The 61,582-nt window shown below is 45.7% G+C and overlaps 2 protein-coding genes and 1 long non-coding RNA gene across 5 annotated transcripts; 1 reads left to right on the top strand and 2 right to left on the bottom strand.

Moving 5' to 3' along the window:
* Window positions 1-9,615: 9,615 nt before the first annotated feature.
* On the bottom strand, window positions 9,616-20,439 carry S100A10 (S100 calcium binding protein A10). Its single transcript, XM_045083057.1, has 3 exons — window positions 20,288-20,439; window positions 12,952-13,104; window positions 9,616-10,018 (listed from the first exon to the last, which is right to left on the bottom strand). The coding sequence occupies exons 2-3, from the start codon at window positions 13,081-13,083 to the stop codon at window positions 9,857-9,859; spliced, it is 294 nt and encodes a 97-aa protein (XP_044938992.1). The 5' UTR covers window positions 13,084-13,104; window positions 20,288-20,439; the 3' UTR covers window positions 9,616-9,856.
* LOC106004118 lies at window positions 19,149-24,916 on the top strand. 3 transcript variants are annotated; one of them, XR_001176990.2, is made up of 4 exons: window positions 19,151-19,917; window positions 23,295-23,390; window positions 23,741-23,844; window positions 23,929-24,916. It is a non-coding gene; the product is annotated as an uncharacterized LOC106004118 (long non-coding RNA). The 3 variants fall into 3 exon arrangements; XR_006607604.1 differs by having other exon boundaries at window positions 19,149-20,245; window positions 23,741-24,916; XR_001176989.2 differs by having other exon boundaries at window positions 19,152-19,917; window positions 23,741-24,916.
* A 22,731-nt stretch (window positions 24,917-47,647) lies between these two features.
* On the bottom strand, window positions 47,648-54,126 carry S100A11 (S100 calcium binding protein A11). The gene is made up of 3 exons (XM_004776669.3): window positions 53,629-54,126; window positions 48,910-49,062; window positions 47,648-47,985 (listed from the first exon to the last, which is right to left on the bottom strand). Exons 1-3 carry the CDS (start codon window positions 53,629-53,631, stop codon window positions 47,830-47,832), a joined length of 312 nt encoding a protein of 103 aa, XP_004776726.1. The 5' UTR covers window positions 53,632-54,126; the 3' UTR covers window positions 47,648-47,829.
* Window positions 54,127-61,582: the final 7,456 nt, after the last annotated feature.

Raw genomic sequence — 61,582 nt, 5'->3', positions numbered from 1 at the left:
GACAGCAGTTAGCGCTGAGAAGCTAGAAGTGACCAGACTGGGAGTCGGAGGCCAGAGAAGTGGGGATAAGAAGCCAGGGCCAGGGGAGGTCACATGCCTGACTTGCAGTGTTGCTGGCAGCTCCCAGCGGGAATGTGCAAAGACTACGGGATAATGTCATGGCCAAGTTAGGGTCTGACTTAGACAAATCCTTGTATAGAATGATTCATTACAGGTGGTCTTCTTTTGGAAGTCTGTCATTCTGGCCCCCAGCCCTAGGCGTTAGATTTTGATATTCTTGCATAGATTTTGAAGGTGCTTCTAATACTTCTTTTTCCCATCCATTTTAGAAAAGATTTTTAATGTATTTGTTTGACAGAGAGAGACACAGCGAGAGAGGAAACACAAGCAGGGGGAGTAGGAGAGGGAGAAACAGGCTTCCCGCAGAGGAGGGAGCCCAATGCGGGGCTCGATCCCAGAACCCTAAGATCATGACCTGAGCTGAAGGCAGACACTCAATGACTGAGACACTCAAGCACCCCTATTTTCCATCCATTTTTAATCAGTCATTGAGTCCTATTACATTTTTAAGAAACTGTTTTTGTGTCCTGGCCCCTCATTTTTTTTTTTTTTTAAAGATTATTTATTTATTTATTTGACAGAGAGAGAGATCACAAGTAGGCAGAGAGGCAAGCAGAGAGAGAGAGGAGGAAGCAGGCTCCCTGCCGAGCAGAGAGCCCGATGCGGGACTCGATCCCAGGACCCTGAGATCATGACCTGAGCCGAAGGCAGCGGCTTAACCCACTGAGCCACCCAGGCGCCCCCTGGCCCCTCATTTTGAGACCTGAGAATGCCTGTGGGGAGTGCTGTTCTTCAGAAGGCTGCAGTAGTGTAAAAGGTTCTAGATTTCCCAGGGTGGTCTGAGAAAGCATAGGTTAGGAAGATTCTGTGTGAAGGAGAGAAGTCAGGGTCATCACAGGTAAACTGTGGGTGTGCTTCAGGTACTAAAGGTGAAATAGGGCCCTAAATAGGAGTGTGATCAGATGCCGGCAGGATGGGGGCTGCCACGAGAGTCAGCCCCAAAGGCAGGGTAAATGGTGGGAGTCCAAGGGTGGGGGTGTGAGGAGGATGTTGGGCACTTACCACATGGGGCTATTTGTGTGGCATGGGATGAGCACCATTGCTTAAAGCAGGCTTCTCAACTGGGTCCCTCACAGTGCAGCTTGCTGTGGAGGAAAGTGAACACGTGTACGTGTGTGTGCATGTTGGGGGGAGTGGGGTGTGTCCAAAAAATGCAGCCAAAAGCAATACCCTCAATTTTCTTTGAGGTCTTCTGTTTTGTATTGAAGATCTGATTGTTTTAATAGAAAACTGTTCGAGAGGACATTACCAAGTAAAGTGGGTGTTCCTACTTATGCTGTAACCTGTAGGCTCTGTCACTGCTCCTCACCTCACCCCCTAAAAGCCACAGTGGGAGAAGCACAGGCTCAGGGACCTGGGGCTGGGGTATTTTGCTCCACCCTATGCTTACCTTCCTACCTCCTGTACTCGTCCAAACCTCACTTCTCTTACTCGGCTTATTACAACGTGCAGTTAAAATCTTAGAAAAAACCTACATTGTGATGTAATTATTGAAACAATACATATTAATTAAAGACAAGATAGTTCTTAAAAAGCAATGAATTATTATTATTTTTAGAGATTTTATTTATTTATTTGAGAGACAAAGAGAGAAAGAGAGAGGGCATGAGAGGAGAGAGGTCAGAGGGAGAAGCAGACCCCACAGAGCAGGGAGCCCAATGCGCGACTTGATCCCGGGACTCCAGGATTATGACCTGAGCTGAAGGCAGTTGCCCAACCAACCGAGCCACCCAGGTGTCCCTGAATTATTTTTTAAAGTAAAACTTTATTAAATCTTTTGTACATGGATTCATTTTGTATATGAATTCAGATCCTAATGGTATGAAAGGAGACACATAAATATTCTCCTTCCCATTTCCTGCTCCCCTCACCCCACCCTGCCCCGCCATCCCGTTTTTTTTTCTGGGAAGCATCTGGTTTTATCAGTTTCTTATCTATTTAAGTGATTATGGGCAGGTATTCGCCACTATCATTACCCCCCACATGGTGGTTTAATGGACATACTAACAGAGAGACAGATACAGATGAACGCTCTCCTGTACTTGCTCTAACATTATGTCTCCTTATCATTACAGATCAGCATATTGAGATCAGCTGTTTTTCATGACTGCCCAGTGAGCAGCAGGCTATTTTTTTTTTTTTAAAGATTTTTATTTATTTATTTGAGAGATAGAGAGAGAGAGCACAAGCAGGGTGAGCTGCAGGAAGAAGAGGGAGAAGCAGGCTTCCCGCGGAACAGACAGCCCCATGTGGGCCTTGATCCCAGGATCCTGAGATCATGACCTTCGCTGAAGGCAGACGCTTAACCAACTGAGACACCCACGTGCCCCTGAGTAGCAGACTCCTAATTGGCAGACTTCTTTCTAGTGTCTCTGTCATTTGTGTCACATTAATTATGCTGAAAAATCACTTCCTTGTCAAACCTATGTGCTTTCCCCCGCCAGGTGTGATGCGGTCCTCCCTCTCCCCCACGTTCCAGCATCTGACAGCACACCCATCCCAGCCAGGCCCCGCCTTTCTCTGCTCATTCTTGCCTTCTCTGTGTTTTCTGTTCCTCTCTGCTCTTCCCACCCTGCCCTGCCCAAAGTGGATCTTCCCCTCCGTTCTTTTCTACCGACTCCTCTCTCCACAAAACTGTGGTCTCTCAGCAATGGTGGTGGCATCCACCACTCAGCACTCAGACTTCGTCATTGTCTTACCTGCTGTCACCTACGTGTTGTTGATATGCGCAGCTCTTGTCCTGCAGACTCCATGCAGGCCAGTGATCACATTTTCTGTGTCATTCGCTACTCCTGTGCTGCTTGCAGTCACATTGTTGAATGGAAATTTCATTACAGGAAATCACCTGTAAAGTGGAAATGTTGGGGTCTGGAAGCAAATGGTCAAGAAAGAATTCTTGAGGCATCTTCAGTGCAAAAAGTGATTTTATTGAAACACAGGGACAGGACCCACAGGCAGAAAGAGCTGCACTGGGCTCATGAGGAGCAGCTGATTGTATATTCTGAGGTGGGAGGGATTAGGGATAGCCAAAGTCTCTAAGGAATTTGGAAGCAAGACCTTGAGGGGCTAGCAGCTGTTAGGATGAAGTCATTTACTACTGTCTAGTAAAACCTTAGTTATGGGACCCTATAGATGTGTACTGGTGGGCTATATGCTTAGGGGATGACAGATAACATATATCCTGGGTAGGGGGTAGGTAGAGATAAAGGATTAAAATCCAAAGGGATTTTATGTGTTAAAGGAGACTTATAGGATCTTGGAGGTCAGGCTCATGTCAAGCTAACGTTGCCTTTTACTTCTAGCAAAGTATTAACATCGAGGCAGTTGAGTTTCTAGAGGAAGGTCACTCTGTCTCAAGTACTTGTCAATAGACTGTCAGTTATAAGAAAGCTCAATTTTTTTTTTCCTTTTGCCTTTGTTCATCACATTGTTATCTATCTCATAGGTTGTAAAATTTGAAAGAAAGCCAAGAAACCTTTTGTGCGTTGACTCACCCCGAATGGATGTAGGGTAGAACAGAGTCCTCTACAGACACCAATGCTGAATTCTCCTCCTCCTCCTTCTAGAAAAACAGGCTTGAGGCTAAGTGCTGTTACTGCTCCAGAGCCTTGATGGATATGCCTGAAGAGGTTGATGGGAACAGGTTGAGCCTTTGCAGGAAGAAGCCAGAATGCAGGGGCTGCTCATGGATTAGCTGCTTGGGTAACATGGTAGGATTTTCGCATTATGCACTACAAGTTCTGTGGTCCAGAGAGCTAACTGAAATGATTCTTCCTCCTCTGGTCAATCTTACTGGAAAAATTATATAACGTCATTAAAGAAAACATTAATGATATTACCGTTTTTACTTTTACATAACTGCTTCCAGACTTTGCCCACTTTCATGCAGTAAAAAATATACAGGGTAGCTTCAGTCAGAGTGAATATATCATTTTTCAGGTAAGTGGGAATCTCGGTAGGACATGAGGATTAGTGTTCCGTGGAGGCATCTTCCTCGTCCAGACCCTGTGGCCCTGTCATCTTGATTTTCTCCCTCTCTTCATTTTGGGTTGACTTGCCAGAGATCAGTGTTTTTCTTTCTTCCCTGTTCTCCATGCTTCTTAGAAAGATAGATATAAAATAAAATAAAATAGATTTATGTTTTGTATGCTGGAGTGTGATGGGGATGTGAGTGCTAGAGGAAAGTGAGAAGCACATTCACAAGAATTTATTTATTTGTTTTTTTATTTGTTTATTTTTGGTTATTTATTTATTTGACAGAGAGAGAGAGTAGGAGAGAGAGCACAAATAGGGAGGAAGAGCAGAGGGAGAGGGAGAAGGAGGATGTCTGCTGAACTGGGCACTCGATGTGGGGCTCGATCCCAGGACTCTGAGATCATGACCTGAGCCGAAGCCAGACGCATAACTGACTGAGCCACCTAACACCCCTACAGGAACATATTTACTGTCGATCACTGCCTATTAGATAATAGGGTCTGGCTCCTATAGGAGCAGCGATAAGCCAGACCCTAGATTTGTAGTGTTTTTAATCCAATGACCTCCCCTATCAGTGCTCACACATCATTTACGATTTCCCAGTTGTCATTCACTTATCACCTACCTTTCATGTCTCACCTTCATGTCCTTTCTCACATGAATACACTCCATTCTAACCTTCCCAGGACTCTGTGTCCTGGACATTCCTCCGTACCCTCATTACTACGTCCAGGAAGGCCGCAGGGAAGAGTGGCTAAAACCATAGATGGTTTAGGTTCAAATTCTGCCTCTGCCACTTATTAGCTCCATATCTTGGTCAAATCACCTGCAAAGTGGAAACCAACAGTACCTACCTCACTGGTTGTTGGGAGGAGCAAATGACTTAATATTTGTAATGCACTAGAACATAGTAAAAGCTCAATTAATATTAGCTATATTAATTATATAGCTATATTATATAATTATATAATTATTAGCTATATTAATATTATCTGAATTTCTCCTAATCTTTAAAGACTAGATTACCCTGTAATCTTTTCTGCCTAGTCTTGCCCCACCCACGATGATCACTCACTCTTTTGATGGTGTAATATATTTGATACTTAATTTATGCAAATAGCACCTTGAGACAACTGCAGAATAGGAAGAAAGAAACGCAGCCTCTAAGTTCACATCTTGATATTGCCACTTACTATGGGGCTTTGGGATAGTTACTAGAGTCTTGGTTTTGTCATCTGTAAAATGGGTGTTATAAAACCTTAACAAGGTTATTGTAAGGGCTAAATAAGATAGTTCTTAAGAGGTATCTCATACAGATCTTCATAGATCCTCAATAAATACACACATTCTTTTAAAAAACACTAGAATTTTGTTTTCCAGATTCTAAAAGTAGAATCGTTGTAGAAAATTTAGATGACATAGCAGTGTATAGAAAGGAAATTAAAATAATCTCATCAACTTCTTCCTGGAGACAACAGTTTCCCCAGCCAGTAACTCCTACCTTAGAAACTAAAACACAGCTGGATGTATATCCTTTAGTCTTTTATGCATGTGCAGACACACATATTTTAAAAAGAAAGGAATCCCAGGGCGCCTGTGTGGCTTAATTGGTTGAGTGTCTGCCTTTAGCTCAGGTCATGATCCTGGGGTTCTGGGATCAAGTCCCGCTTCAGGTTCTTTGCTCAGTGGGGAGCCTGCTTCTCCCTCTCCTTCTGCCTGCTGCTCCCCCTGCTTGTGCACTCTCTTTCTGTCAAAAAACTAAAATATTTAAAAATACATATATATGTTTATATATTATTATTTCAAAAAGTATTTATTTATTTGTCAGAGAGAGAGAGAGCTCATGAGCGGGGAGAGTGGTAGGCAGGGGGAGAAGCAAGGACTTGATCCCAGGGTCCTGGGATCATAACCAAAGGCAGACGCCTAACTGCCCGAGGCACCCAGGTGTCCCTATACTCAATTTATTTAATCCTATTGTTGGACCTTAAAGTTGTATTCAGGTTTTAGCTACTCTTTTTTGTTTGTTTGTTTGTTTAAGGATTTTATTTATTTGACACAGAGAGACACAATGAGAGAGGGGAGAGGGAGAAGCAGGCTTCCTGCTGAGTAGGGAGCCCGATATGGGGCTTGATTCCAGGGAACTGAAGGGAGATGCTAAACGACTGAGCCACCCAGATGTCCCCAGGTTTTAGCTACTCTAAAAATGGATGCATCAAATAAATATCTTTGTATACGAATCTTTGTAATGATCTTTTGTTACTTTGTTAGGATAAATTCTTCCGGGATAGAGACGTTAGGTCAAGAGCAAAGCATTGAAGGGTGCTGGTGCACACTGCCAAATGTGCCTCCCCCAAAGGCTGTAGAAATTACTTTCATATTAACAGTGACCAAGAGTGCCCATCATAAATCACTCTTGCCAATGTTCTGTTGTGTTGTTATTTAATTTTTTTTGTCTGCTTTGTATATTATCTTTCAACCAGATTCTAATCTTGAGCAGGTGCTGTGGACATTTGCCTCTTTACAACCACCACAGAACTTTGCTGAGAGTCATTCCCATAGATAGCCTTTGTAAATGATTGCTAGATGAATGAATTCCTCTTCACAACTATCCCTCTGAGGTTAAGAGCTGGAGAAGGCACCTGAACAATCACTCTCAAGTGGTCAGATTGAGAAAGAGGTTTATATACTTGCCCTTGTTCTCTCATGGAGATGATTTAGAATGGAAAATAGGAAATATTTTTAGATATTTTATTTAAATATCAAAATGATAATTTATTACATTTTAAATATTAAAACATTTGAATAGAAAAATATTAAATCACAGGTAATTGGCTCATGTTTAGGGAACCTGGACAAGGGCGTGGGGTCCAAGAGAGAAAAGGTGTGTTTTAGGGTCAGCTCTGCAGCATTTCCATGCTGCCATCCATTCTTCCTTCAGAACTGGGTGTGGAGGGGGGCGGGATCTGCTTTTACAACTCAGCCCTGTAGCAGAATGAGTGGAATTTTCCAGAAGTTCTTCTTGATAGCTGTTGGCATAATCACAGCTTTGCCCTCTGGGAGCCATTAGGCAGCGACTCTAGAAGCCTAGATGGCTGTTTTGGTAGGTCAGATTGCAGGATCCATTGTTTAGGTTGGCATGGAGAGTCATGTAGGGTTTTGAACCATAAATACCATTTTTATTTTTATTGTACTAGCTCAAAACTCTATGTTTCGAGCAATGGGGTTAACATAAGGGAAGTGTGCTATTCTCCCTTCCCCTGCCAGCTCCAACATGCACACACACCCAGAGGCTTCCCTGGCAGTGGGGACTATTCTGAACGCCAGTGTCTGGGGTCATCTTCTAGGAATAACACATTTCTTTAGAATTTGGGGGGATCTACATACCCACTGTGACCATGAATATAAACTTCTCTGCCCTAACCCCAGAATCTTTCCTGGGCTAGTTCTCTTTCTGTTTCCAGGTAGAGATTTAGAGTGTGAAAGTTTGCTGAGGATTTGGGGACATCTGAGCCCACAGTAACACCCTCGTGTTACAATTTCACTTGTCCAGTTGCCAATTGAACACCAATTTTGTAATACTCAACAAATACATTTGTCCCAGGAGGCAGGAGGTGTGAACTGAGGGGGTACTACTGGGTTGATACACATTCCTGTAGACCTAGATTTTGCTGGCTTGTGAAGGGTCAGTTTCTTCTCCATTCCCTGTAGCTGTCAGAGGTTATCTCTTGGAGCCTTCTTCCTTAGAGCCATGGTGTCTTTAACTTACAGGCTGGAAGAGTCCCGTTAGAATTAAGAATCATCACTGTGGTTGGGGTGCCTGGGTGGCTCAGTCGGTGCAGCGTCTGCCTTTGGCTCAGGTGAGGATCAATCCCTGGGTCCTGGGTGGGGAGCCAGCTTTTCCCTAGCCCAGCCTCCCTGCTCATGTACATGCACTCTCTCTCTCTTTAAAAAAATCAATAAAATCTTTTTTTTTAATACTGAGATTTTTCTTCTTTTCTTTTCTTTTCTTTTTTTTTTTTTTTTAAGATTTTATTTATTTATTTGACAGAGAGAGATCACAAGTAGACAGAGAAGCAGGCAGAAAGAGAGAGAAAGGAGAAAGCAGGCTCCCTGCTGAGCAGAGAACCTGATACAGGACTCGATCCCAGGACCCTGAGATCATGACCTGAGCCGAAGGCAGAGGCTTAACCCACTGAGCCACCAGGCGCCCGCCCCCCCCCCCCTTTTTTTAAATAATCATCATTGTTGCAGACACGGTGGATGGGTCAACTCCTAATGTGCAGAGGTTGGAACATGTGAAACTCTTACTTCCCAGACTCCCTGGAAGTTAAGGCTCTGATGGGATTGCAGTTCTGCTCATTAGATATACTTCCTTGAGTCTCAGGTGGGAGCCAAGTCCTGTGTGGGAAGAGGCAGGGAAATGGGTATCTGGGTGGCGTCGTTCTGGAGCTGCCCGCTGTAGCAAGGGCTTCCCAGTCCAGGCCCCTTAGTGACCCAGTTCTGTGACATGACATTCCTGGGCTCAGTTTCTACAGCTAGCCAACCCTTCCTCTAATACCTTGTAATAAATCCCTCTTTGTAAACCTGATCTAATCCCATCGCTGCAAAGCTGTGTTATCTTAGCTTGCTCATTTCTCGGTTGAGACAAAATAAAATGGTAGAATTGTGTCTTTGATTACAGATTTCCTTTTCCCAAAGCTAGTTTTGGACTACCCTGTTCTCTTTTGCATATTTTTCCTTGTGAGGATGGATGACCTTATACTGAGCTTTTCCCCAGAATTTTGTTGAAGTGTCCAGTCGTTAGAACAAATGTTTCCATCTTCACCAACCTATTTAACTGGAGCAATTTCATATACCAATTCATACATCGTCTCTCCATAAAAACAGGGCATTGTTATCAGTAAGCATATAGCACACAATGCACATATGCCGGAGCCTGCAGTAGGCAGACAGGGCTGGGAGAAGCATTTGGCTGCTTTTTAGGACATTGGTACCAGCACTTCATTTTCAGCAGAAAAGACTACCCCATTCTGTAAGTTGTGCTGGCCTGTTTCCTGCCATCACAATCTAATCAGGACACATCCCGTGACAACTCAACATATGTTAGTGTGTTGTTACTGAAGCATCACACCAGACTCTGTTTTTTGATCGGTTGTCTTACAGGCTTATTTTTACCCAAGACTGCTGAAACTCCACAATGAAAATTGGACTCTGACATCTCAGACATTCAAAGTGCTTGTTGGAAAGGCTCTGACTTAACTAGACAAGAAGGTGCTCAGCAATGATAAAATTAGGATATATTCTGGAAGTGCCTTCTCTCAATCCTTGAAGTTTTGGTCCTTCAGCTAGACACAGCTCCAAGGGCAGATCAGTCAGAGAAGTCTGACCTAAGGCTAAACTGAGACAGCTTTCCCACTTTGCCCACTCTGCAGTAAGCAGGCTGCCCAAGGACATGCAGGCTCTTCAGGAATGAAGCAGGGACCAAGCATTTCTGAAGAAGGAACAACCATCCATCTCAAGTGAGGAACTAAAAAAGGAATTTGTTTATTGAGGGCAAGAGGATGCAAACAATATAAAAATCAAAAGCTTATCTGACTTTTCTTTCTCTGCTTCTCAAATGGGGGTTGGATTTTATTTGTAAATTTTCTGAGGGTCCCCAACTGCCAATGGAATCCTTTATACAGAGGGAAGCTGTGTGACAGATTCCTTAAGAGACCCTTCGGAAGAACTCTCATTGGGTAGGAGTGGTGCTCAATATCGCCTATTTCTTTCCTTTCTGCTTCATGTGTACTACAAAATAGTTATTGCATGCAATGGTGAGCCCTGCGATTAGCGAGAAGAAGCTCTGGAAGCCCACTTTGCCATCTCGGCACTGGTCGAGGTCCTTCATTATTTTGTCCACGACCAGAGGGTCTTTCTGATTCTGAAAAAAAGAACAAAGGCAAGAAATATTGGTCAGTGGTTACTGTGCCAACCTTCTCTGATTTGCTCTGCTGAGAACCATTAATTAATATAATCTTCCAATTATCTGAACTCTTGTTTTAGGTTGTAAGTGATTTTTGGAGGTCACCTAAATGTATTTTTCTGCCTTGAGGGAGCATTTCAGTAAAATCATATTCAATTCATAAGCTAGGAAAGAAGTTTTCATGGTCTCTTTTCATAGAACTATAGAGATATTAGGAATTGCCTATTTCTAGGAAGAGGAGATTCATGTCAGAGAAGCTAGACCAGGCCTCCTAATTCTTAGTCCACTGCATATACATACCGCTGTGAACTTGGCATGACCTTCTGATCTGCTCTCCTTCTACCTCAGCCAATTCCACAATTTTCAAGATCACAGGATTCTGCCTGAGAACCACCCTAAAGTTCCCATTTTTTTTTTGCAGCGTGTCAGCCTACATTCTCTTTACAATTTTTTTTTTTATGATTTCGTTTATTTATTTGACAGAGAGAGACACAGCGAGATAGGGAACACAAGTAGGGGGAGTGGGAGAGGGAGAAGCAGGCTTCCCTCGAAGCAGGGAGCTGGACGCGGGTCTCGACCCCAGGACCCTGGGATCATGACTTGAGCTGAAGGCAGACGCTTAACAACTGACCCATCCAGGTGCCCCAGCCTACATCCTCTTAACAAGTGTTTGTTTCTGACAGTGTGGCCAAATCCTTGAAAAAGGAATCTCCTTAAGAAAAGATCTTGTAAGATAATTTAGGCAGTAAGTTTCAGATCTCTCCTTCTCCTCGTGAGGATGGTGAGGATGGTTAGACGTGGTAGTGTGGCTGCTCTTCCAGGGGCCAGACCATCAACCAGTGACGGAAATGAGGCCCTCTGGAGGTGTAAAGGTGTTCAGGGGAAGTCTCTGCATTTCCACGGATTATGCATATGAGTGAGGAAACTCATGCGCAATGTCTCAGGAGTGCTGGATGTTTCCACACTGCACCCAGAAACCCCCTATGCTAAAGCAGCAACATTTCCCATTCGAGGACTGTAAACTCCACCCTAAGCTGTCACCTAGGACTCACTCTGTGTGGCTGCCTCTGCTTCTGGTGGGTTTCAGTTAATTCTGGCCTCACCCCCAGCTTCCTGGCTGCGGTCAGGAGTGAAATTTGGATGACACAGAGGTCAACTCTAGAAACAAAATACTCCATCAGTGCAGCAAGTGTGGGTGTGTCCGGAATTAGGACCTGTGCCTGGAATAAATGGCACAGCCACATTCTGTACTCCGGAGTCTGTACGTCCTTTACATTTCTCATGCCACCAAGCCTTCAGATGGAGAGTCTGGGTCTCACATGATTTTCATCTTCACTTCTCATTTTATGCAACAGCACAATTAACAAGGAGTTAGTATGCGGAGAATGCCTTTGTGTGATGGGCAGGTTTACAAGGAACACATGCCCCTGCATTTTATGCTTGCCTGGGAGGATCCCCGAGAGCGGAAGTGTGGAGGTGACTGTGTCCAGCCCTCTCATGTATGGGGCCGGAACTGAGGCCCGGAAGCCAATGCCACCTGGCTAGTGTGAGGACAAAGCCAGATCTAATTCATGGTCTGGGGCTGTGAAAGCAGAGTGGCGGCATATTCTGCAGCCTTCTGGGCTAGCATCGTGGCCCGTGTGGCTGTGAGCCTGCTGTCAGGCTCTGCCTATCCACTTACTTAACTGGCGTGGATAACATGTGAATCAGAGCGTACTGTAAAACTCCATGTTTATGGGTTCGGGAGGCAGGGGCTCGACTCATGTGCTCAGCACCGGGCTGACAAGACGCAGGACTCAGCACTTTACCATCAGCTCCCTTCACCTGTTAGAGGCTAATGCAGTTTTCTACCCCAAGCACAGAAACAATCCTTTCCTCTTTTTTTTTTTTCAGATTTTACTTATTTATTTGACAGAGAGAGGGGGCGGGGGAGAGAGCATAAGCAGGGGGAGTGGGAGTGGCAGGCAGAGGTAGAGGGAGTAGCAGGCTGCCGCTGAGCAGAGAGCCCAACATGGGGCTCAACATGGAGCTCGATCCCAGAACCCTGGGACCATGACCTGAGCCAAAGGCAGCTGCTTAACTGACGGAGCCACCCACGCGCCCCAGTAACGATCCTATCAAATGACCACAGGAGTGGCAGGGAGAAAGGGGCTTGCATTTCATGCTAGTACTTTGTCAAGCAAGGTTTCCCCTTCGGTTAAACACCACAGCCACGTCTTAAGGGGCTACGATGTAAAAGGACAACTATGCCTTGTGGCCTAATGTCCTGAGTGAGGTGTCTGAGCTGATGGCATAGTCCTCTCCTAGTCCTAATGGGCCCCTCTGTCTGTGGGACTCAAGCTGTGTTCTCAGAGCATTTTCAGTGCAGAAAGCAGTGATCTCTGAGTCACACTTGGCTCTCATTCAGCAGATGCTTGACACCATTCCTTTGTAGATTAGAGCAGGACACTTATTTTTTAAAAAGCCTTTATCTGAAGGGATCTAAGAAGAGACATGAATTGCTCAGAGTGGATGTGAACAGAGAATGTGGGATCTCCAATGCCAGGTTTATGACCTGAGGTGGCCACTTCCTGCTTGATGCCTCTCTGGTGAGAGGCCCTTTTTCTCTGTCTCTGTCTCAATGGACATCTTGTGGTTCTGTGTGTGCAGCCTTATTTCACCTTCATACTGTAAGCTCCTTGAGGGCAGGGAGTGTGTCTTCTCTACCTTTTGCTTCCCCTATGACATCTTACAAACCGTAGGCCCTCAATAATGTTTAATAAGCAAAGGAACAAAGACACTTTTCTACTAGGGGCCTCCGCAGGGAAGGGATGGGAAGTGGAAGGAACAGCAACCAAGACTAGAAGTCCCGGTGTTCATGCCTGGTTCTTTCTGGGCCTTTCAGGACTTACTTCCAAAAATCCAGGGAACTCCTTTTCCATGAGTACTCGCAGGTCCTCCTTTGTTAAGTAGCCTTTTTCACCAGCAAACTTGTGAAATGTGAACATCATGGTTTCCATGGCATGTTCCATTTGAGATGGCATTTTGGTGAGGTCTGTTGAAACCTTTTAAAAGATGTAAAGAAAGAGTTTACATGAGCTTTTAAAACACATGTATTGCCAGTCTTCTGTGGGTAACTGGAAGGAAGAGGATTAGGTCATCCATGTGACCCTTTCTGGCCCCATGCACCTCAGGTGTTGGGCCTCCTGCTGATGGAAATGGGCCCCTCAGGTATTGGTGCTCTAAATGAGGAATTTGTCTAGTTGCCCACTAAGTCTGCATCAATCACCTAATGAAGAATAAAAACTAATCATCTGGAAAAGCAATTCCTATTTTTAACAGACAAAGCATCTACTGAAAGAGCAGAGGTTTCATCTTTTCTCTTGCCACTGGTACATGAGACTGACTCTTAGATACGTCTGAATACCAACAACCCACACAGTCAAACCTGGTTAATGCTCCAAGCTTAACTAGGTAACCTGATTCAGTTTAAGTCTAGGTTTAGAATTCTGCTAAAAAGGCACCTGGGTGGCACAGGTGGCTGAGTGTCCGACTCTTGGTTTTGGCTCAGGTTGTGATCTCAGGGTCATGAGATCAAGCCCTGCTCAGTGTGGAGTCTTCATTGTATTTAATTTAAAGATTTTATTTATTTATTTGAGAGAGAGAAAGAGGGAGAAAGGGCACAAGCTGGGGGAGCAGCAGAGGGAGAGGGAGAAGCAGACTCCCCACTGAGCAGGAAGCTCAATGCAGAATTCGATCCCAGTATGTTGGGATCATGACCTGAGCCAAAGGCAGATGCTTAACCGAATGAACCCCCCGTGCAGAGTCTTCTTGACATTCTCTCTCCCTCTCCCTCTGCAGTGTGCCTTCCCCAACCCCCAACGCCATGCATGTGCTCTCTCTCTGTCTTAAAAGAAAAAAAAAAAAAAAAGAAAAATAAAGAAAAAAGAAAAATACAAATCTGATTACAAATAAATTTTGTTTTCTGGGCGTGTATTCTTTACTAAAGGTCTGAACTTGTTATTCATTGCAACACATTGCTTGCATCTCTGGTAGTAAAATGCAGGTTCTCAAAGCTACTCAAAGCTCATTGTCTAGTTTCTTGAAAAGGAACAAGTAACAGTATATCCCCAACTCCTTCGGGGACCTAGTTTTTGGCAGGAAGCACAGAAGAACCACTCTGATTCTGGGGCACAGTGGGAAAGCAAAACCTTTCCATTGGAAAGTGTTTAAAAGAAGGGAAAGGAAACATGTCAGATCATTCTGTTCAGGTACAATGATCTGGGGGCATATGCCACATCAAGACCCGGTGCCTGGTGCTTAATACAAACTCAGTGGATTTTGGCTTCATTGGAAGGAATGTTTTGTCAGAACAGAGTAGTTTTGGCCAACATCACTTAAGATCACACTAGTGGAGAGACAGAAACAGGTGAACCTGAATGGAGATTGCAGCATACCACTCCAAAAACAAACAACAACAACAAAAGAAAAAGCCCCCAAAGGGGAGCCTGGGTGGCTCAGTTGGTTAAGCAGTTAAGTGTCTGCCTTCAGCTCAGGTCATGATCCCGGGGTCCTAGGATTGAACCCCACATTGGACTCCCGGCTGAACAGGGAGTCTGCATCCCCCTCTCCCTCTGGTGCTTCCCCTGCCGCCCCTCACTTGTGCTCTCTTTCTCATTCTATCAAATAAGTAAAATCTTAAAGAAAAATAAGTAAGCCTCCCAAAACCCCACGGCACAAGAACAGGTTTTGAGTACAGATTGATGGAGAGGCTGGCACCTTCCCTGGCTAGAGTGCCCAAAGAAACCAGAAACATGATTTTGGTCTGGTTCCTGCTGCTGACGGATCTGTGTTCAACACAGATTTCTAAATGCTATTTTTTACAGAGGAGAAGGCAGAGCTAGTTGGTGACCACGGGGACTGAGCAATTATACTTCTGAATTGTAAATTCTACCCCTTTAATCCCCAGATAAGTGCAGGAACCAGCATGCTAAAGAATGTGCTACTCTAGAGAATGCTACACGCCAGACTCTGGTGTGATTCATCCAAAAGGCAGTTCTCTTGGAAAGATCAGCAAATTAATGCTTCAAGGTCCACTGTGAGATGAATTCCAGGGGAACCACACCCTTTTCCTCCTTTCGTACACAGCCCCAGTGGTTGTCAATGGCAACCCACAGTGCTTAGATGGAGTTGCCCTTGCCTGGATTGTTCTGGAAGTTGAGCAATTTAAGAGAACTGAGCTGAACGAGTCAGGGGAGGGAAGATGTGGGATACCACCCAGGTCTGAAATAACTCAGAAAAGGAGTCAGTGACCAGAGGTATTAAAAAAAAAAAAAAAACCAAAAAAAAAAAAAACCCCAAACCAAAAAAACCCCAAAAAACAACCCTCTGTGTCTAAGCTCAGAGCAGCAGGGTTCTTCATAACCGATTAGCAAAGGTGCCGAAATTGGTACTGGTCACCAGACACCCAGCTCACCTTCTGCACAGAGCAGAGGGAAGGTGCACTGCAAAGCCAGAGAAGAAAGGGGACATGGCATAGAAAGGACCCCTATAATGGGAGAACAGACTAATTTAGGAACTTCTAAGGAATATAAGTTGTAAACAGGAAATCTTGGCGACCCTTGAATATCTTCTTTGAGAGAGTGAGGCCAGTCTAACTCGAGTGAACGCTCAGGTCTCAGAGGACTCCAGTCCCACTCCTACTTGTCCACATTCATTATGAAGCTTTCTTCTCTGAAGCCACGTGTCCCTCATCTTCCCCTCCCCATCGCTGTTTTATTTAACAAATGGGTAGTAAGAACAGCAGCCAGCCAACTCCCTATTTGTCAGGTAGACCTTTGAAATAAGAACGCAGAACAGTGACTAGCCAGGAATCTGAGTTCATGGAGGTGAATGGCTTTGATAAGCAGAGGAGATGCCCACGGTCTCATCAGGAACCAGTGCCCAGAGTACTGAGCAAGGCTACAAGCAAATTATTGTTTTGAAGGAGCCAGAGCATTGGTTTTCAAGTAAGATGAAGGAAAAGGGGCAAAAGTTGTGATTAGAACTGTTCTCTTAGCTAGTGGATGAGTCACGGAGCTCTTCTTCCCCAATGCAGCTGCTGCCCCACTGAGTCAGTAGCTCTCCTGTCTTGGGTGGGGTAGGCTGCAGGGCTGACCATTGGTACTAGAGGAGCAAGTTCAGGGACCTGAATCTGGCGCTTCCATCTCCCCAATCACACAACACACTCCATTCCATTTTCACTGGGGCTAAGAGGGGGCAGCATCCTGCGTACCCAGGACAACCTAGTTCTGCACCTGCAACACTCAATCCATTTAACTTTCACCTATCTCCCTCTCAGATTTAAGATCCTCCAGGGGAAGAACTGTGAATTACTCTGTTCTATGAACTGCAAGATAAGCGTTTGCAAAATGAATGAATGAATCAATCAGACAAGCCCCTTGGCAGGACCTGAAGTGCACGTGTGACCACCCGGGTTTGCACTGAAACCCTTGTAGTTCAGAGCTCGGCAGAAGGATGTGAAGCTGGGGTGAAGTGGGGAAGCGGCCCACAGGGGCTGCCTGTGAATGTTGGAATAGTAGGATACAGACAAAAGCACATTCCGTGAGCGCAGGGAAAAAAAAATGTGTCCTGCTAAACAGGTCTGGCCAGACCCTGAACATGACTTCTCTTTCTCTTCTCACTCCTGCTGTTTTCTTGTGTTTTGGTTCACACTGTGCACTCCACAGGCTGTAACTACCTCATCGTTCTTGCATTTTTTTATTGAGTCATTTTATTCTGATGTCTGTGTGTCCTCCCTACCTGTTTGCCTGGGTAAGAGGGCTTTACGATGGAGGCTCAGAACTCTAGTTTTTCTCTGTGCAGTTCTCTCTACAGAAAAGAACCCTGGACTCCCCAAATTTAATCACAGTGGTGGTAATTACATTTTCCATTTCTGGTCCTCCTACACTGAGCACCTGCTGTGCACGTTAGGCTGGTATGCACACTCACACACACACACACACACACTCTCTCTCTCTCCCTGGTGCTTGCCACTGGGGAGTTCACCAGCTAATGGCATACTGTTTAAAAATATATTCTGAATTCTAGTTAATTGTGTTTCTGATTCTTTCCCCACTAGATTGTGGGTTCCTTAAGCAGCCTGCCTTCCCACAGCCTGCTCAATGGAGTGGTAAGAATGAGTGACAATAATGTACATTTTGGTTCTCCTGGGAGTAGCAGGGAGCATGAGGCCTCCTTAGAAAAGTGTCTATTCCTGAGTGATCCCAAATGTTTGCTCTGGACCCATGCCCAGATCCAGACCGTAATTTCAAAAAGGACACTTCTAAAGAGCAAGAGAGCTGATTTACTTTGCTCTTCTGTGTCTTGTCCATACCCTAGTTTTCTTACAGCCCACCCAGAAAATAATTGGCAGGGTATGTGTCAAAACAAACATCTGTTATTTAAAAAAATGTGTTTGAGGTTTCCTTCCTTCTGCCTTGGAGATTTTGAAAAGAAAAGAAAAGAAAGCTTGCTCTTTCTTTCTTTCTTCCTTTTTTTTTTTTTTAAATTTAACACAGAGGTATTTTTTAATTTGATCCCTAAAAAGAATTCAGAAAAAATGAGTTGAGGCAACGGATCTGGATCCAGGCTCTCTCTCCTGCCTCTCCTCAAACATAAAACTTCCTCATCAAAAATGTGGGCAGTGAAGAAAAAGCTCCAGATGCAAGAAGAACTCAAGAAGCCTTCTCTACCCCAGTGAAGCATGTTCACTTTTCCTGGAAGATCTGTCAGACATCAGCCTGAACTGGAAAAGGGTAGCCATTGTGACAGTGCTGTTAAAACCATTGGTGGGTTATTTGTGGAGCATAACAAAAAGCATGGAGGACATGGGGAGTTAGAGAGAAGGGTGTTGGGGTAAATTGGAAGGGGAGGTGAGCCATGAGAGACTATGGACTCTGAAAACCAATCTGAGGGGTTTGAAGTGGCGGGGGGGTGGGAGGTCGGGGTACCAGGTGGTGGGTATTATAGAGGGCACGGATTGCATGGAGCACTGGGTGTGGTGAAAAAATAATGATACTGTTATGCTGAAAATAAATAAATGAAAGAAAAAAACCATTGGTGGGCTGAACGGTAGTTATTTAGTGAAGGGGTAGGAAGTGCTGAAAATTGTTAAAAAATAAGCAAATTCATTCTTTTTGTTTTTGGTATGAGATTCCTAAATTGTTGAGTCTTCAGGAAAATGAAAAGCTTAAGAAAGATGCTAAGCCTTCATTCCAGCTTTCCCAGCACTCAGAGTGCTAACTTACACATCAAAACCCTGAAAAGATTCCATTGTTTCCCTCAACTTTGAACTATTGTGCTTTAACCAAGTGGGCAGTGCTCTAAAAAAGCCACATTTTTGGAACTCTCATTGGAAAGCAGGGAGGCACCCAGTCTTAGCTCCACCAGGACCAAGGGCTGACTTCACTGGGGCGGCTGCTTGAGGGGCTGGTCAAAGGCCAGACTTGGGAGGAAAAGGGCCCATCCTGTATTGTTTGCAAAAAAAGCCAGGGCAGAGCATCATCTAAAAATCAGCGTACTTTATGGCCAGAATATCCTCAAGAAAACGTGAAGGACTGAAATAAGAAACTTCAAATGGGTCAAGGACCACGATGAAGAAAGTAGTTTCTGGCTGTCAAGGAAGGCATATATGCCATCCGGGAGAGACAAGAAATAGAAACAGGTTAGGAATCTGTGGGGGCCAGGCTGATGAAGAAATTTCCCATGAGTTATATGAACTCATTTTTGCCCCAGCCTCTGGTATTATCTTTTGCAATCTGCTGGAACATGGTGGAGGCAAAGATCACTGTCTGGGTGTTTTTTGACCCTGGTCTCCTCTGAAGTGCAGGGTATAAAGAGCCACTGCAGCAGTCTGAAACTCAAGCTGCAGAGCTAGGGGGTGGAAACCTGCAGCCGCTGCTAAAAACATCTTAATGGGAAGAGCTACCTCACAAGTAAAGCTGGGGCAGGCTGCCAGCAGGCATGCCGGCCAATCACCCAACAGGGGTGCGTCTCACCTTGGCCTTGCCAATCCAGTTGCTGCCCTCACCCACAGTTCAGTCCAGAAACCTCTCCTTCAGATAGCTGGCCAGTCCTGGTGTGACTCACTTCCTCTTGGAAAATGCCCTCTGAGATGGCACAGTTCCCCTTCTTCGGGAAGTGTTCTGTCCGAATCATCTGCACAGACTATCTGGAACCACTGGGGCCACACCCGCATGGTCTCACAGCTGAGTCACGGGCCTGCTCTAGGAGAATCTGGGAGCCCTTTGTGCTCACCAGCCCTGCAGGATGCTCCCAGCTCCCCTCGAGAGGGAAGGGGAGGTGGACTTGATGTATTTCAGAGTCTGGCCTAGGGCTCTGCTCTGCCTAGCTTGTAGCTGCTGGGCTTTCCTTAGCTTTCCTCACCAGCCCCAACCACCCACCTTTCAGAGTCCCGGTTTCAATTAGGTGGAGTCTAATGGACAGTTAGCAGTGTTCAGGGCTGGAGGAAGCCGCATTCCTTTGGCAAAGCTCAAGTTGTGACCCGGTACCAAGGGCAAGTCTATCTCTGCTCATGCACCGGGCTGGAAGGTCTTTCATCAAGGCCACTCTTCCCTTCTTTATAGTTCCACTTGTTTAATGAGGATTGCAAGAAGGGAATCCTTTCAGTAGGGAAATCCCTTCCTATATTCTCCTCTCCGCCACCCGCCGGCTAGCCAAGCTTTGTTACGAAAACAAATAGACCTACACACAAACAACAGGAAGCCCAACCAGCAGCATCTGGGCGAGGGACTGAGCAGTGCCCTTTAGGAAGCTGCCAACCTGTCCAGCTCGGTCCGTGTAGCTCAGAGGAGGAGGCCACACACATCTGGCCAGAGGTCAGCCTGCAGCTCGAGCCCACAGAGAAACATGTCAGCCAAGAAGGGGCGAGAAGTGGGATTTCGGATAACTCGGGAGACTGGTGGAAAAGTGGCAGTAAGGAGCAATGGAAAGGGAGGAGAGGGCAGAGGCCCCAGGGCGCCCACACCGTGGTCCGGCAATAAAGGACGGGCGCCCCTCCTCCAGTCCGTGAGGATCGGGGCAGGGGCGCTGCCCGCCTCGCCGGGGTGTGGCCCAGGGCGCTGAGAAGTGGACAGCTAGCAGCCGCCGGCGCCTGGAACACCGCGCGAGCCCCGACAGCCGACGGGGGGCTTCCCCGGGCGCCAGGTCGGGGCTGGGGGCGGCCCGGGAGCGGCGGGCGGAACTCACCTTGGCCCGAGGCGCAGCAGGGACGATTGGCTGGGTGGGACGCGCGGCCAGTGAGCGGAACGCGGCGCTCTGGGAGCCTTAGTAAGCGGCGGGGGTTGGAAGGGGGAGGGGGAGGCAGGAGGAGCCTGGGCCGGTGCCCCGGGCGCGCTCACCCCACCCCTTCACCCCGCCCCCTCACCCCGCCCTCCTCTTCCTGTTACCCCCCAACCCCAACCCGGCGCAGGCACACGCCCTCCCGGCGGTGCCGCCGCGCCCTGGACTCCGCCCGCTCTCACCTCGCCTGAGAGCATTTTTGTGAACGTCTCTTCCTACTCGAGGGCTCTCGGATAGTTCAGGGCATCCCCACCCTGGGCCTTGCCCTTCCTCTCGGGTTTGGTTTTAGAGTGAGCGCGCGAGGAAATCAAAGAATCCAGCCGTTCTGCGGGTGGGGTGCGCTGGCCCAGAACCAGATGTAGGCGGCTCTTCGGTAACCTACAGGTCTAGGAATTAGTTTCTAGATGGTTCCGCAGGGAGGGAGGGGCACGTGGAGCCCAAACGACAACCAAGGCGTTTTATTCGCAGATTAGGCCCAGGACTGCAGTCCGGAGGGTCTCCTTGGCCTGTGCCCCTGGCAGCCCACATCTGGCAGAGAAGCCGGTTCTCTGCTTGGCGCCTGCCCTGCAGAGTGGGGGATGGAGGGTGCTTTTGGCTTGTCGGCTCCCACACAGGCCCCTTGTTGGACAAGGGATTGACCCCTTAGTGTGTATGGCTTCACATGGTGTATAGTTGAGTTTCAGTTGTAGGTGACATTGTTAAGACCAAAGTTTCTAAGCCTCCTTTTTGTCCTGTAATCTGCCTGTTTGGTTCTCGGAGCCCTTTAAGAAGTTTCTGGAAGAAGTTTAGAGAAAACCCAAGGGTTTCTAGTGGATGCACAGTGTTTTCCTCCTCCCCCCATTTCGTTTATCTGCTGTTTAGGGTTAAATGCAAACTACTAGCAGCTGTTGGTGGAAAAGGGCCTAGTCCCAAGTCCTGGGTTTTCCTTTGTTCCCAGGGGAGGTCCTGGGAGGAGAGGAGTGAGTGATCCTAAAGGAATGAACAGACTCGGGGAATCCTCCAAGTGCTACCATGTGACTCATCTTGGCTTTTGCTAGGAAAATTCAATTTGAATTTCAGTTCTCACTTACACTGGGTTCCTGCAACCCTGGTGGTGACTGTTCAAGGGGGGAATTCTTCAAAATTTTGCCATATACTTTCTAAGTTTTTCCCAGGCCCCAAGTTTTAGTCAAGAATGGAGAAACACACACACACATTTCTAAGTTGGGGATTTGCAGGAAGGGAGGGGGACTTAAAAAAAATTGAACCCAAATTCTCAAATTTGGTCCCTAAAGTAAATTCAGAAAAAAGGCAATGGATCTGGATCCAGGCTCTCTCTCCTATTTCTCCCCAAACATAAAACTTATTCAACAAAGAAGTAGGTGGCAAAGAAAAAGCTCCAGATGCAAGAAGAAAGAACTCCGAAGCTTTCTCTACCCCAGTGGAGCACATTCACTTTTCCTTGAAGAGTTGTCAGACATCAGCCTGAACTGGCAAAGGGTAGCCATTGTGACAGTGCTGTTAAATCTGCATTGGTGGGTTGGGTGGTAGTAATTTAGTGAGGGGATAGGAAGCACTGAAAATTGTCAAAAATAAGTAAAAAAAAAATTTTTTTTTTTGCTTTTGATGTGAGATTTCTAAATTGTGATCACACTGTTATAGAATTATGTGTTCTATTTTTGTTTCATAATACTTTATTTTCCTTCCTTCCTTCTCTCTTCTTTTTCTTTTTACTATTTTCTGTCATTATTTATCAAGAACATGCTCATTCATTTACTCATTCTTTTTTCTTTTTTTTTTTTAATCCCTATTCGTCTACACTGTAGCTTCTCTACTCTCTTCTTCTGGTTGCTGGTGCCAGAAGCTGAGGCCTTCCAGTTCCTAGTAGCTTTGGTTCCAAAGATGGAGGGAACCGGGTTTTTGAAACCCTGTGAAGTGCTGAGAATGCAGTGGTGAAAATGGTCAGCAGGATGGCCACTATCTCTGTCTTTGTGCAGCTTCTTATGTTTTTGTACTGGAAGGTCCATAAAGTCCCAAGTGTCTGCCATGCCTATATTCTCCCTCTAGAAGATGTTGTGCCAGGCAGTTCTTTCTTTTTTTTCTTTCTAAATATTTTATTTATTTGATGGAGGGAGAGAGAGAGAGAGAGAGAGCGCGAGCGCACGCGCGCACACACATGCGGTGGGGGTGGGGGAGTGAGGAGCGGAGGGAGGGGGGGAAGCAGGCTACCCCCTGAGTGGGAAGCCCGAGGCAGGGCTGTATCACAGGACACTGTGATCATGACCTGAGCTGAATTCAGGCAGATACACAACCAACCGAATGAGTCACCCAGGTGCCCCCAAACAGTTCTTTCTTGAGAAAGTAGTTAGGCCTTGTAAACCATATGCATACAGTGACGCAAGCTCAGTTTCCCTAGTGACAACCAACGGGATCAGGCAGCAGCGCCTGAGCCAGAGCTGCTCAGCCAGGATGGTAGAGTAGCAGCGGGAAGGGGAGCTGCGCAGAATGGAAAAGACAGAATGGCCCTGTGAAAATCAAAGAAAATCTTGTTTCAAATGGAGTCAGGAAGCCAGCAGGGGGAGCTCTCATGCTCAGCACTCATCAAAGGCAGACCCAACAGGAAGAGAGGGACGTTCCAGGTGGATACTACTTTACTATTCAGGAGGGAGGGAGAAGGCTTTCTAGCACAATCCAGCCAATGAGAGACTGTCACAACCCAGCCAATGAAAAGCCACTACCCTTCACATTCTCACTTTACTTGAATGGACTTGATGTTTGTAACAGTGCCTGTGAACTTCCAATTTCCTCTATAAAAGAGCAGTCCTCCTTTGTTCTTCTGACTTGCCTACGTTTGCTTGTCCCAGTTTGTAATTCTCTGCTGTGCCCAAATAAACCCATATTTGCTGGTAAAATAACTGGCAATTTTATTTTTTAGATTAACAGCCATCCAAGGAATGGGAACAGAGGCCTGACTCAGTGTGGTCCCTGGAGTGAACCAAAGGCAATGGTGAAGCTCTCCACCAGGTCTATGGTATGTTCTAGTATACTAAATGCTAGGAGCAGAGGGCATTGTCCCACCACTGAGGCAGCAATGGGAGTTGTCCCTCTTCTCCGCGTGGAAACAAAACCTGTCACTTGGTCGTTCTTAACTTTTTGAGGTTTGTAGTTAGAGCCCAGAGGGCGGCCTGTTCACTAGAAATGTGTTCTTCCCGTCAGCTGGCTGTGGCTGCTCAGCCAGGAATTGGGATCCCAGCACCTGTTGCACTCAGGTGGGACTCTGATTAGTCACCTGTTGAATGGAACTGGCCGTGATGTGTGTCACTTGCAGATGAAATTAGTTAAGAGGTTACTTTATCACATTTTTTTCTTCCCATTTGCTAGATGCCGAGGCTTTAGGGGGTTGGAAGGAGCCTGAGTTACTGAATCACTGAATGGAGGAAAACCACCTGCAAACTAGGCCCAGCTTCACTGGAACAGTTATGTAGGTGAGAAAGAAAACTGTGGAATTTGGGGGTTTACCTGTTACCACATAACCCTAACAGATAGAATGGCATTCTTTTGTGTGCCAGAAATTTTGGTAGCATGCTCATGAAGTCGGGAGTTGAAGAATTACACTGTTAACTGATCACACATCAGCATGGTGGCGTGTTTTCGTGGAACTGGCTCTCCTCCCCGAGAATCTCTTGGGTCCTCAGAAGGCATGGTGCTCCCAGGTCTGGCAAAAACATACACATTTTTTGTCTCTTCATGTGCATCAAGTTGTGCCTGTAGCTCACAGAAACTATGTGCAGCCTAGCTGTTTGCAGGGAAACTCTGTTACTGTTGCGAATCATAGTTGTAGCAAAAGACAGTGAGGGAGCTCTGGTAAGGAGTCACCGCAGTCCGTGGTACTTCAGTTGAAAAGCACAGATTTACAGTTGTCTGGTCTAGACTGGTTGATGGCAATCCAGAAAACAAAACAAAACAACAACCCCCCAAGTGTGGTACACTGTAAATAGGGCAAAGCAGTTTATTAAACCTTTCCCATATTTTTTGAACATTTAGGTTGTTACCAGTTTTTTTTTTTTTTTAACTGCCATACATTATAATGATATACAATAGGACTATTTTTGAATAAATACCTTTGCCCATCTGTTTATTTGCTTGGATAGATTTCTCTCAGAAATCTTTTTTTTTTTTTTAAGATTTTATTTATTTATCAGAGAGAGAGACGGGGAGAGAGTGAGCACAGGCAGACAGAATGGCAGGCAGAGGCAGAGGGAGAAGCAGGCTCCCCGCCGAGCAAGGAGCCCGATGTGGGACTCCATCCCAGGGATCACAACCCGAGCCAAAGGCAGCTGCTTAACCAACTGAGCCACCCAGGCGTCCCTTCTCTCAGAAATCTTAAAGGACAAGTAGGGCTTAGATTGTGTGGGTGCGGACAGGAGGGAAAAGCATGTGCTAGAGCATGGAATCCTGGAGTGAGTGCTTCTATTGAAGGACCCCAGGTCAGAATTATACTATAGCCTATAGGTTTTAACATTCTTTTTATAACCAGCTTATGCTAACTAAGAAACTGTGGCCAGCTGACCATAGATAAGGGAGTCAGCAAGCAGCATAACAGGATAACGAATAGCAAAAATCTGTGTTTAACCCGCTGTGTGTCTGGCTTCTGTATAATAATGCTTCTAATGCTTTGCTAAGAAATGAAAAATTGCTTAAACCCTCGTTCGCTGTGTAATCAAATAAAGTTATACCCTTCCCCTGTTAAGAATTTCCCCTACTACTAAGTAAAATTGATAAGGGTTGCCTCCCGTACCAAGGCCGGAGACGTACGGTTCGGCACGTACGCTAGCTGGAGACGCGCGGTTCAGCACATATACAGATAAAGGTTAGAAACGTGCAATTCAACACGTACCCTCTACTGTACACTACCTGAACGGTGACTGGCCAGAATGTATGGTTGGTTTTAAAGGATTGGCTACCTATGTGTAGGCCTTACTGTAATGCTTTGAAATTACTGGCTAGAAAAGTGAGGGCTCTGATGTAATGGACTGTAAAATTCTATATTAAGGGACTCCCGAAACAGATCGGGGCTCTCAGGCACTGACCCATCCTGGTCAAGTGTCCCTGGGAATCCGAGCATGCCCGAATAAAATCCTCTTGCTTATTGCATCCAGTGGTCTGTGAGTGCGTCCTTGGGTACGGGTCCTCTAGGGTCTTTCACTATCCTAGGAATTGCTCCAGTCCTGAGAGGAGGTGCCTTTCCTGGGGTGCCTGAGATACTCTTCTAAGGGGTTTGGAGCTTGTTTTTGAAGGTAACAGGGAGTTGCTGAAGAATGTTAAAGGAGTGTGAGCTGCTATCCCACTTTCTAGCACCAGGCTCTGGATCATCACACCACTGTGAACTTGAGTCTCCCTCTGGGCAAAATAGGGATAGACACTGATCTTCTGTGTTGACAGAAAAAAAATGAAGCAGCGAGTGACCATGAAGGCACCCAGCTCTGCCCAGCAGGCAGCAGGTTCTGCACAGTGGATCTAGCTTCTGCGTGGTTCCCCCTCTGTGAGACAGAACCTCTCGGGTGGTCAAGCATGGCTGTTCTGTGGGCAAATGCCTTTGAGCAGGCTTCGCTCCAGGGCCCCTGAGGGTTGAATAGAGGCTGTATTTGCTCTGCTAACCTGTCTCCTGGGGCAGCAAAAGTTGAAAGACTGTAGCTTGTCTGTCGTCCTCCCTCCCTTCCTTTAAACACTGAACTCTTGGGGCACGTGGGTGACTCAGATGATTACATGTCTGCCTGTGGCTCAGGTTGTGATCCCCGAGGTCCTGGGTTTGAGCCCTAATGTCGAGCTCCCTGTTTAGTGGGGGGATCTGTTTCTCCCCTCTGTCTGCCTCTTTCTTTCTTTCTTTCTCTCTCTCTCAAATAAATAAAATCTTAAAAACAGCAACAACAACAACGACACCGAACTCTTAGCTTGGGTTTGGAAACTACATGCTTCCTCTATAGCTGAACTGCACATTATAATGGTTATATTCAATCAGATATGTACTGAGCACCTTCTTCTTCTCCCCCCCCCCCACCTCTTCTTCTTTTAACTGAGCACCTTCTGGTACCTGGTATGGTCTGGGTACTGTGGCTATGTCAATGACCAAGACAGAAAAATTTCCAAGGCCTTACATTCTAGTGGGAAAGACAAACAAAATACAAGCAAAGGAGAAAACTAAACGAATATAAAAATTGTGGTAGGTTGTAATGAGGAACATGATGGGAAAAACAAGAGTCTGAATGAGAGAAAGATTAAAGGGGACATGTTTTAGGTAAAAAGTCAGGGAAGAGGGACACCCGGGTGGCTCAGTTTGGTTAAGTGTTTGGCTTCAGCTCAGGTCATGATCCCAGGCCCCTGGGATGGAGTCCCTCATCAGGCTCCTTGCTCAGTGGAGAGTCTGCTTCTCCCTCTTCCTGAAGCTCCCCCTGCTTGCTCTCTCTCTCTGACAAATAAATAAAATCTTAAAAAAAAAAAAAGTCATGGAAGAGTATACTGAAGACATAGAGGAAGAGAAGGAACTAGGGTTGCAAATAGAACAGGAGCTAGGAGGAAGCTTTCCCTGTGGAGGGAAAAGCAAGTGCAGAGACTGGGAGGTGGGCAGGGGAATTGAAAAGCCATGGGTGTGCTTGCAGCATGGTGGGGAGCAGAGGGGAGAGTGATAGGACATGAGGTGAAGGCACAATCTGCTGTGTCTTAACATGGTGGTTATGAGCACAGAATTGAGGTGAATCCTAGTTTCTATGCCTCTCTTTAGCCATGTGATCTCACACATGTTACCTAACCTTTCCAAACTTTAGTTTTCTCATTTGGAGAAGGGACTTGATCTTAGAACCTGCCTCACAGGGATGTCATGAATATAAATGAAAAAATGCTTGCAAATGCTTAGCTGAGTGCCTGACCTATAGTAAGTACCACACTAACATTAACCATAATTATTATTAAGTGGCTGGTGGGTTGGGCTGGATGAGCCTGTATAGAATCCTGGTTATGCTGGGTTGCTTTGTGCCATGGGCAGGTAAGTCTCTATGCTTTCTGTTTCCTCATCTATAAAATTTCTTAAATTCCTATCCTGGGGGGGGGGGTAATTATTATGGGAATTATATGAGGTGATTTATGTGAAGTCATCCTAATGGTAGAAACCAACCCCTCAAGGTCTTATACTTATTACTATTTTTAAAAAAGATTTTATTTATTTGAAAAAGAGAGAGAGAGAGAGAGAGAGAGAGAATATGTGAGCACAGAGGGAGAGGGAGAAGCAGACTCCTTGCAGAGCAGAGAGCTGGACAAAGGGCTCCATCCCAAGACCCCGAGATCATGACCTGAGTTAAAGGCAGATGCTTAATCCACTTAGCCACCTAGGTGCCCCAGGTCTTATAATTATTTAAAAATGTTTTCCTGAATATTCTACTCTCTTAGCAATGCTCCAAAAGAGATAATCAAAACCTGAATGAAAATTTGTTATAAGTTTGTGAATCTGGGGCACCTGTGTGGCACAGTTGGTTAGGCTTCTGAGTCTTGGTTTTGGTTCAGGTGGTGATCTCAGGGTCATGAGCTCAGGGTGGTGAGATTGAACCCTAGGTCAGGCTCTGGGCTCAGCGAAGAGTCTGCTTAAGATTCTCTCTCTTGGGATGCCTGGGTGGCTCAGTTGGTTGAGCGGCTGCCTTCGGCTCAGGTCATGATCCCGGCGTCCTGGGATCGAGTCCCACATCAGGCTCCTAAGGAGCCTGCTTCTCCCTCTGACTCTGCCTTCCACTCTGTCTGCCTGTGCTCGCTCTCACTCTCTCTCTCTCTTACAAATAAATAAATAAAATCTTTTAAAAAAAAAAAAAAAGATTCTCTCTCTTTCTCCTCTGTACCTCTCCCCCTTTTCTCTCTCAAATAAATCCCCCCCCCCCCAAAAAAAGTTTGTGAATCCATTTGTGTTATGGATTGAGGTGGCTAAAAAAGAAAAATCTGGGAACTTTAGCTCCATTTTTCTCATCACCAGAGATCCCAATTCCCCTGGTCTCTTGCAAAGAGGAAGAATAAAGACCCGTGCACTTTGAGTTAGGTAATAGAACACCAGCTTGTCTGAACTCCAAGAATGCTTGGTGCTGGGGGCAGACTCTGCAGGGGAGGAGCTGCTTCTTGTGGGCTGTAATCTGCCAGCCTCACATGTGGTTCCTTTTCCTTTATTAACCCTTGAGAGCAGGCAAAAAATCTGCGGGCTGTATGGAAAAAAGTTGTTTAAGCCACAGAGACTGTGCTCATTGGTGATACTGGAATGTGGCTGGGGAGGGCTCAGACCTATGGGGCCCTCGTGAGTCAAACCCTTTGTAAAAAGTGGCTGCTTAGTGAGGGGGCTCCTGGTGGCACAGTCGGAAACCAAGTTTCCACTGGCTCAGGTCAGTGATCTCTGGGGTGGGGGTGGGCGTATGTGATCTAGAGGTTGTGAGATAGAGCCCGGCCTCAGGCTCAGAGCTCCGCTGAGAAGTCTGCTAAAATTTCTCTGTCCTTCTCCCTACCCCTCCCCGCGTGAGTTCTCAGTCTCTTTCAAATAAATAAATAAATCTTAAATCTTAAAAAAAGAAAGCAAAAGAAAAGAAAAGAAAAGAAAAGAAAAGAAAAGAAAAGAAAAGAGTGGGTTGCTTTGTCAGAACTGATACCTCCACAGCGTCAGCCAGCAGCTAACTCGGGTTTCCTGGCAATCCTGTTTCCGGTCTGAAAGCAAGGGCCGCAAGAGGCGCCTTCAGCGATTTGAGTAGGGAGAAGGTGTGTCCTTGCTTCCTACCTAATGCTGTGGGACCCTCTAGTGGCTGCGGAGTGAGTAGCTCTGCTGTGCATGTTGTTTTCTTGGGCGTGGCCCCAGTAGACTAATGGTCAGGAAACCTTGCTCCAGGGCCCCCAGGAGTGAATATGGGGCAGGCAAATTTACCTAGCTGGTTTGTGATGGAGGCTGTGATTTAGGCTGGCACCCTGCCCTATTCGCCCATGCCTTTGGTAGCATATCTCAGGTTCCAGGAATTTTCCATGTATAAGATGCAAAAAACCAGAAAAACAAACAGCAGAGAAAAAATGAAAGTAGATATTTATTTTACAAAAAAGATTTATGTATTTATTTGTCAGAGAGAGAGAGAATGAGCACAAGCAGGGGAAGTGGCAGGCAGAGGGAGAAGCACTCTCCCTGCTTAGCAGGGAGCCTGATGCAGGACTGGATCCCAGGACCCTGGGATCACAATCCAAGCTGGAGACAGACTCTTAATGGACTGAGCCAGTCAGGTGTCCCAAAAGTAGAGATTTAGGTTAAAGTAGTGCTTGGTGCCATAGGGATCAAAACCTCAAATAGGGCATAGAATTCAACCAATTTTATTGGTTGGTTTTTAAGTAAATTCATTTTAACAGTTTTGAGCAAGATAGGTTGAAATTCAGAGTGCCTAGTTATTGGAGAATGTGTTTGCTGATAATCAATAGGGGCATCTTTGAGGTCTATACTAGTTCTATTGTAAGAACAGAAATATAATCCAAATTCCACGTATTAAAAATTGATAATAGGGTTGCCTTGCTATCTTAGTCGGTTAAGCTTCTGCCCTCAGCTCAGGTCATGAAGCACGTCCTCGGATTGAGTCCTGCACTGGGCTACTTGCTTGGCAGGGAGCCTGTTTCTCTCTCTGCTTGCTACTCCCCTTGCTTGTGCTCGTGCTCATGTTCTCTCTCTCTGACAAATAAATAAATAAAATCTTAAAAAAAAAATTGACATGATAATTTTATAGTCTGCAATACTCTGACTTATTTGTTCTGTGTAGTCACCTCAAGAAGTATTTCAGATTGATTGCTACGGTCATTGTAAATCACTGTGGTTTGCATATATTATCTCTAGTCTCCCAGACTGCTTGTATGATCGAGGTTAAGTCTGTTTGCAGAGGAGAAGCAGAAGCTCAGAGAGATTAAGTAATTTACCTCAGGGCATATTATGGCCCTATGAGAACCCACACTAAGCCTAGTTTCAAAGTCTCACTCCTGCCACCACCCCTCTTTGCCTTTCTTTGGATAGAGCAACAATGAGGACAGCTAGCTGCCTCGGATTATAACCAGAATCTAGGCAGAAACATGAGCAGCTCTGATAGGAGGTCCCATATGTGGCCAGTGTTGCACAAGTGTAGACAGTAGACCAGGAGGATTCAGAGCATAGGCTCCCTATCGGCTAGGACCCTTAGGAATAACTTCAGGGGAGAGACACAGGGTTTGCAGTGAGCCTTGAAGGCTGGGTGCTCTTCCCTCTGATAGACATTGATGTGACACGTGGAACACTCACAGAGAGGAGGGCAGTTTGGGGGTTAATAGGAACAGAACCACAGAGGGGCGAATGTTGGGACACATTTGGAGAAACAGTAAGTGCAACTAGAAAGGGCTTGAGTGGGTGCTAAAGATTTAAACTGCGGACACAATTAAACCACAGAAGCGATAGTCCCCAATCGAGCAGGGAGGGGGAGCCAGTAGATGATGGTGGGGATGACATAGGCCTGAATTCGGATGATGGAGGCCTGAATTCAGATGACAGTGGTGACAACGGGCAGGAGGGTGCACACTGTTTGAGAACAAACTTCAGGAGAATCTGTGGGGCTTTCCTATTGAGCTGGGGACACGGGGAAGAGGAAGGAGCACAACCCCCTGGAATTTTCCAGCCAGGGCACCTATTATCATTGTGTGCCTGCCAAATGCAGGGAGGAGACCCTGGTTGGCACAGGAAGATGCTGAACAAGGGGCTGGTGGGATTCCAGGTGGAAATGACCTACTTTGTGATGAGTCTCAAATTGTTGGACCTACCCCGGGCATGGTGACGTGGGAGAGCTTGTAGACACTGGTTTTTCCAGTTGATGCTATACAGAGCCTGCTTCCCTGGACAGGGCCTGGTGGCTTCCTGCACATGCTGGTGGTCAGGCTGAGGTCCTGGCAGGATGCCTAGTGCCCACAGAGGTTTTCCTGGCCAGGCTCGTCTAGTGATGAGAATGTCATACTGGCATTTGGAAAGCAGGCTGTAGTTGCTGGGCAAGGCACTTCAGGGAATGCTGGGATGGAGTCCTTGAGAGGAATTTGTGCTACAGGTGAGGAGACAAGCTGTGAGGGAAGACAGTGAAGGGAGATCAGGAGGTGGAAGTAAATATTAGCTGATTGCAGAGCTGGGCACCCTCCAGGTTCTGGTCGGATGTTGTTTCCATCATGAAGCTTCCCTGAATCCTCCCAGACTGGAGCTGGGTGTTAGTCCTTGGGCCTCCCTTGGTACTTCATGGCCCTTATCACGGGGTGTAGAAATTGCTTATGAAGTTGTTTGTCTCCCTCACAGCCTGTAGGTTTCCTGGGGACAGAGATTTGTCTTGGTGTGTGGTGTCTTCTGAGCAGACTGTGGGGGATGTTGGCAGAGAGTGTAAATCACTGTTCAACACGAGCTGCTGAGGACAGTGGCTGTGGCTTGGAGCCACATACCCTTTGCTTAAGAACCACTGGGATACCTGAGAATGGAGTGGGGGGAGAGCTACAGCTGAGCTCAGCCTGACTGTGCCCAACTTCTCTCTGTGAAAAACGTGATTTAATATCTGTCACTTACTCTAGCAAATACGAGTTAAATCCCTTCATGTTTTAAAACACATTCATGCTTCTCAGCTTGATCTGTTCTTAAAAGTTAATGGTAGATGTGTCATCAAGGTCTGTTAATGACAGAAATACTTCCACTATGAAACAGTTGTCCGACAACTCGACCCAACCCACACTAACATTGTTTTTTCCTTGTTAATATTTAATGGTAGCAGCTGTGGTGAAGTAGAAAGAGCATTAGAAAGATGAGGTTTGAGTTCAGGTTTCCCCACTTACTAGCTTTGAGAACTAGGGCAGGTCACTTCACCTTTCTTAAGCTGCTTATCTTCAAAGTGAGGATAACAGTAACCAATATTTGGGAAAATCATTGCATTTTATAGATCGTTTAGGTATATTCAGGTAGAAAGTTGAGCACCAACTTTATGCCTGACACTAAAAGCTTTGGATCCAGAAATAAGGACATTGTCTCTGTCTTCGGGGATCTCAGTCCAGCAGGGCAGGCAGACCAAACTACATGCAAAGGTGAATAGCATCATGGCCGAGGTGCCTTTGGCTGTTGCAGGAGTGCAGAGCAGAGAGCAGAGGTGGGGGAGATGGAGGAGGCTTCTTGCAGGAGGAGCCATCTTGAGGCTAATCTGAAGGATGAGTCTGAGCTATCCAGGTTAGGAAGGTGGGGGAATGAGGGAGTAAGGAAGAGGCATGTGGACAAATAATAGATGATCTGGAAGGTTTGGTAGTTATGTGGGTTGTGTGTTTGCAGGTTGTAGGAGATCAGGACATGGAATCCTTGAAGGACCAGATCATCAAACGCCTCCAGTGCTGAGGGAAGAAACTTGAACTTTATTTTGAATATCATAAGGAATGTTGAAAGTTTAATAGTTATGTCTTCCTAATGACAAGAGCGATCTGTATCCATTGATAGGAAAATGGAAAATACAGAAATAGAAAGAATAGGGGTAGCATCGGGAGGTAGCCCTTGATCACATTTTGGAAAATATACTCAATGAAGGTATATGGATATATCTGTTAAGCCCTGGCTACTTAAAGTGTGGCTCGTGGACCAGCAGCAGTGGCATCCCCCAGGAGCTTGTTAGAAAGGCAGAAGCCTGGGCTGTACCCAGGCCCAGGGAACCAGACTCTGCAGTTGGAGTGGAACAAAGATGCGTGGCAGTGTGTTCTCAGGTGCTTCTTGGTGGTGCAGGAGTTCAGAGGAGAGGGAGAGCCCTGCTGATCAGAATGGGTGTGGGGGCTTTTGGAAGACGTAAGACCTGAGGTAAAGTCTGTAGAATGTGTGGGATTAGGCCCCACAGAGAGGAGAGAAACGATGAATGGCATAGTGGCCAAGATTGGATTTTGGAAAGTATCAGGGTTCTCCTGAGAAAGAGAACCGAGAGGAGGTTTAATGTAGAAATCTGCTCAAGAGGTGGTGGAGGCCGAGCGGACTCTGTACCTGCTGTCTGCTAGCTGGGGAACCAGGATAGCTGGTGGTATAACTCAGTACAAGTTCAAAGGCTTGAGAATCTGGAAGGCTGATGATGTAAGTCTCCACCTGAGTCCGAAAGCTCAAGAAGCAGGTGTCGATGTCCAAGGGCAGGAGAAGATGGCAGTTTCAGTTCAAACAGACAGAGGACAAATTCTCCCCTCCTCTGCCTTTTTGTTCTATTTGGGATCAGATTAAAGGATGCCCACCCCACATTGGGAAGGACCATTTGCTTTTACTTAGTCTATTAATTCAAATGTTAATCTCTTCTGAAAATATGCTCACACAGGGCGCCTGGGTGGCTCAGTGGGTTAAAGCCTCTGCCTTTGGCTCAGGTCATGATCTCAGGGTCCTGGGATTGAGTTCCGAGCTCCGCATCGAACTCTGATCGTGAGGAAGCCTGCTTCCTCCCTCTCTCACTGCCTGCCTTTCTATCTACTTGTGATCTCTGTCTGTCAAATAAATAAATAAAATCTTAAAAAAGAGAGATTTAAAAAAATATGCTCACAGACACACAGAATCATGTATTACCAGCTCTCTGGGCATCCCTTCCCCAAGTCAGGTTGACACATAACATTAAAAAAAAAGATTTTATTTATTTATTTGACAGGCAGAGATCACAAGTAGGCAGAGAGGCAGGGAGAGAGAGGGGGAAGCAGGCTCCCCACTGAGCAGAGAGCCCGATGTGGGGCTTGATCCCAGGACCCTGGGACCATGACCTGAGCTGAAGACAGAGGCTTAACCCACTGATCTACCCAGGCACCCCTCAAGTAGACACATAGTATTAACCATCACCTGGAGTCAGGCCACCTGGCCTTGTCTCTTCCCTAATTGCTTTGAGACTTGGGAAAAGTTCTGATTCTCTCTATGCCTTAGTATCCACCTCAGTAAAATAGGGGTTAATAATTGAGCTTATGTTATAGGATTAGTAAAAGAATATAATAGATAATGTATATAAGACTCTTAGTGTATGGCATGTAATAAGTACTCCATAAGTTACTAGCTATTACTGTTATTACTACCAATATCAATAGTGAGAATACAACACTTGGGACATAGAAGATACTCAATAAATTTAAGCTGAATTATGTCAAACTGAATTCCAGATGAAGGAAGAAACATCAAAGGTGCAGTGGAAGTCAAGCCAGGTTGAAGAACTTATTCTTGTTAGGAATGTGAAAATATAGACCAGCATGAAGTGCTAGTTGAAGCATTACTGGTTAGACTTTCACTGATGGGAGATTAAAGGGACACAAGCGGAGATGGACATAAGAGGACACAGTTAAGGCACAGGGAGAAGAGCTGGCAAAGGAAACGAAGAGTGAGAGGGGTTGCTGCAAGGAAGAAGGGGTCCTTGAAGAAAGATCTGGTGCAGGAAATGTACAAGATGAGCCAGGAACACCTTATTTCGGAAAGCACTGAAGTTTTCAAAGACTAGTGGAGTCATGTCAAAAGGGCTTAGGACCCAACTCAAAAGAGCTTCCATGGGCTGAACATGAGCAATAGGAGCATCAAGAGCACAACTGAAACACACTAAATATGCTTAAATCTATGAGTTACTAATGAAACTAAATAACAAAATGATCTCATTGCTCAGTTTCAGAGAATGCTAGGTAATGATTCTGACACTAGCCACAATGTGTGCGTTTTTTTTCTCCCATACCATCAAGAAATTCTCTGACACTAGCTGGATGTTCTACAATTTAACTGAATTCTGACCCTGTCTCCTTAGAGGTAGCATGGGATCTACTGCTCATGCCTCAGTCCTACCAAACTGCCCATCCCCAACCTCAGAGCCAATTGAGAGCCCAGGGGGCCACCTGTGCTTCTGACCAACTGGCTGTGGGTTGGAATTTCCAATAGTCCCCTCCCCAGGTTTGATTACTTTGCTAAAGTGGCTCACAGAACTCAGAGGAACATTTTACTTACTAGGTCACTGGTTTATTATAAAAGGGTGTAAATCAGGAATATCTAGATGGCAGAGACGTATTCAGCAAAGTATGTGGGAAGAGACTTGGAGCTTCCATGCTCTCTGGAAGGTCACTTTCCCTGCACCTGCACGAGCTCAGCAACCCTGAAGCTCTCAGCGGAACCCTGTCTTTCTGGGTTTTTGTGGAGGTTTCATGACATAGGCATGACTGATTAAATCATTGGCCATTGGTAACTGATCTCAATCTCTAGTTTCTGTCCCATCCCTCGAAGTCAGGGGTCTGGACTGAAAGTTCCAGCTGTTCCATCACATGGTTGGTTCCCCTGGTAACTAGCCCCAACCTCAGGTGCTTTCCAAAAGTCACCTCCTTAACACAACAAAAGACTGATCTCAAGAGTTTTAGGAACTCTGTGCCAGAAATGGGGATAAGGACCAAATATATGTTTCTTATTATAAATCACAGTATCACACTTGGGAGCCAACTGTTACTTTGAAAACTGTATATTTTCAAAATAAAGAGAAAGAATCAAGATTTACCCTGCTCTTCCTCTGTAAACTGTTCTTTAGGATAATCAAACAGTTGATGATTTTGAAAAACATCGTAACTAAAAATGAATAGAATAAAACTATTTTGATTTTGCAACTTCTAATGAAATAATGGATTGGGATAATGAGCATCAGTGAACATTGGTGACTTCACAAAAGGAGAAGCAAACAGATGCTGCAGGATGAAAGCACACACAGGCGCTGAAGTATTCTTAGCAAAAACTTGAACCTGAGTCTGATCAATCTTCAGATCTGATTCTAATCTTTAGAAAGTATAGGAGAAGAGGAACACATTAAACATGAACACAGAAATATATTAGCAAAAAAAATTATGAGAAATCTCACAAGACAAATGAACTTGTTTCTTCAATACATAAATAACAAGGGACAGGGAGGAAAAGGGAGAGAGACTGCAGAGTAAAAGAGCGGTAAGATATCAATGAGTTGCACTAAGGGGACCTTATTTTATTCTAGTTTGTGCAAACAAACTATAAGAAAATACCTTTAGGAGATAATTGAAGAATATTTTAACATTATATTAAGGAATTCTTGTTACTTTTTTAGGTATATATTGATTATATATATTTTTTATTTTTTAAACGGTTTTATTTATTTATTTATTTAAAAGATTTTCTTTATTTGACAGACAGAGATCACAAGTAGGCAGAGAGGTAGGCAGAGATAGGCAGAGGGGGAAGCAGGCTGCCCTCTGAGCAGAGAGCCCCACATGGGGCTTGATCCCAGGACTCTGGGATCATGACCTGAGCCAAAGGCAGAGGCTTTAATCCACTAAGCCACCCAGACACCCCAGGTTTTATTTATTTTTGGGGGGGAGAGAGAGAGAGCAAGAGAGAGCGAGCACACAGCCGAGGGCAGTGATGGGAGGCAGAGGGAGAGAGAGAAGCAGACTTCTGGAGGAGCAGAGAGCTGGATATGGGGCTCCATCCCGGGGGTCATGGGATCGGGACCTGATCCCAAGGCCGATGCTCAACTGACTGAACACCCAGGCCTCCCACCTAGCATTCTCCTATTTCCCTTCTGTCTTAGCACAACGTGGGAGTAAGTTTGGATAGGTGGTGTCATCTCTACTTTCCCGCTAAAGAGGGAGAGACTTGGAGAACTTGCTCAAGATCACACAGTTGTCTAAGACCAGACTTCACATATTCTGAGACCAAGGGAAGGAGACTGCATGGTGCGGTAAGAATCCAGGAGGGGCTGATTTTCAGCTCCAGTGTGCAGCAGTGTTGCTGTGAGTGGAGGACTGGGAAGGTGAAGAGCCTGCTACTGGATTTGCTAATTCAGTAAAGATTTGTCTGACCCCGGAGGAAGAGATTGGAGCGCTGGAGAGGAGAAAACAGCCAGATTGCAAGGGAGTTAAGGAAGTTTAGTGGTGAGGAAATGCAGAGCAGGTGAATTAGCATTTATGAACTAACCTCTGCTGCCTGGTTGATTTTAATTTACACCTTCCCTGACTTTTACATTTGGTTTTCTTCCTTTGCCAAAAGTTAATCTCTTTACAGACTGGACTTGCAAGGTTCCTATGATGTTGCCTTTGTTTTGCATTCTTACCAGGAGCCCTGGTGACTTTGTGGATCATGGTTAATGATGGTGTTGACACTAAGCTGCTGTGGGCATAAAATGTGAAGCTGGTAACAGGAACACTTCTCTCTGCCGGTCAAGTTCTCTGCCGAGAGAGGTGGGGCTTGGGCTCCAGATTACCACTGTGTCTCTCTGCCCTCACTGCCTGCGAGGTGAACTCAGTTCCAAGCCAGTGCAGACTTGCCTTTCCCTCCCAGAGTTTTTTTTTCTTGACTGCAGTTTTGTGGGAATGCTTTCAGCAGTCGCTGGGGGAGATTAAGGAGATTAGAGAGGACAGAGAACAAAGAATGAATTATCGATATCCCAGTGCAGGTGTGGTCCTCACCGTCTTTCTGCCTGAATTCCCAGTACTTCTCTCACCAGGTTCACGGGCAGTACAAAAGGGTGCTTGTGAGGTGCGTGGGGCGGTGAGGCACCAAGGTCATCTTGAGGTGCAGCCAAGCCACAGGTGGGGTGGGGGGGCAGAGTTTCTCCCCCAAAACTGGAGCTGGGCCATGAATTGCTGGTAGAATGCCCAGCTTCACCATCTTTATATATTTGCATCACTCTATATCTCATTTATAGAAGCTCTCTTTGGTTCTGTTTTTCCATTCGTGTATTCCTGCTCTTGTTTTATGTGTCCTATTTCTTGCTGTGTTTATTTGAACTTTTTTTTTTTCTTTAAGTAGGCTCCATGCCCAGTGTGGAGCCCAATACAAGGCTTGAACTCAGGGCCTTCAGATCCTGAGATAGAGACCTGAGCTGAAATCAAAAGTTGGGCACTTAATTAACTTAGCCGCCCAGGTACCCTGATTTATTTGAACATTTTAATCATGCTCATGTTAAGGTCCTGTCCAGATTGCTTGCTCTCTCTCATTATTTGAGTGCAAAGTATCTCTTCTGTTGCATAAATTATTGGTGCTTCATGGGCAATGCAATGTTTGTCTGTGAGCCCACTTAGCAGGATTTATCTCCTGTAGAAATCCTCCAAATAGCTGGATTGTCTTCATGAAGTGGTTTGCATTTGTCTAGGGTTTATAGTGCTCACTGCCCTGGAGTGCTTCTTAGTATCTTTGCCTGGGGATTTGGTACAGGGAGCAGTGTAGGTTTGAACTCCATGGCTTCAGGAAACACAGGTGTGGTGCCCTGATGTCTCTCTGATGAGAGACCCCAGAGCTCCTTCCAAGTGCTGTCTAGGGTGGTAGGCTGAGTTTTCCAGTCTCTGCATGGACAGTGCAACTCTTGAATAGTTGTCCCTTATAGTTGTCTCCTTTAGCTAAGGGCTCAGTTCCTGTTCTCCACTGCAGCCCTAGGTCATATGGCCTCCACTCTGGTGTACTCTTATAGCTCTGAGTTCCCCCTTTGCTTTTGGCATCTGGCTACTTCTCTTTCTGTCTTTTGATTAACCAAGTATTTCAACTTTTTAGGGGGAGGGGTTTCTATTTTATCTAGCATTGTCTGTAATAGGAAAGGGGCTTGATGTATCTGCTATATCTTTGTCCTTTTTTTTTTTTTTTAAAGATTTTATTTATTTGTTAGAAACAGAGTGAGCAGGGGGAGGAGCAGAGGGAGAGGAATGAGCAGACTCTGCTAAGCACACAGCCTGACTGGGGTTTTGATTCCACAACCCTGAGATCATGACCTGAGCTGAAATCAATAACAGAATGATTAACCGACTGAGCCACTCAGGTGCCCCTCCATCTTTCTTCTTCTTCTTCTTCTCCTCCTCCTTCTGTTCTCATCTCCCCCACCACTCCTCCTCTTTCTCCTCCTCTTCCTCCTCCTCCTCCTTCTCTTTTAAGATTTCATTTATTTATTTGAGAGAGAGAGAGTGAGAGAGCAAGAGCACAAGTGGGGAGGAGAGGGAGAGAAGCAGGCTCCCTGCTGATCGAGGAGCCCCATGTGGGGCTTGATCCTGTGACCCTGAGATCATGACTTGAGCTGAAGGCAGCTGCCTAACTGACTGAGCCACCCACGTTCCCCTCCATATTCATTTTTTTTTAAAGATTTTATTTATTTATTTGACAGACAGAGATCACAAGTAGGCAGAGAAGCAGGCAGAGAGAGAGGAGGAAGCAGGCTCCCCACTGAGCAGAGAGCCCGATGTGGGGCTCGATCCCAGGACCCTGGGATCATGACTTGAGCTGAAGGCAGAGGTTTTAACCCACTAAGCCACCCAGGCACCCCATCAAGTCATTTTTTTGTTATTGAACTGTAGGAGTTCTTTATATACTCTGAATAATAAACCGTTAGAAAATGCATGATTTGCAAAATTTCCTCACAACTGTGGGTTGCCTTTTCACTCCTTTAATAATGTCCTTTGATGCACAAAAATTTTTAATTTTGATGAAGTCCAATTTATTTATTTTTTCTTTTATTGCCTGTGATTCTGTTGTCATATCCAAGAAATCACTGCCAAATCCAATGTTGATTCTCTTTTTTAATGAAAAAAAAGAAAAAAATAAGCCCAAATCTACCACTTTTCATGAAGATTTGGGCCATGCTGCTAGCTAGGACTTCTATCAAGAATGAAGATGGAAGATGGGGTGCCTGGTTGGCTCTGTGGGTTAAAGCCTCTGTCTTTGGCTCAGGTCATGGTCCCAGGGTCCTGGGATTGAGCCCCGCATTGGGCTCTCTGCTCAGCGGGGAGCCTGCTTCCTCCTCTCTCTCTGCCTGCTTCTCTGCCTACTTGTGATCTCTGTCTGTCAAATAAATAAATAAAATCTTAAAAAAAAAGAAAATGAGGGCTTGAGCAGACTTGTACTATTTGTACATAGCAGCACTATTCACAATATGCAAAAGATGGAAACCATCAAATGTCCATTGATGGATGAATGGATACACAAATGAAGTCTATACCTCTAATGGAATATTATTCAGCCCTAAAAAGGAAGGAAATTCTAACATATCCCACATGGATGAAGCTTAAGGACATTATGCTAAGTGAAATAAGCCAGTTAGAAAAGGACAAATATTACATGATTTTGCTTATAGGAGGTACTTGCAGTATTCAGATTCACAGAGATGGAAAGTAGAATGTTGGTTGCTGGGAGTGGGAGAAGGGGGTAATGAGGAGATATTATTTACTGTCTACAGAGTTTCAGTCAAAGAAGATGAAAAGTTCTGGAAATGGATGGTAGTGATGGTTACACAATAATGTGAATGTATATATTTACTGCTTCTCAACTGTGTACTTCGAAATGGTTAAAATTGGGGTGACTGGGTGGCTCAGTTGGTTAAGCCTCTGACTCTTGTCTCAGCTCAGGTCATGACTTCACAGGTTGTGAGATTAAGCTCTGTGCTCAGCTCGGAGTCTGCTTGAAGATTCTCTCCCTCTGCCCCTCCCCCAATCACACCCACACTCTCTCTCTCAAAAATAAATAAATCTTTTAAGAATCATTAAAATGGGGGCGCCTGTGTGGCTCAGTTGGTTAAGCGGCTGCCTTTGGCTCAGGTCATGATCCTGGGGTCCTGGGATCAAGTCCCAGATCAGGCTCCCTGCTCAGTAGGTGGTTTGTTTCTTCCTCTCCTTCTGTGCTTGTGTGCACTCTCTCTCTCTCTGTCTCAGATAAATAAACAAAATCTTTTAAAAAAGCCTTAAAATGGTCAAAATGTTAAATTTTGTGTTATGTATATTTAACCCCAATAAAAAGAAAAAATATCTCAATAAATTATGAATATTTACTAAAAAAACACTATGTGCATTAGTGTTGGTACTTTATCCTCTGTCTCTTTCTGTGGCAGGAGTAACTACACAGTAGGGAAATACTGATCTCTTCCTTCTACAATGTGCTGGATATTCTCCCTTTCCTTCCAGGTTCACTTCCCTGCTTCTCTGTCCTGCTCAGCCTTCTAGCTGGGTTGTCCTATGGCAGGCACTGGCAGCAAATCAGAAAAGGTGGGAAAAGAGAGAAATTGGTATTTATTCTCTTTGCTCCCTCCTGCCTCCTGTGGTCTGACAGGTGGCTGCATTTCTGAACCTAAGGCCACAACATCTGTGAGGGACCCCTTTCTCCTGCCTGTGGCTCTTGCTGGCTTCCAGTAACGGCTTCCTTGCCTTATCCAGTTAGGCCTAGTGGTGGAAACAGCTTCCTACTTTTGCTAGTCCCTGGTGCTTTGCTTGTTGTTTATCTTATCCTACCCACACCTCTATAATAGTTTCCTCATTAAACTAAGTGTCCATGTATTTTCTGTGGGGACCTTGACTGATACAGTGCCCTAAATCTGATTTTATAGCATTATCTATTTTTTCAAATCTACTACAATAGTCCCTCCTTATCTGTGGGGAATATGTTCTAAGACACTCAATGGATGCTGAAACTATGAATAGTACCAAACCCTATATATGCTATGTTTTTTTCCCTATCATACATTTTTAAAAATTTAATTTAATTTAACTTAATTTAACTTTACTTATTTGAAAGAGATAGATATAGAGAGAACACAAGCAGGAAGAGGAGCAGGGGGAGAAGCAGACTCCCCACTGCACAGGGACCCTGAAGTGGGACTTCATCCCAGGACCCTGGGATCATGACCTGAACTGAAGGCAGATGCTCAACAGACTGAGTCACCTAGGCACTCTCATATATATCTATGATAAAGCTTAATTTATAAATTAGGCGCAGTAAGATATTAACAACAATGACTAATAATAAAAGAAATTATAAGTGTACTATAATAAAAGTTATTTGAGTGTGATCTCTCAAAGTATCTCCTAGTACTGTACTCACCCTTCTTGTAATGGCATGAGGTAATATAATGCCTGCGTGGTGAGATGAAGTGAGGTGATGTACTGTGACCCAGTGTTGGGCTGCTCTTGACCATCTGATGGTATGTCTGTCAGAGGAGCATCAAGTGGGGGCTCCTGTGTATGCTGGGCACCATGTTAAGTACTAGTGATGTCAAAGTGCATTTAACAAGGTCCCCGTTCTTGGATTCAAAGTCAAGTCAGGGAAGACAGACAAGTAAAAGCACCATTGCAATGCAGAGTGATAAGCACTGTAGTAGAACAGAGTGCTGTTATGAAGGCACAGAGGCACAACACTTAGCTGTCTGTTAGGAGTGTTTGGCAAGGCTAGGGAAAAGTGGCCATGGTGAGAGCAGGAAATAAGACTATACGGTAGCAGGGACTGGACCATGAGGACTCTGGAATGCCCCAGGATGAGTCTAGTTCCTATCCTGCATGTTGAGAGGGCCAGTGCCATTTTACCATGGGAGTGACACCATCAAGTCCTCCTCTAAATCCTCTTTGGTCACAGGGTGGAGAAATGAGTGGAAGAGGTCAAACTGGGGACAGGGAGAAGAGTAAGAGTGTTTATTGCAAAATAGTAGAGGCTGTCTTTTTAGAAGGGTAGGGACCAGTAATTGGCTGGTTTACTAAAAGAAATCTGTTCAAATGCGTACTTACAAAACAGTATTTCGACATGTATACATTGAAACATGTCTGTTTACCAATATTTTGCTATATTACCTTTCTTGTGTAAATCACATTCATGATGATTTTTAGTGTTGTTTTTTTTTTTTAAGTCTTATTTATTTGAGAGAGAGAGCGAGCCTGCATGTACGTGTGTCACAAGTGTGAGTGGGGGTAGGGGCAGAGGGAGAGAATCTCAAGCAGACTCCTTGCTGAGTGTGGTGCCCTACATGGGGCTCCATCCCACGACCAGGAGATCATGCAAGAGTCAGACACTAAACCAACTGAGCAACCCAGGTGCCCCTAGTTTTTTTTTTTCCCCCTCTTTTAGTGGGGAATTTAGGGATAGTTGTGGTACAATCTGAGTGAAAGGTGCTTCTAAATTTTTACCAGGTTTTTTTGGTCTCATTTGTTTATGGTTGTCTTACATAACACCTACATCAACTACAGTGATCTTCAGTGAATTTCCCTAATCAAGTCTTTGAAAATTCAATTTGGCTTTAATAAAGACAATTATGTGTACCCATATTTTATTGGTTTATAGACTATTTAGGTAAATTTCAGTTTTCAAAGAACAAATACAACTGATACAAACAGATTTGGGAATAGCCACAAATATGCTCTTAGTGAACACATGATCTCACTGATGGGGGCTCCCAAAAGCTATCCATTAGCCTCAGATGTTTGTAGTTGTGTGGTCATCAGTCAGCAGGTTTTTTTTTGAAGGGAATGGGAAGATGGTTAAATGAGTCAGCTACAAGGAAGGTCTGAAATAAAGCAACGAGGGTGGAGAGGCGGGGATGCATATGCAAGAGGTAGAACCCAAGAAACGATGACTGTTTGGATGTAGTTGTGAGAATGAGAAGTCTAGGATTACCTCTGGGTTCCTGGTTTGACAGCTAGGTGGATGGTGGTGCCATCCACTGAAATCGGGAGTGAATCAACAGGATCAGGTTCTGGGAGAAAGATGTACAGTTGAGCCTTGAATTACACAGGTTTGAGCTGTGCAGGTCCACTTAAACGTGGATTTTTTTTCAATAAATATACTGGAAGACTGTCTAAGGATCTGCAACAATTTGAAAAAACTCATGAACTGCATGACTGAAATATCAAAAATATTAAGAAACAGGTATCTCACAGGGCATAAGATGTATGTAGATACTAGTCCATTTTATTACTTATTACTATAATGTATACAGAAATCTATCATAAAAGAGTTAAAATTTAGGGGTGCCTGGGTGGCTCAGTGGGTTAAAACTTCTGCCTTCAGCTCAGGTCATGATCCCAGGGTCCTGGGATTGAGCCCCGCATCCGGCTCTCTGCTCGGGCGGGGGGGAGACTGCTTCCCTCTCTCTCTCTCTGCCTGCCTCTCTGCCTACTTGTGATCTCTGTCAGTCAAATAAATAAATGAAAAAAAAATTTTTTTAAAAGGAGTTAAAATTTATCAAAACTCTCACACTTACAGACTATATGTGGCACCTTTAGCATCAAGAGAAATGTGAATGAGCACAAAAATTTAATATTAAACCATAACCTTGTAAAATTAACTGTAGCATGTATTGTACCATGATAGTTCTGTGGCTGCCTCTTGTTGCTGTTGTGGGGAGTCTGAATGTTGGGAGTATCCCAGTATCTGCGCAAAACACATGATGCTAATACCACCATCTGAGCAGTTGCCTGGCTGGTAAATGGCATACTATAATAAAAAGTAATCTTGTGGTTCTTGCTATTAGTAGTTAAGTTTGGGAGGAGTCAAAGTTTCTATGTGGATTATCTACTGCATGAGGGTTGGAGCCCCAACTCCTGTGTTGTTCAGTAGTCAGCTGAGAACGCTGTATTTGGAGGTAGGTGTTCCTTATGTGGGATCCAGCTCCCATATCTGATCCACTCTCCTCAACTCTTGGTTCTCATAGTTCGTTTGGGGGTCCACCCCAGTTCTAAGGGTCAAATACACAGTCCAGGCTTGTGTAGCGTATCTTCAGACCCACTAATGGGCCTGGGTGGTCACATGAAATAGCCCAGGGGTGGAAGCAGCCCAGGAATTTAGAGAAAGACACCATCTCCGACCACTGTGCCAAGTTCCAGCTGTCCCTAGGCTGTTCTGTTACACGGGTCAATAAATTCCTGTTCTGCTTACAATTTTTTAAAAAGATTTTATTTATTTGAGAGAGAGAGAAAGAGAGAGCACAAGTTAGGGGAGCAGCAGGCAGAGGGGGAGAAGCAGGCTCCCTGCTGAGTAAGGAGGCTCTTGTGGGGCTTGATCCCACATGATCAGGATCATGACCTAGAGCTGAAAGCTGACTCTTAACTGACTGGGCCACCCAGGTGCCCTGCTTACAACAATTTAAATGGAATTTCCCATGACCTGCAACAATAATCTTAGCTGTGTGACAGCCAGGTAGAGGTGTTGGGTTCAACAGATAACTTGAGAATTCTCGCGATAGATTTGGGCTGGGGATATAGAAATGTAAGTCATGAGCATACAGATTAAAGCACTGAGTCTGGAGAAGGTTACCCAGGGAAAATGCATGGTGTAGAGACCCATCAGTGTCCGTGCCATGAAGGGGGAAGCACAGAGCCTAATCATTCGCAGGAGGGACATCTCATCCCCACTTGGAGTTTTGCGAGGCTTCCTGCAGAAAACCATGTAGGCTGAGAAGGGAAGAGGAGGCGGGAATGGACCTGAGAATAGGAGTGGTGAGGGTGGGACAGAGTCTTAGGCACAGAACTTGGGCCCGGAGGTGAGAGAACCCATCGTGTGGAGGAAAGTAAAGGTCACGCTAGCTGGAATGTGAAACGTGTGTGCATGAGAGCAGAGCCTGGGAGATCCTATGCGCAGTGAGCAAAGAGGGGGTGCTGTGCCTGGTCTTACATGCCCAAGAGCCCTGGGGAGTCCATGCAAAGTGGAAGCTGGAGAGCAACCAGATCAGAGGCTTCACAAAGGAGGAAGGTCTGGAGAGGAGCAGGGCGAGAGGAGTGGGGTCACTGAGGAAGCTTCTGCATAGCCAGACAGAGGCCGTGGTGCCTGAGTCAGGGGAAACCTGGGGTGGGTTTGAGGGATGTTTTGGTGAAGAATGAGATGAACTTGAGGGTTTGGGTGGATGTGAGGGGTGACTTCCATATTTCTAGCTAGGTGGACGGGAGTGCCCTTTCCTGGGATAGGGAGGGAAGGGAAAGCTGGGAGCTTGGGAGGATGGTGAAAGCAGTTTGGGGTACACTGACCCAGAGAACCTGAGTCTATTGAGGACAAGAATCTTCTCTGCCTTATTCATCCCCCTCTGCCAGATACACAGACCAGTCACACATTATAAGTCAATCTTTGCTCAATACCTGAGTACGTGAAAGATACTGGTATGATTTTATGTGGACAAATCCAGAAGCCAGTGTTGGAGTTCAGGAGCTAGGAGTGGGTTGAGGAGAGAGGAATGTGTGGTCACTGGCCCCTACTGGTAGATGAAGACAGAAGTGGATGAGATCTGCAGGCAGAGTGTGAGGCATGGGAGGCAGGCTTTGCATATGGCCTGGAGAGCAGCAGCTTTGAAAGATTGTGATTGTCTGATGGGGTTCCTAACCATGATCTTGTCCCTCTCAGCTCTGCTCCTCTTCCCCAACCTCTTAGGCTCTCCTTTGCTGAGGCCTCTTCCTCTTGCTACCCCATTTCTCCAGCTTTGGGCATGCCCCCAAGCCCTCTCCTTTCTCAAGCTAGATCTTTTCTCCAGACTTCAAATGCAGATGCCCACTGGGCACTGCCAACTGGACCTACTAATGACACTTTCTATTTGAAAATTTAGGGTCTTGCCAGCCTGAGGCACTGGTCTTCATTCTGGAATGTCAGAGCCAAACAAACAAAAAATGGTCCCAGTAATGGTCTAATTCATTCTATTAATCTATGAAGGACAAAAAAAGCTCTAGAGAGCTTTTTACTAAGAAGTTAAAACTTATGCAGATGGACAAGGAATCAGAGGGCCTCTGGAAACAATCACTCTCACTTGTGCTGCTTCAGGATCTGTACCCCACATTCTTTTCTTTGTCTACCATCTTTAACTTTGGGTCAGCCTTCCGGCTTTCCAGAAAGTCTAGGCTCATTCCCAGCTGCTTTATCAGAGGGCTTAGAAAATTAAGACTAATGTTGACAGAAGCCCAAGCCAGAGGTAAAGAAGGAAACCCACAGCCAAAGACCGTGACCACACTAGCCTTTCCATTCCTCCAGCATCCTGCTCCTTCTTACCTCAGGACCTTTGCCCTCACTGTTCCTTCTCCTGAAACTCCCTTCTCCATTTTTCTTGAGGTTTGCTCCAGCTCATCCTTCAGATGTCAGCACTCGAGATCTCAGAAACACGCCCTTCCCCAGCCCCCATTAAGCTGTAACACACCACCCTGTGATCTTTCCTCCATAGGACTTCACACACTCCAGTTATCTTTGTTGCTTACTTGTTCATTGGCTTCCCCCACTAGAAAGTCAGCTGAGTGAATGCGGGACCTTGTCTGTCTTGCCGACTGTGTCTTCAGAGCCTGTGACAGTGCCCGCAGTAGGGGTGAACAGATGCTTACTGATTTATGACAAGTGATACCTCTCCATCAGTCTGAGTAATCGAAATGATTCTACGGGTATAGTGAGTCATAATTACATCTACACCCAGTGTGTATTTCACTATTTCCTGTGCTGCTCCGGGAACTGCTTCCATCATGCTAATGCCATTCTTCCCATGCTGCTTCCTCTCTGGCACAAATGTAACTGACTTTCTAGTGTGGGATTTAAAAAACACTATTGCTTTATTAACTACCAGCAGGACTGGCCTGCACAGAGGGGTGGGGGGGTGGGGGCGCTCTGGGCTCAGGGTCCATGGAGATTGTGAGGAGGACGTGATGACTGGGAAGCTGTTTTGAAGGCAAGAGGTGATCTGGAGCGCAGGCCCAAGAGCCCCTCCGATTTACTTCCGGAAATGCGGAGACTTTGTAAAGGAGTCATGGCAAGCTATAGCCATGCCACCAATAAGATTAAGAAATTCTTGGAAATCTAGCTGCCCGTCAGAGTTGAGGTCCAGTTTCTTCATCATGCGGTCGAGGACACCAGGGTCCTTTTGGTTCTGCAAGATAACAATAAGTATCATAATGATCCTATTAGAAATACAATTAATTTATGTCACACTTTCTAAGATGCTTTCCATTATGTCACCACATTTTAGTCACACAAGAGTGTGCAGTACAGGGTAGGGGCTAGTAGCATTTCCACTTCCCAGACACTGAGACAGACTCAAACAGATGAAGTGACTTGCTGAAGGGGAAATCTGTGACTAGAATACACATTTTCTGGCTCCCCGCCCAGGGTTCCTCTGTGACGGGCACAGGCTGGCTATTCAAGTTCATAAAAGCAGAGGAACACCTTTGTCAAGTGTTGCATGCAACCGCAGTGTATGAACTGTATGGAAGTGGAGTGAAGTGACAGGGAAGAAGGTGCAGGCCCCGATCTGCCCCCTCCTCCCCTTAGCTTAGTGGCCAACACGTGCACACGCTCACAGCAGCTAGTGGCAAAGGGCTGCTTAAATTAGGAATTTAGAAAGTCAGTCCTTAAGTGGCACATGCGCCTTATGGCTACCACACTAGACTATGCAGGTATCCAGAACATTATTTCCATGATAACAGAAAGTTCCGTGGGCGGGACTTGCCTAGAAGCTTTGGGTTGGACGAATAAATTTGAAAACTATCCTATTACACCATTTACCATTTCATATGCCTTTTCCCTAAATGGAAGAAACAATTCACCATCCCTTGTGTCATGCAGTTTGATAACTTTGATCTTTAAAATACATCTTACTCAAAGAAAAGAAGAAAAGGTCCTTTAATAGTCACAGCACTCCGAGCCCTGGGGGCTCAGCCTTGTCCATGCTAGAGTGATTGAAGCAGGAGTGTGGGGGTCAGCTGCTGGGCCTTCACTTCTAGCCATTCTGCCAGCACCTTATTTAGAGCTCTGGGCAGTTTGGGGAATGAGGGTTGGGAGCCGGGAGCCATACCTTTGTGAAGGCAGCCAGTTCCGTATTCATGAAGGTTAGGAACTCTGTCTTGGAGAGCGTGCAGTTGTTACCCTCCTTTCCAGCAAACTTCTGGAAAACAGCAATCAGAGACTCGATGCACCGCTCGGTCTCAGTAGGGCTGGACATTTTTGCCTTTAGAGAAAAAAAAAGTCAGGGCTCAGACAAGGGCTAGATGCCCAGAGGACACTCTAGAGATCTCATACTTTCATTTCAGGGCAAAGCAGTTTCCTAAAAGGCTAGGTCATATTTTAAGGGGCAGAGGGCCCCAGGACAAACACAGAAAGTCACATTCTGTGAGCATGCCTTCCCTATCCATTCCCATGTTTATTCCGGGTGAAGCATATTGAGGGTACACACAAAGCATGTGGGTGTGTCTAAAAGTAGTAGACTGCCTAGATGAGAGTGAGCATGGCAGGCTTCATGATGTTTCTAGAACTTGTCAGTAAACATATGTATAACTATAGCTCCACAGATCCATAAGCACACCAAGCTCTGTCTAGAGATTAAATAATTTCCTATTTTCTAAGAGAATACAGAGACTATTGGGATGAATGAAATGGCAGCTTTTTAAATCAATACTGAGGGGTGTCTGGGTGGCTCAGTTGGTTAGATGACAGACTCTTGGTTTTGGCTCAGATCATGACCTTGGTTTTGGCTCAGGTTATCTCAGGGTCATGAGATCGAGCCACACTCAGGGCGTGGAGCCTGCTTAAGATGCTCTCTCTCCTTCTGACCCACCCCAATAAATAAAAAAAAAAGCAATACTGAATTCCTGGGACTCTTGCATTTTCTAGAAGAACACTAAATGCATAGTTATTATGTGTGTGGTGGAAGATCTGAGAGCTTTTTGGATGTTCAAAAGCTTCATTCATATCAAAGGTTAGAAATCGTTAATTTTACATGTGAGAAACAGAGACATGAGAAGGTAATTGACATAGCAGAGTCACCCCTAGAATCTCAGCCTCCAGGTCCCTTTCTGCAGTTCTTGGTCTTTGTTCTAAGATACCACTAATTCCTACAGGAACAGCTGAAGAACTTCTCTGGTCACTTCAAAACACAAAGGTGGATATCAGGAAGGGAGCGCCCAGTCTGTCACACAGCTCACCTGACCTCTACAGAGCTAAACCTCAGCTGTGGTTGCACCAGGAGGAGCTGGGGTCAATTCTGCGCTGGGCTCTGCTTTCCTTTTAACAGAATCCTTCAGGGAAATCCTATTTTGCAGAGCCTTTGGGTCATTCCTGCTGGTACCTAGATCCCCCTGGTGGTTCAGACTGGCAACTGCAGGCTTTCTGGAAGACCTGCCCCCCTAGGCCCTTCCTCTGAGGCTTCAGGTATTAACAATGCTTTGCAGGGTTCCTGGGTAGCTTAGTCATTTAAGCGTCTACCTTGGGATCAAGTCCTGCTTTAGGCTTCCTGCTCAGCAGGGAGTCTGCCTTCTCTCTCTGCCCCTCCCATTGCTCATTCCGTCTCTATTAAATAAATACCTAAAATCTTGGGGGAAAAAATGATCCTTGGATGGTGACATTTGCAATTTAGCAATGAACCTTTAATTTGGTTTTTGCAGAACTTCCTGGAGACTTTCAATCCCAGTAATTAGCGAGCTATGGACTGTAATTAATGTGCTACGAACTGATCTGAGCTTTAGCCACACAACTTTGGGCTCCTTCCCTCTTCCCTGTAGTGTTTTCATTTGCAGTTTCTCCATGTGCTTTACCAGCTAGCTGAGCTGCTTGGGGCTGATTGTATGTAGTAGTTATCTGTAATGCCCCTTCCAAGGTGGTTCTAATGAACTTTTCTGGAGGTGGATTCTTTCCTAACAGTCATCTTGTTGGAATTTTTTTTTTTTTTTCCGTCAAGCAAAGAAAAATGTTTGTAAGTCCAGGATTTGGGAGTGAAACAGAATAAATAGCCTGGAAACAGTTGTATTTGCTCCACAGCCTTCCTTATCAGGACTAAAATCTCACATCTTAGTAATGTGTCAGTTGACAGGAAGAAGGTCAGCTGGGAGTGAATGCCAGATAAGGTAGAAGATTCCAGGCTGAGGAGCAAGGGCTTTCTGACCTTTCTCTAGGCCTGCAGATGCTACTCTGCCCCCTTTCCCTGTAGAATTCAGATTGTTTTGCTTTTCTAGTTTCCAAGTGGCTTTCTGCATTTTTTTTTTCCTTCCTTAACATCAGGACTATAATTTAGACTTTTTTTTTCTACTTGAAACTGTTGCTATCAACTACAGAAGGGAAAATTTTAAAACCTCTGTATTTCTCCTCAGAGGTAATTTTCCAGAGCACAAAAAAAGAAACACAATTACCAAATTACTGAAATGGAACTGCAAAATTTGTAGAGCAGAAGGGGGCTTGGGAGATGGTTCCAGGGAAGGGAGGCCCAGAGACAGGAAAGCTTTGCTCCGGGTAGAGCTGCGGCTGAGACAGAGGAGAACTGGATCTCCTGACCAGAGGCCAGCACTGCCCACGGCTCACTGCATCCTCACAGTTGTATTTGGCACCATGATAGGAAGAAGAAAATGGTGTGAGAGAACTGGATACTGTGAAAGAATTTAAACAATGCATGCTCGAATGTTGATGAAAGGGGTAAGAAAAAGGAATATGAAAATGAAGTAACACTTGAAAATGACTCCAGCACTGCTGTTTTCATACTTATTTTTTAAAAAAGATTTTATTTAGATGTGTGAGAGAGAGAGAGCAAGAGAGCATGCACAAGCAGGCAGAATGGCAAGCAGAGATAGAGAAGCAGGCTCCCCGATGAGTAAGGAGCCCGATCTGGGATCATGAGCTGAGCTGAAGGCAGACGCTTAACCAACTGAGCCACCCAGATCCACTTCCTTCCTTCCTTATGTCTGTCTGTCTGTGGCATGGATCCCAACCTGGGAATTGATCTCACTACCCTGAGATCAAGACCTGAGCTGAGATCAAGAGTCCCACCCCTGATCAACTGAGCCATCCAAGCACCCCTGTGTTGGACTGGCAGAAAGGGCTACTTAAGATGGTTAAAGTTCCTGCCACAAAACCTAAGCTCCAACAGGAGAACAAAGACCCAAGCAGGAATCTGTAAACCCTCCCAACTGGGGCTCCCGTGGACCAATGGGACCCTGACAAGCGGGAATCTGAGAATGCCGCCTGGGGCTCCAGTGGACTAATGGGACCCCGACGAGCAGGCGAAATATCCAAATAAGGTAAACTTGCCAAAAGACCCCTGAACTCTGCTCCAGGCCCCTTAAAAGTCTCCTCCTCCCTGCCTTGGGCGCTACTTCCCCCACTCTGCTTTCCAGAGTCGCGGAACCTCGCCCGAGGGTGCCCACCTCCTCCCAGCGCAACTTTCCTGGCTCCCCTTCTGAGCCCTGAAACTTCGAGGGGGAGTGTTTTTCTAATAAATCCTGCCTTGCACCCACTTTGCCTGGTGTTGTGTTTAATCTCACCGGAAAAACTTTACACCCTGCTGTTGTTCTTAACCAATGTGCTCTCCCACCCCCAAAGGATCTGTAATGGCAGATCTTCACCACCTACTGGTGATGGGTCCACCTTTTCAAGGTTCCATGCGACATTGTTACTCCCTTTTTGCATGGAAAGGAAGGAGGGAAAGAGTAGGCAGGGATAAATGTTGACACACTAGAGCAGAGTCTGGCAAATGTTTTGTACAGGGTCAAACAGTAAATATATTAGGCCACTGTGATCCATGTGGTCTCTGTCCCTCCTCTTCTGCAACGGGCCAGCAACCACAGACAACTGGTAAATGAATGGGTGTGGCCGTGTGCTAATAAAACTTTATTTATGGACAATTAACTTTGATTTTCGTATCATTTCACATGTCATAAAGTATTATTCTTCCTGTGATTTTCTTTCAACCACTCAAAGACATAAAATCCATTCACAGCTTTTGCGGGGGCGGGGATGTAACAGAAACCTCATTTGGCCCCTGGGCGGAAGCTTACTGACTCCTTTCACTGAAGAGGCCTTGGAGGAGGTAAATTTTGGAGGTGGCTTAATGCAAAAGTGAGAAATAGAGTTCGAAGTAGGCTGGCGGAAACTGAGAAGAGAAAAAGAGATGGCGACGCGAGTCCCTGGAAAGATGGTGGGTTCAGAGGAAAAGGGCAGGAGGAACTCGGCCTGGATGGGGCTCCTCCCACCGTCTGGGCCGCATTCCGCTGGCTGGGAGCGGCATCAGCTTCAGGCTTTTTGAGTCCTGGCGGGTTGCCTAGCTCACCGAAACTGATTTTCCCAGGCTCCCACGGCTCAGTTCTGAGAAGTGTCCTTTTCTGGTCTACAGAAACAACTAGTGCCGCCGGACGCCCCTACGGCCCTTTCACTTGTCTCCCAGGGGCGGGCCAGGGGCCTCCAGCCCTTCCCCAGCGACTTCCCCACTTGCCGGTAGAGGGGGATCGGGCGTGGCGCCACCCGCGGGGTAGCGGTGCCGAGCGCAGCCCCCTTCTCCAGACGCGCACCAGCCCTCCGCCCGGGAGCCCGAGACCCTCCGGGGGGTCGATCCTCGGCGGCTATCGCAGCTATCACTTAGGGCTACTTCCTTCCTGCCTCTCCACCCCAATTCCCCCCACCCCACCCCCGATTTATTTTTCCTGCCCTACTTCCTGCCACATCCACACAGAAACGAGAGATCGAGCATGGTGGAAAGCGCGGTGTGGCTCTTTCTATTGCAGCGCTTCGAAGACCAGAAAAAGTTCGGGCTTACCATGTGTTCGCGGGACGGGCGCGGAGTGGGCGTCCGGCGGCGGCGGCGATGGCGACGGCGACGGCGGCGGCGGCAGCGGCAGCGGCGCAGCGAGCTCTGGGCAGCGGGCGGCGGGCTCCCGGCTCTCTGCGACCCGCCCCGCGCGACCGCTCCTGACTCACGCGCCCCCTCCCGCCAGTCAGCCTCCGCCTCCCGGAGCCGATCCGGACTTGTCCGCCCCGCCCGCGTTGCCCAACGCGCAGCTCACCCACGACGCGCTCTCTTCCTGCCTGTGGGCCTTGAAGATTTAAAGGGCTTTCCTGAGTTAGAAATTCGGCGTAGCCGTCTTGGGCGCGGTGTGCCCCTGTTTATGGTTCTTTTCCGTGTACGAGCCCGTTCTGCTCGTTCAGATTAGAGAGGCAGGAGGGCCCTTTTGTAAAAACGTGCAACGCGGAGTGTGGCCGTAACTGTAGAAGTTCCCTAGGAGCCGGGCTGTCTCTTCCTTCACGCTAAGGTTGGGTAATGGAGGAAGCAGTGGTGAGTCCTGCCAAGTGGAGCGCTGTTGTCTCAAACTTCTTCCCCTGAGACACTGAAACCCTCCAACCCTCAAACCACTGCAGTTAAAACCTGACCGGTGTGAGTAGGTATTTGTTCTGTGTGCAGTTGGCAGAAGCTCTGGGTTCTGAAATGGTGCTGTCACTTTATTGCAGTACTTTTGGCAAATCCCCTCTCTCCTCAGAGCTCCATTTCCTTATCTGTTAAAAGCAGTGGTGTTGCATTTCCTGTTTCATAAGATCGTTATAACTGTCCAGGGAAATCATGGCTTTGAGACGGCTTCAGAAACTGTGGAGTAGACGTGAATGAAAGATAACGGACCACAGGGCATTGCATAAATTGCTTCCTGCACCGGCTGCTCACTTCTGAGCAAATCTGCGTCTCCCCTCAGCTACCCAGAGGCATGTTTTCTGGAATCCAGTTGAAAGCCTTACCCAAGCCCTAGGCTCAATAATTAAAGAAATAACCTGTTTCTCGCCCGTCTTCCCCTTCTCCGCTAATGGTACTGCCTTTCTGCCATTCTTCCGTTCTGCTGACCCGAGAGCTGTGTAGTCAGGTTTTGACTGTAAATCCCTTTCTTACCCACAAGTCTTTTCAACTGTCAACTTCTATCATTTTTTTTTTTTTAAGATTTTGTTTATTTATTTGACAGAGAGATCACAAGTAGGCAGAGAGGCAGGCAGAGAGAGAGGGGGAAGCAGGCTCCCTGCCAAGCAGAGAGCCCGATATGGGGCTTGATCCCAGGACCCTGAGATCAGGGCCAAAGCAAAAGGCAGAGGCTTAACCCACTAAGCCAGGAGCCCCCCAACTCCTATCACTTAAAAAAAAAAAAAAAAGATTTTATTTACTTATTTGACAGAGAGACAGCAAGAGAAAGAACAGGAGCAGGGGAAGCAGGAGAGGGAGAAGCAGCCTTGATCCCAGCACCCTGAGATCATGACCTGAGCAGAAGGCAGAAACTTAACTGCACCATCCGGGTGCCCTTATCAGTTTTATCTTTATACTTTCTTGAATCTGCCCCATCTTTTCTAATCCCACCTCCAGGGTTCTGTTTAGGTTTTCATTCACTCATTCCTTGGGCTTCCCAACTGGTCTCTTGCCCCTTTAATCTATCCTTTTAAATGTGTAAAACACGTTGGTCTGGGTGGCTCAGTCGGTTAAGCCTCCACCTTCTGTAGTGTCACGGAATCAAGTCCCACATAAGGCTCCTCCTGCTCAGCGGGGAGCCTGTTTCTCTCTCTCCCTCTGCTGTTGCTCTCTCTACTTGTGCTCTTTGTCAAATAAATAAATAAATAAAAATCTTTTTAAAAAATCGCATTTTCCTGCCCTACAGCCCTGATCAATTGTCTACTTAAAATACAAACCACAACAAAAGAAGGAAACAAAATGGCTCCTCGATTCCTTTTATATAAACTATTAACTTCTTAGCCTCTATCTGGATTGGAAAAGCTTCTTTTACCAAATGAATGAATTCTATTCATTTCTATCAAATGAATTCTTCAATGTACTCATTTGAAAAATATTTTTGGAAACTTAGTATGTGCCAAGACCAGAGCTAGGCACAAGAGATACAAATATGACTACGATATAGTTCCTGCCTTTGAGGTGGTCTGTGGATAGACTTTACCCTTAGTAGTTTGCGGGTGTTCCATGGATGGCTGCTAGGATTCACAAATACCCTAAAGTTATATATGAATTTTTTTGCAAAAGAGATTTTCTTTCTGGGGAAGGATCTATAGTTTGCATCTGATTCTCACAAAATTCTAGGATTAAAAAATATTAAAGAATCATTAGTCTTATTGACTAATTTGTGAATCGTGGAAACTTTGATAACATAATCCTCTTTAAGGGAAAACACCTCACTTATAGCCTCCTTTGTAGTGTCAGCCCAGTTGGTGACCACATGATTTGACCCCGTGCCCACTGTCACAGCTGACTGGATTGAAGTTAGCTCTGGACTCAAGGACTACCAATCCATAGACTGGACAGTGGATATTACATGACATGACATAGAAAGATGAACTGAGGCCATTCATCTTCTTGTCCTTTGGAAGCTGAAATTAGAAACACATAGACAACTACACATTCAGAAGAGCTGATGCTGAACATTTGTGTAGAGAGACCCATGAGGTCATGGCAAATCAAAATTACAAAGAAGTGGACACTGTGAATAAGTAGAAGCTATGAGGTTTGGAAAGTGCATAGAATAGTGGGGGAAAATAGATGAATTACAAACTAGAAATAAAAGGAGTAACTACTTAGACATTAGCTGAGTTTTATAAATAGTGAATCACTAATAGTGAGGACCTGTGGTCCAACTTCACTGTTTCTTGTTCTTCCTGAACCTGCTTGTTCAGTTTCCCTGATTTTCTGTAAGATATTTATTCTTTCAACAACTTGTCTGCCCCATGAGTTAGCTTGAGTGAAACCAAAGAAAGAGCTAAACCAAATAAGTATGAATTGTCTAGAACCAGGCTGGGACATCAGCTTGCTCCAGTTAAGTCTGCCAGTGTTGGTAACTTCCCAGGGTCGTGCTGAAATGGGTTCATTACTAGGTTTTCATCGGTGGAGGGAGAGTTCAGGATAGATGGGAGGCAAAGGTAGATTTGGCAAACTAGTTAAACAGTACATCAAAGTAAAGGGCTAAAGTAGGCAAGGAGCTGAGGGTGAGTGAGGACTGCTAAACCAATAGCAAGAGGCTAAAATGAGGTACAGATGAGGAAAAGGGCAATTCAGGAAATAAATGTGGGGCCTCCCACAGTACAGGCTAATCCTTGTGTGTTACCTGAATTCTGTGCAGAGTTGGGTAGATTCTTAGATGGACACAATGGAGTGTGATAGGCATAATTACCAGCTGTGACCAAGGTACAGTGACAACGCTGGGAAGTAAATGAGTGGTTAATGCTTGGGAGCAGGGAAAGCATCGTGCAGAGAGTGCTGCCTGAGCTGGGTGTTGAGGGATGCATGAAAATCCACTAGGTGGATGGAGCGGTGGTGAACCTAGGTGAAGTCAGGCAGTAGGGCAGTATGGCAGTATTTCCAATGACAGACTCGAGCTAGACCCTGGGGTTCAAACCCAGTGCTGCAACACATTATCTCTAAAATCTCCAGCAAGACATTTCTCTGTTATGTGCCTCAGTTTCCTCATTTGCAAGTGAAGAGGATAGTAGTATTTACTTCATGTCGTTGTCATGAAGGTTAAGACATAATTCCTGTAAAACACTTAGAACTCAGAGCACTGTCTTCAGAGGAGGGCTCACATGATGATTTGTGCAGAAGTAAGGAGGCTGTAGCACATGTGTGTTCTCAGGGCTTGTGGGCGGTTCTGTAGCCCTGTACTTTGGGTGTGGAGGGATGGTAAATGTGAGGCAGAGGCTCCAGGATATGAGCCTGGAGAGATAAGGGTCAGAGCATGAAGGGCTATGCCTGAAAATTTGGGTTGTATCTGGAGAGCTATCTATCAAGAACCACTGAAGAGTCTTATGCAGGAGAGTGGCATGAGGTACTTCCCCTTTAGGGAAGTATAGAAAATGTACTGGAAAGGAGAACGACCAGAGACACTGAACATAATCGAATATTCCTGCAATGACCAAGGCGAGATGTCCATGAATTCAGGGAGAGGGAGTTACCCTGTGCTGAGAATGCAGAAGCAATTGAACTCAGCCCCTGTGTGGAGGTGTTGGCTTTGGAAGAGAGATGAAATCACTGTAGGAGAGAATAAGACTGAGAACAGTCACATTTGCTTATAGCTCTTTTTTTTTCTCTTTCAAATATTTATTTGAGAGAGAGACAGAAAGTGCAAGCACAGGGAGAGGGGCAGAGAGAGAGGGAGAGAGAATCCTCAAGCAGACTCCCTGCTGAGCATAGAGCCCAATGCGGGGCTCCTTCCCAGCACCCTGAGAGTGTGACCTGAGGCAAAATCAAGAGTTGGCCACTTAACTGACTGAGCCACCCAGGGGCCCCTGCTTATAGTTCTTCAATCTCTCTCACCTCAGGACTTTTGCACCTCTATTACCTACTCATCTGTCTTAGTCTCCTTAAGCTGCCATAATCAAACACTGCACACTGGGTGGATAAAAAACAGACATCTATTTTCTCACAGTTGGGGAGGCTAGAAGTCCAAGATGAAAATACTAGGCAATTTAGTTCTGAGGGTGCGTTCTCTTCCTGGCTGCTTCTTTTCTGTATCTACATGCATTGGAGAGAGAGGGAGAGATCTCACTCTTCTTCTTATAAAGCCACAGTCCTATTCAATTAGGGTCCTGCTCTTATGACCTGTAATCACCTAATCATTTAACCTTATTACCTCCTGAAGCCTGTCTCCAGATATAGTCACATTAGGGTTTAGAGCTCCAACAAATTTTGTGGGAGAAGGGAGAACATAGTTAAGTACCTAGCATCATCCTTCTTAAAACTTAGAAATTATCTCCTCTACGTATCCCTTGTTCTTTTTTTTTTTTAAATTATTAAAGTATTCTAAGTATTCCTTGTTCTTTAAGATGGAGCTAGACATCTAATAGATCTGGCCTTGGACTGCTGTAGTTAGGCCTGCTTGCAAGGTTAGCCGTGGCCCTGGTCTAACCTCTAGGAACTTGGATTTTGAGAAGTTTCCCACTATTCTCTGACTGTGGTCCATAGTCCACTGTGCTTAAACTGTACAAACAATGTGATTTATGCCAAACACCTCTTTCCTTCTGGGAGTTTGGCATTTTGATAAATACCAGACAGGGTGTGCCTATGTGACTGGCCTCCAGTAAAAACTTTGGGCACCAAGTCTCTCTTGAGGTTCCCTGGTGGACAGAACTTCACATGTGCTGTCACAGTTCAAAGCTGGAGAGATTAAGCATGTGCTGTATCCCCATAGCTCCTAGTAAGGTGATTTTTACCACACTCTACTGTGGTAAACTCTTCTGTTTACTTCGTCTTGCTCACGAGACTGCAAGCTACTTGGGGACAGAAACAATGTCCTGCTCACTCCAGCATGCCCAACACTCAGTACAGGAGCTAACTGGTTGTACAGGGAGGGTCTTCCCTGGGTGTGGAACTGACCTAAGTGCTTTGACGACAGTGGCTAACAAGGCAACAGAAGTCCTGTTCTCTTCCTAGCTTTTGTGGATAAACCAATCTTGAAAAACCACGAGGAAGGAGCTTGAGAAGTGATCAGGGACACAGGAAGAGATTCAAAGCCTTCTCTGGTGTCATGAAGTCCATGGATGAGAGACCTCCCAGATGGAGGGATTGGTGAACAAGGTGAAGGTCCTCAGAGAGACAGAGTGCGTTGAAGGCTAAGATGCATTCTGTGGATGTGGCATTCATATCTGAGGAGACCTTTGCCGGAGTAGTTTTAGTACAGTGGTGGGGAGAAAGGCAAATGACTGTGGACTGAGGGGTGAATGGGAGGAGAGGAGTGGAGGCAGGGTGTGGATCATTTGAGAGGACTCACTATGAAAGAGGAGAGGCAGAGCAGCAGCCAGAGAAAGCTAGTTTGAGGGAGTGTCTAAAAACATCTGGGGAGGGGCGCCTGTCTGGCTTACTCAGTGGAGTGTGTGACTCCTGATCTCGGGGTTGTGAGTTCGAGCCCCACGTTGGATGTAGAGATTACTTAAAATAAAATCCTAAAAAAACCACATCCATATCCAGGGATGGCATGAATAAGTTCACAGGCCACGGAGAAGGAGTTCTCAGAGGGAGAAGGCAAATGGACAGGATTGAAAGGATACAAATGATGGAGCAAGTTACCCTAGGAGCTGTGGGTGGAAGGAGAAAATCAGGAATAAGGCTGTAGATAGTCCACAGATTTGAGAGGGCTGTGGAGGAGCTGTCTCCCTGATGCCACTGGCAACATCATGAACCAGGGAGTGAGGACATCTGTTGCAATGGCCAGAGGTCTCAGAGCGACATGGAGAAGGGAACTGACCCAGAATGACTGAGAGCTGTAAATGCAATTTTATTTTTTAAATTTCTTCTTATTTTTTTGAAGGTAAACTCTACACCCAATGTGGGGCTTGAACTTATAACCCTGAGATCAAGAGGTGCATGCTCTACCGACTGAGCCAGCCAGGCACCTCTATTTGGGGAATATCCTTAATTTCAGCTCCCTCTGATGAAATTCTATGGCTCCTTCAATGAAGCTTCTCCTTCATGAAGCTTTTCTGATCTCCACCACCCCTCCTTAAGTCCTCCCACCATATTTCATAAATTTTGTTTTGGAAGGGAAGATTTTGATATTCTGCTATATATTAAAGGGCTTTATGTTAATAGTTGTTTTATCTTTTCTGATAGCATGTAAATTCCTCGAAATGATAGATTAATCTGTCTTGTTCTCTTGGGTCCATGGTCAAAGGAGCAAGACTGATACAAAGTGAAGGTCAAGCAAAGCTTTATTTCACGCCAAGCATCGAGAATCAAACTGACCAGCCAGGGCCATCTCTTGCAAAGAGGCAGACCCTCTCTTCCTTATAGACTAACTTTTAAGGGCAAATGGTTGGGCCTGACCACGCACAGGTGATCAATGAGATTGTAACACAGAGAAAGCTGCACAGTCCGGCTAGGTCACACATAAGTGACCAATTGAATTACAATTTACCTCATAGTAGATATTTGAACTAGCCTATCACCTTGGTCAGAATTGGCACCCAAAGGGCACCCAAAGGGTGGGGCCCATACTCCTTGGTAGCTAGGGAGACAGTATGCGCCCCCACCAGTTGGATACCTCCACCTGGCCTGACCCACCTTGTATTTGGACTTTGTTACCTGGGACTGGTTTCTGGGACTTGTTTTTAAGTAAGTTCCCTGAAGGGGGTGGGGGCAGGGTCAGGATGGAGCTTCTCTGGCTAAATAGGCCCTTACAGTTCATCTTTGTGTCATTAATACCAATTTGTACAAACTAAGACCCAATGCATGTTTGTGGAATTGAATGAGTGGTGCAGTTTCAGAGTAGGGGCTGTATCTGTTTTAATTCTGTGTGATTTAACATTCATGACTTAATGTTAAATAACTTGCTCCTCCAAGAATTGTTTGACTCTTTGTGTTGTTTTTCTTTTCTGGGGGGAGGACATCAAGATATTCCTGTTAAAGTTCTTAAATTTATAATCCTTAAGTTATTCAATGAGTATTTATTGAGTACAAGATCCTGTGTGGGGTCTGAGGATACAATGATAAAAAAAAGTCATGGTTCTTACCTTCAAGGATTCCCAAATCTAATTTGATGAATAAAATGGGATCTTTTCACAAACTATGCTGTATACATCAGAGGGTATTCACTCAGCCTCCAGGACAAGTTCTTTCCATTTAAGTCCTGGGCCAGAAGGTTTACCTCTTGAAGAAAAGAACTGTAAGGGGAGGTTCATAGGGTTCTCTCATAATCTACATCTCTCGCTCCAGAGCACTGGGACTACATTTGCAGTATCGAGGAATGAGC

Source organism: Mustela putorius, unplaced genomic scaffold (genome assembly GCF_011764305.1).
Source record: "Mustela putorius furo isolate JIRA1106 unplaced genomic scaffold, ASM1176430v1.1 tig00000695_pilon_pilon_pilon, whole genome shotgun sequence".
NCBI lineage: Eukaryota > Metazoa > Chordata > Mammalia > Carnivora > Mustelidae > Mustela > Mustela putorius.
Note: the sequence above shows the minus strand (reverse complement) of the source record. Positions and strands in the feature narration are given on the sequence as shown.

Excerpts from the sequence above, each read along its gene's own strand:
- S100A10 (XM_045083057.1), bottom strand. The coding sequence starts at position 13,083 with ATGCCATCTCAAATGGAACATGCCATGGAAACCATGATGTTCACATTT. Across the intron at positions 10,019-12,951 it reads AGTTCCCTGGATTTTTGGAA|AATCAGAAAGACCCTCTGGT; the intron begins GTAAGTCCTGAA and ends TCTTTTTTTCAG.
- S100A11 (XM_004776669.3), bottom strand. Across the intron at positions 47,986-48,909 it reads AACTGGCTGCCTTCACAAAG|AACCAAAAGGACCCTGGTGT; the intron begins GTATGGCTCCCG and ends GTTATCTTGCAG.